Genomic DNA, 72,089 nt, shown 5'->3' on the forward strand with positions numbered 1-72,089 from the left:
TCCTCATAACCCCAGTTATTCTTTGCCTTTCATCACAGGAGGTTGGCAGAGAAGTGTCTGAAGATTACAAGTAGTTTCTTATAGAGGGTAGTACTCTTCGAGATGGGACAGGAGTTTTAAATAGTCCTGTCAGCCTCTCAGTGAGAGCATGGATGAAAGTTAGAGTCCGGAGATACAGGGAGAGTCTTTCTGCGAAACCATCCAGACTCATATTTACAGCTCCATAAGCAATCAGCGTTGACGAGTTTCGCTGCCTGCTTTCTTCACTCAAATACATGTCAGAAGGACCGTGTCACTGTTCCACGGCATAGATTCCGGTAAGATCGTTTCATTACTTTACACTCATGTTAACGATAGAAGACATTGTCACAGTCTGGCTCCTTTGTCTTTTTGGAATCAAGGGTTAATATCTCCTGAGGGGGATTATGGAACAGTGGTGAATAATCTTATGTTTATTTGATTTTATGCTGCTTTTATGTGTGAGATGTGGGCTCATAGGCTGTTATGGAATATTCAGGTATCACTTTCACTTTGAGAGCTGTGCTGCTTACAAGCTTGGCGCACTTTTTCTCATAGCAGGGTTGGTCCTGTATTGTGCACCATGTGACCGGGAGTGGTCACGGCTTTCATTCCCTTTTTCCTGACTGGGCTATTAGACAGGAGTCATAAATCATAAATCTCTGTACTGTCTGGGTCATAGGAGGTAGTGAGTGCCCCAGCCATCGGGGTATAAAGATGCAGTTTTTTTAATAAAATAAGATTGTTTTATTTTCTATAGTTCTTCGGTTATTGCTCTAGCGACGGAGGATTCTGTTACTTTAGAGGGTACTCTCTCTATTCCTAAGAGTAATTCCTGTTTACATTGTGAGGAGGCCTTAGATCCGCCCTCTCAATTATGTTCCATATGCCTTGATAATGTGATTATATCAAACATGTTTGATACCACTGAGCCGTCCACTTCTGAGGAGTTGTCGTCCAGTGAGGTGCATACCCTACATTCATCTCCCTCTACACATGCATTTTCCAGTAGCATTGCTAATCCTCCATCTGGAGGGGGCCTTTTTTTTTCACCAGACGTTACTGCACAGTTCAGACGACGGTGCCTGCAACCTTTCATGCTTTACCACACCCTGATAAGCACAAGCGAAAGGTTACATATTGCACTCCTTCCCAGAGTACATCAGATAATTTATTGGAATTAACTGATACGAGGATAAAGTTTTTTTTCTGAGTCTTCAGAGTATGAACATTCTGGGTCGGAGTCTGCTGCCTCTAATCCTCCAGCTGCGGAGGAATCAGACTTTAGTTTAGGAATTGTGCTTTCTTCTAAAGAAAGTTTTAGCAAATGTAAAGGTTCCTGAGGCCAAATTGCCTGATGAAATTTTGATTCCTAAATCGGATAGAGTTTGAGGACAGGGGTGGTTCCTTATCCTTCCCTGTTCCTGTTAGATGGTGAACAATATTAGGAATGAATGGGACAGGATTGGATTCCTTTATCCCTCTCTTCTCCCTTTAAGAAATTATTCCTGGTCCTGGACTCTCAATGGAGTTTGTGGGGTTCCATCCCTAAAAGGGATGGCGCTATCTTCACCCTTGCTAGGATAAAAGATGGAAACTCTGTTAAATAAGATGTTTCAACCGGCGACGGCTGTTGCCGCGGTTGCTGGAGCAGCTACCTACTGGTGTGTCTCCTTACGGGATTTGATCGAGGGGGAGGGTCCCCTCAACGTTATTAAGGAAAGAATTAAGGCCTTGAGGGTTGCTAATTATTTTATCTGTGATGCTAATAAGCAGATTATTCGTCTGAATGCTTCAGCTTCAGCTTTTTTTGTTCAGGCCCATTGGGCTCTGGCTGAAGTCATGGTCTGCGGATATGACTTAAGTATAGACTTATTTCCCTCCCCTTTAAGGGAAGCATTTGTTTGGTCCAGGTCTGGACTCCATTATCTCCACAGTCACAGGGGGCAAGGGTGCCTTCCTACCACAAGAGAATAAGAATTAGTGTAAAGAACAAAATTCCAATATTCGTTCTGATAAAACCCATTGTCAGCAGTCCTCCGCTAAGCCAGAGCAAACCAAGAGAACTTGGAAGCTGACTCAGTCATGGAATAAATCCAAGCAGAGCAAGAAGCCTGCCAAGACTAAGTCGACATGAACGGGCAGTCCCTGCTCCTCTTCTGGAATGTGTAGGGGGCAGTCTGTCGCTCTTTTCAGTCGCTTGGTTCAGGGACGTGCAGGATCCATAGGTCCTGGAGGTCATAGCTCAGGGTTACAAGATAGGTGTGCGTATGGGGTCTGTCCTCTTAGGAGTTATTGTCCCAGTGCCTATCGAAGAGAGGGGTTTGGGATATTATTAAACCTTTTCGGGGATCCCAAGGAAGGAGGGAACTTTCCGTCTGATTCTGGACCTAAAGTGCTTAAAGAAGTTTTTAAATGTCTCCTTGTTAAAGATGGAGACAATAAGGTCCATTCTTCCCCTCGTTTGAGAGGGGCAGTTTATGACCACAATAGATCTGAAGGATGATCCCTTCACGTTCCAATCCACAAGGACCACTTCCAGTTCCTAAGGTTGGCGTTCCCGGACCAGCACTTCCAGTTTATTGCACTTCCGTTTGGTCTAGCTATGGCTCCAAGAAATTTTGCGAAGAGTAGACCATTCAGAATCTCTCCTATGTCTTCTTCAATCCAATGGATGGAAGATAAATCTAGAGAGAGTTCTCTTAGACATGAACATTTGGAACAGAGTTCCACAGAAAGAAAATGCTTTGGTAGCACTCTATGCCCAGACTAATGTGGAGGTGGAAGTTTTGTGTAATTAAAATATAACTTTTATTTTGTTCCTTTAAAAGATGGGTGGACATAAAGAGTTAAAATCCCTATCAGAGACAAAATGTGCTGATAATTTAGTGGTGTCTCACTAATTGGTGCTGTTTGGCCTTTTATATTAGTATTGTATTTCTGAGACACTCTATTTTACTTCATTCAAGGTACCGATATATAACCTTGTGTGCTACAAGTAATATTAAATGGTAGTAGTTGCTCATGTGGGACTAGATATTTAATAACTTACATACCACTGATAGGGTATGTTTGTGTTTAATAGTGTTCTTATAGTCCCTTACTTCCCAGTATCTATATGTAACCTGTGGTAAAGTTTATATCATGATAGATATATTTCTGCTGTATCAAGATAGTTTTATACATAGTTTTCAAGTGGTTTCTCAAATTAATTTTGTGATTGTGATTTTGTGTCATATGACATTAGTGAATTTCACTAGTCTTGTTCCAATGTCATAACAGAGTCTCTATCAAGTATTTTTACATTTGGTTATATTAGTGTGACAATTATTTCTCACTGGTAGTTTTGTGAAAATAAGGTATTTATACTACTATGTTTCTCACTCATAATGAGGGTTTAAATACTTCTAAATTACATATTCCTAAATTAGATTTGTTGAAATATGAGGTTATATTCTCAGATATAAGTACTTTGAGATTGAGTAAATTGTAGTATATATTCGATTTATCTTCATATAGACAAATTGCTAAATTCTGTAATATTCACTTGCTCATTTGCCTTACTTCAACTATGTTTTTAACTTTGTTCAGAGGCTCTGTAAATATTTGGTGACACTTATAAGCGTCTCTCTTTCAAATCAAATGACAGAGGTTTACTGAATATTAGCAAAATTTGAATTTAGCTCAAATGTTTACTAATCAGTCTCTACTTAATGACACATGTATCACTGGTATTTATTGCCCATATCTCTACATATGACTAGCGCTAGCTAGGGAATTTGTAATGTATTGATAGCTCCTCGGCCTTACTCCAACCATGTGTTTACATATAGTGTTGGCTGAATTTGTGACAATTTTTTGGTGCTCATTTGTTTTAAGCACTTGTATATATATTTATTCAGTTTAAAATGTGGGTTGAGGTTACTTACTTATTTCAAACCAACAAGTATGTTTTTTATATGTACCTGCGATTTATCTATCGCCTGGTGACAATCGTGTTTAACCCTTTAAGGACACAGCTTTCTGTTTGCTCAATTGTTTTATGACGGAAAAATTCCGTCATGTCCTTAAGAGGTTAATACTGTAATTGCTTACTTGCGCTTGCCATCTGTAACATATTTCAGGCTCTCACTGCTATCAATTGTTATTAACTTGTTTATTATTATTATAACTTACAAGTCCCAATCTAAGTGATTTTGTATCTCACTTAGTGTATTATCCAGTACTTGTTAACTGTTTATACCATAGAGTTATTTTATTCTAGGTTGATACTGCTAGCTGTGTTTGGACTTTCTTATATATAGTTTATCTGTCACTTCGGAAGAATTATACTTTGCAATCCAGGTTGCTTTTCAGAATTAAACTTTCTGCGTGTATTAGTTACAATCTACCTATATATAGCGCTTATCCGTTGATCACGGTAATTATATTTTGCAACACATGTTGTTATTCAAAGTTTAACCGGTCACACACAGGTTTCTTCTCTTTAGGGCTGTTAAAAGGAATCCACATGGATGCATTTCAGTTTTTAATAGAAGCATTTTTGCAATATACATGTTTTAGCAAAAATGCTTCTAATAAACATTATAGCTCTTCCAAAAGTGTATTTAAGTATGCTCCGTGCATCAGCATTTTCAACACAGCACTTGCTTAAAGAGCCTTAGGTGCTTATATCCTCTGGTAATGACTCAATTTGTTAATAGTTGATATGATACAAGCCCCACTGGCTATATGAGCAGCTGCAGTATTTAAAATACTGGTGCACTGAGAATATCTAGCTATGCATCACATGCACATGCAGAGAAAAATGTTAACACTAACACAGTGAAAACTTTTACTAAAAGCATTTTTGCCAATACATGTACATTGCAAATATGTCTCTAATCACAAATTTAATTAATCAATGTGCTTTTATATTTTGACCGGAATGTCCCTTTAATGCTGCCCAATGTTTGTAGCGTGTAGCATATTTACTTAGATAATTTATTTTGCGGACATTAAATTTAACTTTTGCACAAATGTTCTGATAATTTAAAATACCAAACATTGGGACCCCATCGTCCCACAGAACCCCCCTGATGCGTTTTGCCAACAAACTTGGCTTTATCAAAGAGTTATCTTAGACTCTATAGACTGGAGAATATTTCTAACAGACCAGAGATGTTGCAAGCTAGTTTCAACATGTCTTGCCCTAAAGACCTCCTTGAGGCCATTTGTGGTTCGATGTATGGAGGAGATTGGTCTCATGGTGTCCAGCATGGACATCATTCCCTTTGCCAGGTTTTTACCTCAGACCATTGCAACTGTGCATGCTGAGGCAGTGAAACAGCAATCATTCGGATCTGTCTCAACAGATTTCTCTGGACAACTGATCGAGAGAATCGCTCTCTTGGTGGTTTTGTCCGGATCACTTGTCCCCAGGGACGTTCCATCTTACACCATCCTGGGGGATTGTGACTATGGTCGCGAGTCTGTCAGTATGGGGAGCTGTTTGGGGTGCCAAGATTGCACAGGGCCTATGGACTCAGGAGGAACACTCCCTCTCAATCTCATTTTAGAACTTAGCAATATACAATGCACTGAAGACTTGGCCTCTGCTGGGTTCGTCCCAGTTTATCAGATTCCAATCAGACTTTATATCCTCGGTGGCTAACATCATTCATCAGCCGGGAACGAGAAGCTCCCTCGCTATGAGGGAAGTATCTTGGATTCTGGAGTGGGCGGAGACCCACATCTGTTTGCTCTCAGCGATCCACATCCCGGGTGTGGACAACTGGGAAGCGGATTTTCTCAGCAGACAATCGTTTCATCCGGGGGAATGGTCTCTCCATTACGAACTGTTTGCAGAGATTTGCAAAGTAGATTTTATGACATCCCGTCTCACTACCAAGCTACCCAGATATGGGTCGAGGTACAGGGATCCTCAGGCGGAGCTAATAGATGCATTAGGTGCCTTGGAGGTTTAGTCTTATTTATCCTTTCCGGACAATACAGCTACTTCCTCTTGTAGTGGCTCTAAACAAGCTAGAGCAGGCGTCAGTGATACTGATCACTCTGTCTTGGCCACAAGGATATGGTTCGCTCATATAGTGGGGATGTCATCATCTCCTCCGTGGAAGTTACTTTGTCGCAGGGATCTGCTGACTGAAGTCTTTTTGCTCATCAATATCTAGATTCTCTGAGGCTTACTGAGTGGAGTTTGCACGCTTATTCGTAGCCAAGAGAGGGTTTTTGGAGAGAGTTATTTATACTCTCATTCAAACTCGTAAGCCGGTTGCTTGTTACATCTATCATAAGGTGTGGAGGACCTACTTATTCTGTTTTCCAGAATGAATTGGAGAAGGGTTTTTCTGTAAGTCCCCTGAAGGGACAGATTTCAGCCCTGTCGGTTTTACTGCACAAGAGGTTCGCTGAGCTTCCAGAAGTACAGTCATTTGTTAAGGCTCTGCTAGGATCAGACCTGTGTTGGATCTATTGCTCCTCCTTGGAGTTTAAATCTTGTTCTTAAGGTTTTGCAACGGGCTCCGAATGGGCCTATGCATGAAGTAGACATTAATTTGTTGTCTTGGAAGGTTCCTTTTCTACTGGCTATTGCCTCTGCATGCAGGGTATCTGAGATTGCTGCCTTGCAATGTGTCCTTCCTTATCTGGCGCTCCATGCTGATAAGGCTGTTCTACAAACTAAGTTAGGATTTCTTCCTAAGGTTGTGTCAAATCACAACATCAATCCAGAGATTGCGGTTCCTTCCTTATGTCCTAATCCTTCTGTCCTCGAAAGAACGTTTACTACATGATCTGGATGTGGTTTGTGCCTTGAAGTTTTATCTTCAGGCCACAAAGAAATTTAGACAAACAACTTCTCTGTTTGTTATCTATTCTGGGAAGCGTAGGGGTCAGAGGGCCTCTTCAATTTCATTATCTTTTTTTGGTTGAGGAGTGTCATCCTTGAGCGGACCTATATATATTTTTTTAGCTACTCTTCTGGCACCATTTTTCACCCTGATATTTCTCCTACTGTTCCTTGTTCCCTCGGCAGAATGACTGGGGTTATGAGGAAGTGGGGGAGGTATTTAAGCCTTTGGCTGGGGTGTCTTTGCCTCCTCCTGGTGGCCAGGTTCAGTATTTTCCACAAGTAAGGAATGCAGCTGTGGACTCTTCCCATACAGAAGGAAAGAAAATTATCTGGTAAGCATAATTTATGTTTTTGCTTAAACGCAGTAAAAAAATCCGCACCCTTTTGAGCTTAACAGTCAGTATACAATGTACTTTTTATATATAAAAATATATACAGTATATATATATATATATATATATATATATACTGTGTGTGTGTGTGTGTGTATATATATATATATATATATATATATATATGACACACACAAGTTAAAGAGCGTTGTTCTTCCACACAAGGATTTTTCCGCATACATTGGTTGGCTTCTCCGCTTCTCCCACTTACAGCCTATACAAAGATTGTGTATACTTACTGTTTCCCCTTATCTTTGATTTCTTGAAAAATTCTTACCATATTGTTTTCAAGATGTACTTGAAGTTGCCATTGCATCGTTCATTACTAAACATAAAGTGACAGTAGGCCTCCCAAGAGCAGCCGTCTGACACACATGAGATGTTATAGTGTTTATCCTATTACTTGCTTCGTTAATTTGTTTGTTTCATTTGGAATTGAGTCAATTAATGTTATGTTCCTTAGACAACAATAATACTGCTGCCCTTAGCAGAATGTGGTAACTTTTACTCAAATGAATCACTGCAGCAGTTGAACATTTCTTCCCTTTTTTCTGTAAAAATATTTGTTTCGAAATCAGTGCAGTGAAAGAAATGCACCAGTATCTGGAATGATTACGCATTTAAAATGTTGATTTATAACTGAGCATTAAAGGGACAGTCAACACCAACATTTTTGTTGTTTTAAAAGATAGATAATCCCTTAATTACCAATTGCATAACCAACACAGTTATAATTATACTTGTTTTACCTCTGTAATTACCTTGTATCTAAGCCTCAGCAGACTGCCCCCTTATTTCAGTTCTTTTGACAGACTTGCATTTTAGCCAATCAGAGCTGTCTCCATGGTAAATTCACGTGCATGAGCTCAATGTTATCTATATAAAACCTGTGAACTAATGCCCTCTAGTGGTGAAAAACTATCAAAATGCATTTAGATTAGAGGCGGCCTTCAAGGTCTAAGAAATTAGCATATGAACCTCCTAGGTTTAGCTTTCAACTAAGAATACTAAGAGAACAAAACAAAATTGGTGATACAAGTAAATTGGAAAGTTGTAATTGCATGCCCTAATTGAAACATGAAAGTTTTTTTGGACTTGACTGTCCCTTTAAATCGTACTAGCCTTCTCATGAGAAAATGCACGTGCCATTCTATCCTTTCACACATTTAATTAGATTACTTGCTAACAATACTTAATAACATGAACAATTCGTAGAAAAACAAATGTAAAACACATTAGCTCATTTTGGCACATCTATTCTGTTTTGTCTTCCAGACCAGAAAAACTAGTTCTTCACTAACCCATTTGAAATAGTTCTAAAAGGTGTCCTTTAATTTTGTTTAATCTCAAATGTAATGATTCAAAGTATTTACTGTGTGTTTTTTGGATTTTTAATATATATTCATAAATAGACCCATATAATCATTTTGATCTTGCCTTGCAATCAGAAATGCTTGAGATAATCACAAGCAATTAACACTTTCTTTCACCATATCATTTTTGAACAACTTGTATGCCAAATACAGGCATGTGTATTCTTACATATACAGGATAATGGTTTGAGTAGCAAATCTCAACATCTGTGTTGAGTCACTTGTAATAAAACCTTAACTCATTAATTGGAAGTTAATGCCCCAGTGATTTTACTTCAGGCCATGGTATTGGGAAATTAAGGGAAATAAGATATCTGTTCCCAGGGAATTATCCAATAAGTATTTTTACACATTGTCATTTCATTTGCATGTAATCACATTATTATAATGAACCCACTAACTAAGGTGAGGAATATAAATGTTGTTCTGTGTTTGCATCCGCTTAGTTTTTTATTACATTTCTTGTAAATATTTACTGGAGGCCAGATGATGGGAGAACTCAACATGCAATTTATGTGACAATGAAATGTCACCAACGGTTTGAATTTTGTAACCAAATAACTCCGAAAAGATATACTATAGAAATCTCACAGCCAGAAATCTTAACTCTTACCATAACCTTGTAGCATTGCTCCTTTTTTGTAATTCAACACGACAAATTGCAAAAAATTTTTGCCCACAATTTTCGATAGGATAATCTCTACAGAGTCTTACTTTAGAAAGCTTTGCTAAAGTGGAAATCTTCCTTTGTTGAGCAAACAGATTGTTAAGTGTTGCACAAACAGAGGTAACAACGAAAGCAAGCAAATAAAAGTGCTTCAAGTGTAAGTGTAATGTTTTAGTATTTTAGGAGAAAGCAACTGAAAATAAGAACCCAGGAGAAATTTAAACTCATAGAAAAAAAATGTGACTGAGAAACAAGGCAGTCATACACTAAAAATAAAACAACTCTAGGCTTTCAAAAAAATATCTGTGCATCATCGTCGTACTTCATTTAAAAAAAACAAAAAAAAACTGACCTATAACATTAATAAATCTTCTTCATTGCCATTTCTAAAACCACCCAATCTAATAAATAAAATTGTCAAAAATTGCCCTATCATTCTCCCAACCTGGTACACCTAGAACAGGTGTTTTACACCAGGTTCTCTGCACTCCTTTGGGGGGGCTCCGGCAGAATCTCAGTGAGCTCTGAGCTCTCCGCCTGTGGGGTCTCCTGGCTTTTCCCAGTCTCTAGGCCGTGCTGGTGATATGCCCTGTTAGCCGACAGACACATGAGGGCGTGTATCTGAAAGAAAAGGGAGACCAGTGTCTGCCTTTGGGTAAAAATATCAACAAGAATCTGCCTCTTTACTATTCGTAACCCCCCTCTCAAGAAGGACAATACTTACCTGAAGCTTGATGTCCCAGGAAGTGTTAAATCCTACCACCAGTTCAGGAGAAATTCATCAGAGCATGCTGATTTTTATGGACCTTCTCATTCACATATAGTAAAGCAGATGCAACAGTAAGTCCCTGCTTAATTTCTCCAGAACCAGTACTGGATTATTTTATGGGGACGGCAAGATTCAGGGAAGTCATTTGCTAATTTACTTATTGGTAATTAAATGTAAAATTAAGAAAAAAAAGCTATAAATAAAGACTTTGGATACAAACCCAAGAATGTCCTGAGAAAAAGAGAAAATTAATGCGTTGGGAGTATGAAAAGCAGAAAATGGTTTTTAGAGCAATGTTAAAATGAAAGAACACAAATAGGATAAAAGATGGGACATGGATGTTTGTTGGTATTAGTACACATTTTCAAAAAAGGCATTCATTGATCCAACTCATCCCCAATTTTTCATATTGTAGTTTTCTGAGTTGACAATTGGTCCTCTGCTTAGTAATCATTGGGTTTCATATGTACCAGTAATGTGTGTTTGTAATTGTTCAAGTGGGTCATTTCTTTTCCATGAAAAATATTTGGTTACTTGAGAATGAGATGATACAGACAATGAGATGATTTGTTAAGAAGTTTTACTCCACCACCCATGAGTTATTTAAATCACTGTAGGCTGAGTAGTACTTTACCACTTTTTACAATTCTGGATGTAAAATGGTCTTGTCATAATGAGTGGTATCAACCATTTTTATATCATACGTCAGTAAAAAGAAAAAATTATAATAAGATAGCGATTATAATAAACATTGTATTAATTATATTTTCTAGTGGCTTTGTTTAAATGTTACCATTTTCCCGATGTCCTAACTATGTATTTGGTGAGGCAAAGGCACAATACAAAAATGCTACTAAATGAATTAGAGTTCATGAATTTTTATACCACACTTTTTAATTACACAATATTATGCATAATTATTGCTGTAAATCTCAATTTAAAAAATAGATTTCTCACACTAAAAAATTACCCAAAGAGACAGGCCCAGAAATTTAATTCAGAAATGTTTTAATTGTTTACCATTCTCTTACATTTCACAATTAGCAAATTTCTGCAAAAAATAAGAAAATTTCTTAATGCCAACTTCTCTGTCAGAGCAAGACCCTCAAACTGTTTAAAGTGTGTTGAGACCGATCTCCAAACAATTTGATTTCTACATGGTTCTGGCAGGGAAAGTGTGCATTCAGAAGAGCACCTTCGGAATAATACCAGCACTCTGCACTGGGCAGACATTTGGTTAAGACATTTGTAGGCCAAAGCACATGCTCCCTGTTACATTAATAGTGGTCATTAAAATGACATGCAGTTGAGTTACCCAGGGGATAAAGTTTGACCCCAGCTGTAAAAACAGGTGATGGGTTCTGTGTTGTGAGCTTCACTGCAGTATATAGTGATACCAAGTATTTGTTTTGTCCATGCTCTGTATCACTATACAATATAGCATGGTTTACTGCTCACACCAAGCCACTATTATAGTGTTGCCAAAAGTATCTGATTGATGAATGCTATATAATTACTCAATATATAAAGGGTTTCTGTAGCCTGGATGTTAGCAGAAGGTTAGAGGGAAGGGGTGTGATGTCACAGAATGTGAGGCTCAACTCCTGCATGGAGATTCCTAGCCTCAAGATTGACCAACTGCCCCACTGTGAGATCATTATCTGTCTGCCCAAGCTCTACATCAATGTCTGACACACTTAGGGTAGCAAGACCATGTGTCTGTCCTGCAAAATAGATTTATCATAGGAAGAAAATACACAGAATGTACTGGAAACGTTAATCAAATTAATTTCTATACCGGTCTCTTTCTTACAGTGACTTCACTTATTTATAATAAAAGAAGATTTGCTGATGAGAGATTTAATCTTATCATTGAAAATAAGAGAAGATATGTTGATGGGAAATTTTATCTTGAAGTAATAAGAATTTTCTCTGCCTTTATACTGTTAAAAAATATTTCTGAGCTTGAGGAAGTTCACAGAATTTCCTTTATATTTGATAAATAGCAATGTATTGATATTTAGGAGAATCAGTAGAAAATATCATTATTTAGGAGTTTTTATAATTCCTCAAATTAACATTCTCCAATCCTTTGTTGTGAGAGACAGCTACAATCTTTCATTTGTAATCTTTCCAGTACTATTATCTATTTTTACATCTAAAACTTAGGTCTTGCATCCTTCAGTTTCTTGGGATGTAACCTCATTGATCTCTTCCTGGTGACAATGGTATTTATTTGTTTATTTTCCTGATATTGTTTTACTAGGTTCTCCTTGATATCAACCATCTTACAAAGTTTTCATAGGGCAGATGTTTTAGATGGTAATATAACCATTAGGGAGAACAAGCTTGAACCAGACACATTAACAAGTAAATATGAGATATAAATGAGATCTATGTAGAGGCATGGACAGACAGAGACCCTCGTGGAAAGCATTCACCCTGTTATTAAACTTCCAGAATTAAAAAATAAATAAATAAAACACAACAGAGTATAAATTATATAGACATAAACATTATTATGATGACTGGATTTTGTTTTATCATCGACCGACTCTGAGTCTAGAACTTTGACCGGTCACTCCGGCCTGTCACTCGTAGCACGGCATAGTTGAAAGCTGCGCCTACCATATAAGTGAGCTGCAAAGGAACATAGAGGAAAGAAGATATACATTGTGTAAATAATCACTTATGTCTCCGACCCCCTGCCCAGTTCAAAACATTATTAAACCTTTAGAGGAAAATAAGTGTTTGGGGTCACGATGACTAAATAGTACCTATTTTGAAAACGTAAATTTACACCAGCATCTTGAAATATCAGCACAGAATCCTTTTGTGCATTCAATTTTCTTTTCATTTATGAGAACAATCAAGAGTGTCAGAATAGGGAATAGAGAAAAGGTATTTGTCCCACAACGCTTTGAAGATAATGGTCCTGCAATTACATTTAGATGTATTGTTTCTGGTCTACTCATAGGACATCCAAATAACTAGTTTATGACATAACTGTAGAAAGCTGAGTTTCAGACAGCAGATCACATGCTGCCAGCAGCTCAGTCTGCCATTCCTTGTACTCACTGCAATGCCTAAACCTTTATTAACTGATCTTTGTGGAACGAAGATGGAACATGTTTAGAGCAATGTAAATGGTGTTCAGAACAATGTAAGATAAAATCACGGGTATGTGAGGGGATAAGGTATAGTTGAGATGATTGTAATAGTTACATGATAAGATGACAAAGTATGGATGAGATGAGAGAACAACAAACAGATAGAGAAAGTCTTCTGTGGGTTAGAAGATTAAAAAGTAGCTCTGTGATGAGATGATGGTGGATTGTGGGTGAGAGGATGACAAAGTAACCACCTTATGGGATAATAGAGGAGATCAGATGTAATCCAGGGATGGGAAATAGTTACTTGATGATGGAGGGGATCAGATGTGGGTGAGATGACAGGGAAGTAGTAACTTGATATGATGCTGGAAAGTATCAGATGTGGGCCTAATGATTTACATAATGAAGTGAAGGTGATGGAGGCAGTCAGGTATGGGAGAGAGAACAAACATAATCTAACCATGAATGGCACAATGCAAACATATTAATATATTGATTCCCCCCCCCCCCTAATTTGACTCTCATATTAGTTTTTTTATTTTCAATTTAATTCACAGCACACCCAGGTAAGTGACACAATTAAGCTCCCTGACACCCTGGTTTAGATTACTGTTACATACTGAAATGTTTTATGTAGGAGTAATCAGAAAGTAGATGTATTAAGAAATAATCGTTGCAGAGGAGATCAGATGTTGGTTTGGTATGAGAAAGGGGATCTTATGTGATGAACATATAGGTTTAATGTGAAGATATATGGGGCAAATTTATGAGAAATAGAAAAAGAAAGAGACATACGTTGAAATAAATGTTGCATAGAGTCATAAAATTGTTCAATCTACAGTTATCTAAAATGTGTACCTACATAGGCCATAAGTGTATGCTTAATATGTCTATAAAACCACAGTCAGTGCAAATGCCTCACAAGCTTTATAGCTAAATTTCTTCAGGTGATATTACAGCATGGTTATATTTGTGTTATGGCTGTCTTAGCCTGGCTTGCAGTGACATCATTTGCAAGATATGTCTTGGTGCTCCTCATACTTAGTTAATGACTAAGTATAAAAAGTATTATTTATCAATTTTATTAATGAATTTGCCCAGCAGCACACTGTTAAGCCACTCCTGTAGTTGTTTTTTTTTATTTTGAGTGTCTTGGTGGTATTGTGTCTTGATATTCACAATTTAAAGGGGCATTCATTTCAAAACATTCTACCATGCATATGAAAGAACACTATTTAAACATGGTCAGAAAGAGTTCATGTCAGATTTATTATGAAATTAACAGGAAGTGCCTGTCTGACACAACTCATCCATATTTTTATTGTTCACAACTCATCCATATTGATAGATTGCTTGCTGGGTAATAAAGAAAGAGCCTGCAGCTCTATTGGTGGACAGAGAGAAAACTTCACTAACAAAGGACATACTTTTCTAAAAAAAATGGCTTTGATGCCCCTTTAAATAAACCCTATAGACACTAGCTGCAATGGGCGCTGATTACCACAAGGTAAGAAAATTGTCAGACAGGAGTAGGTTAAGAGGTGCTTTGTGATTGTGTCATGCATGTCATTGCTCTTAGCAGTCAGTCTTTTTGTACATGACAGGTAGGGGTAATCATTGTTTGAGATTTCTGCACTATGCTGAAAGCTGAATGCATTGCAATATACTCCATATTTGTTATTTCCATGTATAATTATATAAAATCATTTGATTAGGAATGGATCTTATTTTGCTGCCTCTAGATAGTTCCCCGACTTCTAAGCTTTTCCACCCCTATTTAATACTGCTGAGTAGCACAGCCAATCATAGGCTTGTATAGGTATGCACTTCATTAGGTCTAAGGCACTGGTTTTCAAACCTGTCCTCAGGTCTCCCCAACAGGCCAGGTTTTCAGGATTAGCTTGGATGAGAGCAGGTAAAATAAACATGTTTACTAATCAGCTGATTATTTCACCTGTGCTCTAGTTCAGATATCCTCAAAATGTGGCCTGTTAGGGAGGCCTGAGGACAGGTTTTAAAACCAGTGGTCTAAGAGAATCATGCAACTCAACTCACATGCACACTGGCACAACATGACCTATCAAAGGCAATGTAAACACAGACCCTGCGTGCCTCTAATTCAATCATTTTTGCTTTAGTGTTACACTGATGCCAATTTGGGTCTGAGTAGCAGGATCCCCTTAGACCTATTTAGTATATGATTGCCTGTATAACTCAGAGGTACTAAACAGGAAAATGAACTGTAAAAGCAGGGGTTGTCTCGGGAATTATTTTTATTTGTACAAGCAAATTACAAGTATTGATGGGCTCTGAACTGCACTGCAAACATGTTCTGGTTCAGTATCTATTTAGTCATTACTTAGTTGTGAGGACTGTGCATGAGGAAATATGGTATAATTTGCATCTAGAATGGGGTAGGTATCTCTGTGCCTAAGAAATCATGAAACTACTTCACTGAAGAATTGACACAATTGCTAAACTAGACTGGAAAACACTTCAGCCGAGAATTCAGGGAGTTTAATTACCTTTCCTGTTATGTACATGGACAATTTGTCTACACTCGTTTGATGGTCCGTGCAAGTATTATATAGGTGCATCTTGTACTGTATTATTTTTGAAAATATTATTTTTAAGGCTCACTCACCAGGGCTACAAGAGTAGCGGCTGCTCCCACAAATGCAACAATGAAGAGGTTAAATGTCATTTGGAACTGAAAGACAACAACGTTGTGTTATTTAATTCCTCTTTAATATTGGCAAAGACTCTGATGACATTAATATTTTGTAAATAAAACAATGTCAGGTGACTAAGGTCCCCAAATTTTTAAATATGCCAAATAGTGTTTTTATTTGCATTACTGGAGTAAAATCAAAAGTATTAAACTACTAAATGTGTGAGGTGAGTGGATTTACGATCAGTGATTTTTCTAAGAGGGATATCATACTGAAAATGTGTTTTCTAGAAGTAAAAATGATCCACTCTGGTTGTTTGTAAAAGTAAGATTGAGATATGCTTTCTTATACCTACAGTATAGCAGAGTCAAGCTGCCAACACACAATATTAGTTCTATAAATCAACAAAACTAAAAAGATATATTTTTTTCTGTACAATCTGAAAGGCTGAATATATTAAATGCAATATCCCAGAAGAAGTCAAGGAGTTTTGGTGCGGGTTATAAGTAAAGTAAAGGATGAATGGAGCACTATAAACAATTACAGATTTATTTACCTCGCTGGTCTTGCAGATTGCCAACAGGCTGGTTCCACACACTTTCCCTGGGAAGGCATTCCATGGCAGGACTCCTGTTTTGTATACAGCACAAATTAGAATACAGGAATATGCTGCATTGGCACCAAGTATGATGTGATTTTCCCACATACCGTACATGCGGGCGTCAGCACAGAGATTGCCAATGCTTGCTGAGGTCTTTCCAGGGACTGCAATAGACTGACAGGTCACCCAGGTGTTGAAGTAAATGTAGACAGGGACAGCTGAGCAGGCGAAGATGAGGATCCACAGGATTGTGACAGCGTAAGTGACCCCAACAAACTATTCAAAGAACACAAATATGTGATACCAGGAAAGCAACGATATTCAAAGTGTAGTGATATGATGATACTAACAGTAGGGATATGCAGTCTGCCACCACTGAAAGAAGCTAATGAACAGCAAATATGTACTCCTCACTAAGGGTGACAGAAAGAAATTAGTTATAGTATATGGCACAAAAAATAGTTATATGGAGTCTGTCCTTCCATGCCATAGGGTGAAAGAGATTAATGAAATATGGGCATGGGTGTGTTGTGACTTGGGTACTACACATGGGTACTATGTGACAAGGGTTATAGTACAATATCCTCGCTAAGACTAGAAACAAATTCTAGGTAGCTGTCCCAGTATTTACTAAATATCATTCTGGATAGAGTTTGCAGCTCAACCTGCAGTCTTGTGATTGCTTTAATTAAAGAGTGATTTAGCACAGTGATTTTCAACCTGCATGCCAGAACACCCTGGAAATCCACAGCTGTTAGTTCACGGTGCTAAAAATTCAAAAGAAAAGGAAATACAAAGGTTTTAAAGTGCACAATAGCTGCTTTCAGATAAGGAAGTGTAAAAGAAAAAACTTTTGTCTTTTGTTCTGTTTTTGTACAGTAAATTTATATTTATATAAAGTAATCCTGGTACATCTCAAGCACCTTTTATTCTAGAGAAAACAGACCCAGTTTGGCTAACTTCTCCTCATAGCTTACATTTTCTGTTCCCCTTATTAGTTTTGTGTCCCTTTGCTGAACTTTTTCTAAGTCTGCAATGTCTTTTTTAGAGATCGGTCCCCAGAACTGTTCTCCATACTAAAGGTGAGGTCTTACCAGGGATTTATAAAGTGACAGAATTATGCTTTCCTCCATCGCATCAATGCCTCTTTTAATACATGCTAGTATCTTATTAGCCTTAGAAGCCACTGCCCTGCATTTTGCACCCATCTTTAGCTTGCTATATATAAGTGCTCCCAAATCCCTTTCCTCCTCTGTTTTGCTAGTCTAGTCTCATGTAAGTAATAGGTTACTTGCTTATTTTTACTTTTAAAATGTAGAACCTTAAATGTGTCAATATTAAATCTCATTTTCCATTTACCTGCCCATTCTTCTAATGTTGTTATTTTTCATCCTGCACTGACCTAATGACCTTACACAACTTTTCAAAAATAGAGATGTTACTATTTAATCCATGGTCCAATCCCTGGGGGACTCTACCTTTGTCCAATCTGAGTATGATCTGTTTACAACTACTCATTGTTCCCCGTCTTTTATCCAGTTATTTATCCATGAGCTAACTTTTTCAGCTATTCCCAGTCCCTTAATTTTGTACATTAATCTCTCATGTGGCAAAGTATTGAAACGCCTTTGCAAAATCCAAGTATATCACATCAACTGATTTCCCTTTAGCTATATTTTTCCTTCCTTCCTTGTGGAATCTAATTAGATTAGTTTGACATGACCTATTTCTCTTAAAACAAAAAACAAAAATTTTGTTTACATGAATATACTCATTAATATAATCCCTTAAAGTATCTTCTCCACTATCGATGTGAGACTAATTGGTCAATAGCTTCCTGGATCAACCCTGTTTCCCTTTTTAAAAAGTGGCACCTCATCACCTTTACCCCGTCCTGTTGTACTATGCCTGAGGATAATGAGTCTTGAAAAATTAAGAGCTTAGGCTATAACAGTGCTAAGTTCCCATAAAACCCTTGGGTGTATTCCATCTGGGTCTGGGGTTTTGTTTACCTTAATATTATCTAGTTTTTTTCCTGATATCCTCTAGAGATAACCCAGTTAATGGTATGGGCTTATATGCTCTAGTTTATTTAAAGTATCTCCCATTGGTTCCTCTATTGTGTATGCTGAAGAAAAATACTGGTTTAGTACATCAGCTTTCTCCCTGTCACTGTTAATCATGCTACCCTTCACACATTTTAATGTACCTTTATTTTCTTTCTTTGATTTTTTGCCATTTATGTACTCATAAAACCTTTTAGGGTTTGACTTAGAATCCTTTGATGTTTAATTTTCAATTTTGGCTGATTGGTCTCTTTTTTGCATGCTTTGTTACATTCCTTATATATTTGGAATGTTGAGTCTGTACTATTTTCTTTGAATAATTTAAATGCCCTGTGATTTTTCCTAATGTCTCCTTAACACATTTGTATTTAGCCACATTTGCTTGGATTTATTTATTTTAATTTTTTAACCATGTGGTTTGTTATAATTTATATATTTATTTAACAAAGTTTTAAATGTTATCCATTTATTCTCTGTATTTTTATTAAATAAGAATACTTTGTCCCAAATTATGTTATTTAATGATTTCCTTAAATCATTGAATTTTGCTTTCTTAAAATTCAAAGTCTTAGTTGAACCCTTATAACACTGCTTGTGGAAAGTGATTTCAAATGTGACCATGTTATGACCACTGTTAAACAAATGTTCTTTGACTTCTATGTTTGATATTGTTTCTGTATTATTTGATAGCACTAAATCCAATATATCTTTATACCTAGTTGGCTCCTCTATTAATTGTAACTTTGGGGCATATTTATGATTGTGCAAGCGGACATGATCCGATATAGCAGATCATGTCCGCTACACATCGATAAATGCAGACAGCATACGCTCTCTGCATTTATCATTGCACCAGCAGTTCTTGTGAACTGCTGGTGCAATGCCGCCCCTGCAGATTCACGGTCAATTCGCGGCCGCTAGCAGGGGTTGTCAATCAACCCGATCTTATTTGATAGGGTTGATTTCTGGCGATTTCTGTCCGCAGCCTCAGAGCAGGCAGACATGTTATGAAGCAGCCGTCTTTAGACCGCTGCTTCATAATTTCTGTTTCTGGCGAGCCTGAAGGCTTGCTGGAAACACGGGGCATCAACTTCCCTTACGGAGCTTGATAAATATGCCCCATGGAGTTATCTTTGAGAACATTTAAATATCTAGCTGTATTACTAGTTTCATTTGGCCCAGTTTATGTCTAGGTAGTTAAAATCTCCCATAATTACAGCACTTGTATTATTAGCAGCATTTCCCATTTGCATTAGTAGTTTAGTTTTCTCCATGTTGGGGGGGCTTGTAGTATATTCCTAGTATTATTTTTTTAGGATTTTTCCGCCTACTCTTTATTTGAACCCATAGTGTCTCTACATTATCACACAAATCATCATACATATCTTCCCTTATTGTAGGTTTAAGTTCAGGTTTAATATACATGCATATCCCTTCACCCCTTGTATTACTTCTGTCCCTCCTAAATAAAGTATAACCCTCTAAGTTAACTGTCCAGTCATGAGAATCATCCCACCAGGTTTCAGTTATATTAATAATATCATAGTCTCTTCTGCATCTAAGAGCTCTAGCTCCCCTATTTTATGCTTCTTGTATTTGCTGTCATACATTTAATTTTCATGCTGCTATTTGGTGCACTTTCCTCCCAACTTTCTAATGTGATATTTTCTAAGTGTATCCTTTTGTCACCCAATCCTTGAGATATTCTAGGTCTGTCATATTCACAGACTGATTTGTCTATTCTATTGTGTTTGGATTGACCCTTCCTCCCCCCTTTGTCTAGTTTAAAAGATTCTCTAAGCATGCTACCACCCTTTCCCCAACACACCTACACATATAATTCAGGTGCAATCCATCCTTACTTTACAAATTGTACCCAAGTGAAAAGTCAGCACTTTTCACCCATAATTTTTACACCATGTTTTTAACCAGGAATTAACTGTCTTTAGCTCTTTCTGCCTTACTGGATTAGCACATGACACTAGTAATATCTCTGAAAATATTACCTTTGAAGTTATTGCTTTAAGCTTGCTACCTAGACCTAGATCCCTATAACAATGTATCAATATGCTCCACAATATGCCTAACACAAGCCCCTTGAAGACAGCAAACTGTTCTGTTTAAGGGCGCTGGATGACAAATTGCCCTATTAACCTTCCTAATAATAGAGTCTCCTACCACCAGCATCTGCCTCAGGCCCAGACTTGTATGCCCTCCTTCATAACTGACAGACTGTTCACTATAGTATGCCCATCTTCCATGACTGAAGGAATGTTCACTATGTAAGGCAGAACATCTCTCTCTGACATTGCCACCCCTGAACTGATATCCCCGACATCTTCACTCAATCTGGCAAATCCGTTGGGGTACACCAACTCAGAACTGGCCAGTCTTTTCCGCTTACTTTTACTTACCTTTCTAACTGTGAACCAGCTACTGCCCGAAGTCTCCCCATCTGACTCCTCTCCATTCCTACTACTAGAATCATGAACAACCTGCTCAGTCATATCCATTTCCCTTTCAAGAGTCTGAATATTAGGCAGTGTTGCGATTCGTTCCTCCGTGAACTCTAATACGAGCTTCTAATATATTCCTTAGGGTAGTATAACCGATTATTAACTAGAGATGTGCATTTGTTTCCAGACGAATGCACATTAATTACAAAAATCTTATTTTCGTTTTGTTTTAATGAAATTAAAATCCAAATGAGTGCACCAATGAAAATAAAGAAAAAACAATATTGACAAAAATAGTAAGTATTCATTAGTTTAATTTTTTTTTAAGCGGTTAATACCATGCTCTGGAGAGCACATTAAGGTAAGTATTGTAGCTACAGGTTAATGAATTTCCCTGAATATTTGGAACAAAAATTTTATCCAAAACAAAATTTTCTTCCCTGCACATCTCTAGTATTAACTTGTGAGCTCCATTAGACTTTCTATAGTACCACACCATAACTGTAGTCAGAGGCATAACTAGAAACCACAGGGCCCAGGTGCAAGAATCTAAGAAGGCCCCCCCCCCCCCAAAAAAAATGAATTTGATACATATTTTTTTTTTTTTTAAACATCTAACACAGAAAAAAATGTGAATCAGATTACATGTCTGCAAAAGGATGTACCCTGTACCCACAGTCTATGAGATGGTCTGACCCCCCTATTACTGTATATAGTGACACTGTTTAACCCACCAGTACTGTATATAGTGAGTCAGTGACACAGTCTGTAATCTGCCGATGAGATGGCTGGCCTGCCCCTACCCACCCCAGTACTTTATAAAGTGACCACAGTAGTCAGTGACATAGTCCAGCCTCCCCCATACTGTATATAGTGGTACTGTATAGTGACACTGTTTATCCCCTCCCCCCCCATGCTGTAGTAACAAGGTCTGTAATTTGCTGGTTCCACAAACATACACACACACATGCATGCATAAATACACACACAGTCACATACATACACACACACATAATCACCAATGGGTAAAACATAAAGACTAACCCCTGTAGTCAGAGACCCTAGTGAAGCATCATGCCACACTCACATGATATCAGTGCAGGCAGTAGCAGGTCAACATTTCTTTCATGTAATTAGCAAGAGTCCATGAGCTAGTGACGTATGGGATATACATTCCTACCAGGAGGGGCAAAGTTTCCCAAACCTTAAAATGCCTATAAATACACCCCTCACCACACCCACAATTCAGTTTTACAAACTTTGCCTCCTATGGAGGTGGTGAAGTAAGTTTGTGCTAGATTCTACGTTGATATGCGCTCCGCAGCAGGTTGGAGCCCGGTTTTCCTCTCAGCGTGCAGTGAATGTCAGAGGGATGTGAGGAGAGTATTGCCTATTTGAATGCAATGATCTCCTTCTACGGGGTCTATTTCATAGGTTCTCTGTTATCGGTCGTAGAGATTCATCCCTTACCTCCCTTTTCAGATCGACGATATACTCTTATATATATACCATTACCTCTGCTGATTTTCGTTTCAGTACTGGTTTGGCTTTCTACAACATGTAGATGAGTGTCCTGGGGTAAGTAAGTAAGCTTATTTTCTGTGACACTCTAAGCTATGGTTAGGCACTTTTTTATAAAGTTCTAAATATATGTATTCAAACATTTATTTGCCTTGACTCAGGATGTTCAACATTCCTTATTTTCAGACAGTCAGTTTCATACTTGGGATAAATGCATTTGTTTCAATCATTTTTTCTTACCTTAAAAAATTTGACTTTTTCCCTGTGGGCTGTTAGGCTCGCGGGGGCAGAAAATGCTTCATTTTATTGCGTCATTCTTGGCGCGGACTTTTTTGGCGCAAAATTTTTTTTTCTGTTTCCGGCGTCATACGTGTCGCCGGAAGTTGCGTCATTTTTTGACTTTTTTTGCGTCAAAAATGTTGGCGTTCCGGATGTGGCGTCATTTTTGGCGCCAAAAGCATTTAGGCGCCAAATAATGTGGGCGTCTTTTTTGGCGCTAAAAAATATGGGCGTCATTTTTGTCTCCACATTATTTAAGTCTCATTATTTATTGCTTCTGGTTGCTAGAAGCTTGTTCACTGGCATTTTTTTTCCCATTCCTGAAACTGTCATTTAAGGAATTTGATCAATTTTGCTTTATATGTTGTTTTTTCTTTTACATATTGCAAGATGTTCCACGTTGCAACTGAGTCAGAAGATACTTCAGGAAAATCGCTGCCCAGTGCTGGAGCTACCAAGCTAAGTGTATCTGCTATAAACTTTTGGTATCTGTTTCTCCAGCTGTTGTTTGTATTGCATGTCATGTCAAACTTATTAATGCAGATAAAATTTCCTTTAGTACTGTTACATTACCTGTTGCTGTTCCGTCAACATCTAATTTTCAGAGTGTTCCTGATAACATAAGAGATTTTATTTTTTAAATCCATTAAGAAGGCTATGTCTGTTATTTCTCCTAGTATACATAAAAGTCTTTTAAAACTTCTCTTTTTTCAGATGAATTTTTAAATGAACATCATCATTCTGATACTGATAATGGTTCTTCTGGTTCAGAGGTTTCTGTCTCAGAGGTTGATGCTGATAAATCTTTGTATTTGTTCAAGATGGAATTTATTCGTTCTTTACTTAAAGAAGTATTAATTGCATTAGAAATAGAGGATTCTGGTCCTCTTGATACTAAATCTAAACGTTTAAATAAGGTTTTTAAATCTCCTGTAGTTATTCCAGAAGTGTTTTCTCTCCCTGATGCTATTTCTGAAGTAATTTCCAGGGAATGGAATAATTTGGGTAATTCATTTACTCCTTCTAAACGTTTAAGCAATTATATCCTGTGCCATCTGACAGATTAGAGTTTTGGGACAAAATCTCTAAGGTTAAATGGGGCTGTCTCTACTCCTGCTAAACGTACTACTATTCCTATGGCAGATAGTACTTCATTTAAGGATCCTTTAGATAGGAAGATTGAATCCTTTCTAAGAAAAGCTTACTTATGTTCAGGTAATCTTCTTAGACCTGCTATATTTTTAGCCGATGTTGCTGCAGCTTCAACTTTTTGGTTAGAAGCTTTAGCGCAACAAGTAACAGATCATAATTTTATAGCATTATTATTATTCTATAACATGCTAATAATTTTATTTGTGATACCATCTTTTGATATCATTAGAGTTGATGTCAGGTATATGTCTCTAGCTATTTTAGCTAGAAAAGCTTTATGGCTTAAAACTTGGAATACTGATATGTCTTCTAAGTCAACTTTGCTTTCCCTTTCTTTCCAGGGTAATAAATTATTTGATTTTCAGTTGGATTCTATTATCTCAACTGTTACTGGAGGGAAGGGAACTTTTTTACCAAAGGATAAAAAAATCTAAGGTAAATTTAGGTCTAATCATTTTCGTTCCTTTCCTCACAACAAGGAACAAAAGCCTGATCCTTCATCCTCAGGAGCGGTATCAGTTTGGAAACCATTTCCAGTTTGGAATATAGAAAGAAGCCTTATAGAAACCTGTAGCCAGCTCCTAAATACCCATGAAGGTGCGGCCCTCATTCCAGCTCAGCTGGTATGGGGCAGTTTACGTTTTCTTTTAAGGTACAGAATTGGCTTCAAGTTAAGGCCTCCTGCAAAGAGATTTTTTTCTTTCCCGTGTCCCAGTAAACACAGCAAAGGCTCAGCATTTCTGAAATGTGTTTCAGATCTAGAGTTGGCTGGAGTAATTATGCCAGTTCCAGTTCTGGAACAGGGGCTGGGGTTTTATTCTATCTCTTCATTGTACCAAAGAAGGTCAATTCCTTCAGACCAGTTCCGGATCTATCTATATTGAATCGTTATGTAAGGATACCAACATTCAAGATGGTAACTGTAGGACTATCCTGCCTTTTGTTTAGCAAGGGCATTATATGTCTACAATAGATTTACAGGATGCATATCTGCATATTCCGATTCATCCAGATCACTTTTAGTTTCTGAGATTCTCTTTTTAGACAAGCATTACCAGTTTTGTGGCTCTACCGTTTGGCCTAGCGTCGGCTCCAAGAATTTTTTTCAAAGGTTCTCGGTGCCCTTCTGTCTGTAATCAGAGAACAGGGTTTTGGTATTTCCTTTTTTGGATGATATCTTGGTACTTGCTCAGTCTTCACATTTTCGCAGAATCTCATACGAATCGACTTGTGTTGTTTCTTCAAGATCATGGTTGGAGGATCAATTTACCAATCAGTTCATTGTTTCCTCAGACAAGGGTAACCTTTTTAGGTTTCCAGATAGATTCAGTGTCTATGACTCTGTCCTTGTCAGATAATAGAAGTTTAACATTGATATCAGCTTGTCAAAACCTTCAGTCACAATCATTCCCTTTGGTAGCCTTATGCATAGGAAATTTTAGGTCTTAGGACTGCCGCATCGGATGCGATCTCCTTTGCTCGTTTTCACATGCGACCTCTTCAGCTCTGTATGCTGAACCAGTGGTGCAGGGATTACACAAAGATATCTCAATTAATATCTTTAAACCGATTATACGACACTCTCTGACATGGTGGACAGTTCACCATCGTTTAGTTCAGGGGGCTTCTTTGTTCTTCCGACCTGGACTATAATCTCAACAGATGCAAGTCTTACAGGTTGGGGAGCTGTGTGGGGGTCTCTGACGGCACAAGGGGTTTGGGAATCTCAGGAGGTGAGATTACCGATCAATATTTTTGAACTCCGTGCAATTTTCAGAGCTCTTCAGTCTTGGCCTCTTCTGAAGAGAGAGTTGTTCATTTGTTTTCAGATAGACAATGTCACAGCTGTGGCATACATCAATCATCAAGGAGGGACTCACAGTCCTCTGGCTATGAAAGAAGTATCTCGAATTTTGGTTTGGGCGGAATCCAGCTCCTGTCTAATCTCTGCGGTTCATATCCCAGGTATAGACAATTGGGAAGCGGATTATCTCAGTCGCCAAACGTTGCATCCGGGCGAATGGTCTCTTCACCCAGAGGTATTTCTTCAGATTGTTCAAATGTGGGAACTCCCAGAAATAGATCTGATGGCTTCTCATCTAAACAAGAAACTTCCCTGGTATCTGTCCAGATCCTGGGATCCTCGGGTGGGGGCAGTGGATGCATTATCACTTCCTTGGAAGTATCATCCTGCCTATATCTTTCCGCCTCTAGTTCTTCTTCCAAGAGTATTCTCCAAGATTCTAAGGAATGCTTGTTTGTCCTGCTGGTAGCTCCAGCATGGCCTCACAGGTTTTGGTATGCGGATCTTGTCCGGATGGCCTCTTGCCAGCTGTGGACTCTTCCGTTAAGACCAGACTTTCTGTCGCAAGGTCCTTTTTTTCCATCAGGATCTCAAATCCTTAAATTTTAAGGTATAGAGTTTGAACGCTTGATTCTTGGTCAAAGAAGGTTTCTCTGACTCTGTGTTTAATACTATGTGACAGGCTCGTAAATCTGTATCTAGTGAGATATATTATAGAGTCTGGAAGACTTATATTTCTTAGTGTCTTTCTCATCATTTTTTCTTGGCATTCTTTTTGAATACCGAGAATTTTTCAGTTTCTTCAGGATGGTTTAGATAAAGGTTTGTCCGCAAGTTCCTTGAAAGGACAAATCTCTGCTCTTTCTGTTCTTTTTTCACAGAAGGATTGCTAATCTTCCTGATATTTCATTGTTTTGTACAAGCTTTGGTTCGTATAAAACCTGTCATTAAGTCAATTTCTCCTCCTTGGAGTTTGAATTTGGTTCTGGGGGCTTTTCAAGCTCCTCCTTTTGAACCCATGCATTCTTTGGTCGTTATATTACTTTCTTGGAAAGTTTTGTTTCTTTTGGCCATCTCTTCTGCCAGAAGAGTCTCTGAATTATCTGCTCTTTCTTGTGAGTCTCCTTTTCTGATTTTTCATCAGGATGAGGCGGTGCTGCGAACTTCTTTTGAATTTTTTACCTAAGGTTGTGAATTCTAACAACCTTAGTAGAGAAATTGTGGTTCCTTCATTATGTCCTAATCCTATGAATTCTAGGAGAAATCATTGCATTCTTTGGATGCTGTTAGAGCTTTGTATTATTTGTCATCTTTTCCGGTTCTAGAAAAGGCCAGAAAGCTTCTGCCATTTCTTTGGCATCTTGGTTGAAATCTTTATTTCATCATGCTTATGTCGAGTCGGGTAAAACTCCGCCTCTAAGGATTACAGTTCATTCTACTAGGTCAGTTTATACTTCCTGGGCGTTTAGGAATGAAGCTTCGATTGATCAGATTTGCAAAGCAGCAACTTGGTCCTCTTTGCATACTTTTTCTAAATTCTACCATTTTGATGTGTTTTCTTCTTCTGAAGCAGTTTTTGGTAGAAAAGTACTTTTGGCAGTGGTTTCAGTTTGAATCTTCTGCTTATGTTTTTCATTAAACTTTATTTTGGGTGTGGATTATTTTCAGCAGGAATTGGCTGTCTTTATTTTATCCCTCCCTCTCTAGTGACTCTTGTGTGGAAAGATCCACATCTTGGGTAGTCATTATCCCATACGTCACTAGCTCATGGACTCTTGCTAATTACATGAAAGAAAACATAATTTATGTAAGAACTTACCTGATAAATTCATTTCTTTCATATTAGCAAGAGTCCATGAGGCCCGCCCTTTTTTGTGGTGGTTATGATTTTTTTGTATAAAGCACAATTATTCCAATTCCTTATTTTATATGCTTTCGCACTTTTTTCTTATCACCCCACTTCTTGGCTATTCGTTAAACTGAATTGTGGGTGTGGTGAGGGGTGTATTTATAGGCATTTTAAGGTTTGGGAAACTTTGCCCCTCCTGGTAGGAATGTATATCCCATACGTCACTAGCTCATGGACTCTTGCTAATATGAAAGAAATGAATTTATCAGGTAAGTTCTTACATAAATTATGTTTTTTCATTTTTTTATAAGCTGGGCCCCCACCCTTGGGGGGCCCAGTCGCAATTGCGACCCCTGCACCCCCTGTAGTTTCGTCCCTGACTGTAGTAAGAAGTTGGTTCACTGTGCTACACGTAATTAGGGCGGAGAGTTAAATAATCACAAATTGATAACAAAGTCTTTCTTTGAGCATTAATCTGTTAAATGGAGTGACACAAAAGTGTGACAGCAAATTCTTCTTTAAAGGTTCATGTATACACATATATACACACACACACACACACTATATATATATATATATATATATATATATATATATATATATATATATACTGTGTATATATATATATATATATATATATATACTGTATGTATATATATATATATATATATATATATATATATATATATATATATATAAATACCACTTGTGGCACTCCAAAGACATCTATACTGTAATTAATATAAAATAAATCCTGCAAACTAATTCTAATATACAGGCGTACCTCGGAGATATTGCAGGTTTGGTTCCAGACCACCGCAAAAAAGCGAATATAGCGAGTCACCCACATTTTTGGGGGTTTCCCAGTGCATATAAAAGTTATATTTACACTATATTGTAGTCTATAAAGTGTGCAATGTCATTATGTCTAAAAAAAACAAACAAAAACAATGTACATACCTTAATTAAAAAATACTTTTTTGCTAAAAAAAATATTAGTTATTGCTAAAAAATGGTAACCATTATCACCTTCTGTGAGCCATAATCATTTTGCTGTTGATGTGTATATATGTGTATTCATGTGCATTTATGTGTTTATTTGTGTATATATGTTTAAAAAATGGCACTGATAGAGCTGCTGGACACAGGGTTGCCATAAACTTTCAATTTGTAAAAAAGCAATATCTGCGAAGCACAATAAAACGAGGTATGCCTGTGTGTGTGTGTATATATATATATATATGTATGTATGTATGTATATAGATAATGTGTGTGTATATGTGTGTGTATGTAGGAATATATATTTAAAAATACTAACAACATTTTCACCTGTGTGTAGAACAAATGTGTATAGTAAATACACAGTAAAACACATAAACACACATACTGGTGTTCAAAAGTTTGGGGTCACTTAGACATTTCTTTATTTCACATGAAAACATATGTAAAATTAGTTTGAACAGGCTCGGCGCTTGCACAAGGCAAGTAGGCAACCGCCTTAGGGTGAACCAGCAGTGGGGCGCAAATTGGACATCAGTGATTTCAGTGCCTGTATAACTCCTCCTCCCTAACGCGCGCATGGCGCTCTGTTACACCCACCACTCATCCTTTTTTCATCCCGACCGGTGTATGTGTGTACAGACAGTACAGTCCGGTACTCCGGGTATTTTGGGGCTTTAAGATAGTGTTGGGTGTAAGCAAAATAATGAAAACAAGCGTTACACGTATTGTACATACTGATGTAAGGACTTGTATTTTGGATTAAGGATAATTTGAAATAAGTCTGTATTACATGATTATAAGCTCTATGCTGTAATCAATGCCTCATTGTCTATCTGGTCTGAGTCTGACCTCTCTCCTCCAATCGCCGCCCTCGTCCAATCCTGTGACTAACCATTGGCACTTGGGGAGTAACAGGTGGCCGCAATTCCATATATTCTGATAAACAAGGGGTGCAGGCGGAGAGAGAGAGGGATATGATTAACCCTTGCTGATATCCAATTCTCATCCCGCTCTGAAGGACATGGCTGGCACTGCAGACTTTTAGAGCTTCAATCACATCCACACATTGGGCTGGAGAGATTATCACAATGCCTTAGAAATTGCTCATAACAGCACATGTTTAAGTGCAGTACACGCAGACTGTACATTTCTATTAGAGACTATTTGATTCCAAGTTGTTGGAATCAAATAGTCTCTAATAGAAATGTAAAGTCTGCGTGTACTGCACTTAAACATGTGCTGTTATTTCTATACAGTATAATACTTTGTTTAGTTTTATACCATATCACAGCTGTTTTGTCAAGTACATTATGTATAGGGACATATAGCGTATAGTCACAATAATAACCCCCAAGGAAAAATAATAAATGCTTTTTCAAAGAAAAAAAATTAAGTGCATGTCAAATTATTATTTTTAAACCAGCGAATGCCTTTAAACTAAGCCTGCCTACCTGCATGCAACCAATGCTTACGCACAATTGCGCAATAAGTGGGAAGGAAGTTAGGGAAAAGATGCACTTGTCCCACCTTGAATGTTGCCCCTGACTGGTTCTGTGACTTTTTGCATGATGAGGTTATGCTGCTGGGAGCCTGCGACTTCCCTCATGGAGACAGAGCACAGGAGTGGTCTGGGTCTGAAAGTGACTGACTCAGTCACTGAAGTGCTGTTCTTTGTCAAATGCTGCCTGGGACCATTGGACCCACTTAGTCCCATGGTTCAGCTGGCCCTGCATTCTAGTTGTCAATTTGTTGAGGTTATCTGAAGAGATTTCACCCCATGCTTGCTGAAGCATCTCCCACAACAGCTCAATAGGGTTGAGATCTAGTGACTGTGCTGGCCACTCCATTAAAGCCAGAATACCAGCTGACTGATTCTTCCCAAAATAGTTATTGCATAGTTTAGAGCTGCACTTTGGGTCATTGTCCTGTTGTAGGAGGAAATTGGCTCCAATCAAGTGCCTTCCACATGGTATGGTATGGTGTAGCAAAATTGAGTTATAGCCTTTCTTCTAAGGTTCCTTTTACCCTTAAATCTCCCACTTTACCACCACCAAAGCACCCCCAAACCATCACAGTGTCTCCACTATGCTTGTCAGATGGCGTCAAGCACTCCTCCATCATTTTTCATTTGGTCTGCGTCTTACAAATGTTCCTCTTTGTGATCCGAACACCTCAAACTGAGATTCGTCTGTCCATAACACTTTTTTTCCCAATTTTCCTCTGTCCATTGTCTGTGTTCTTTTGCCCATCTTAATCTATTCATTTTATTGGCCAGTCTGAGATATGGCTTTTTCTTTCCAAATCTCTTTCTTTCTTTCCAAAGCCTCTTCACTTTTGATGTTGATGTTCACTGTTGAGTGTTTTGCGGGTACTTTTTAGGGAAGCTGCCAGTTGAGGACCTGTGAAGCATCTGTCTCTCAAACTAGACACTCTTATGTATTTGTCCTCTTACTCAGTAGTGGACCTGGGCCTCCCACTCCTCTTTCTATTCTGGTTAGAGCCAGTTTGTAGTGTTCTGTGAAGGAAGTAGTACACAGCATTGTACAAAATCTTAAAGGGACACAGAACCCAATTTTTTTCTTTCATGATTCAGATAGAGCATAACATTTTAAGCAACTTTCTAATTTACTCCTATTATCAATGCTTCTTCATTCTCTTGCCTTCTTTATTTAAAAAGCAGGAATGTGATGCATAGGAGCCGGCCCATTTTTGGTTGAGAACCTGGGTTATGCTTGCTTATTGGTGGGTAGATGTAAGCCTCCAATAAGCAAGCGCTATCCATGGTGCTGAACCTAAAATGGTCTGGCTGCTAAGATTTACATTCCTGCTTTTAAAATAAAGATAGCAAGAGAGCGAAGAAAAATTTATAATAGGAGTAAATTAGAAAGTTGCCTAAAATGTCATGCGCTATCTGAATCATGAAAGAAAAAAATTGGGTTCAGTGTCCCTTTAAGTATCTTGGTGATTTCTCACATTAGAATAGCCTTAATTTCTCAGAACAAAAATAGACTGATGAGTTAGTTTCAGAAGAAAGTTCTTTGTTTTTGTTGTTTTTGTTTTTGCAAAAGGGTTTTCTAATGATCATTTAGCATTTTTAAATTATAAACTTGGATTAGCAAATACAACGTGCCATTGGAACACAGGACAGATGGTTGCTGATAATGGGTCTCTGTACGCCTATTTAGATATTTCATTAAAAATTAGCCACTGTATTTCTGATAAAGTGTTTTTTTAAGGGACAAAACAAGCACATATCTAAGTGACCGCAAACTTGACTTTTGAACACTAGTTCATGTTGATGTTCACTACGCAAGGCCACAGGGATTTTGTCTGGGTGAAGTTGTTCAGCTCCAGAAGGTGTTAAGGAGCTGCCCTCTTTCCCTGCTGGTGTGTTTGGCACGGAAGAACTTGCTGGTATAAGAGGCTGCATTATGGCATCCTCATTGTATCCTTCTGATATGACAGCAGTATTGTCTCTGCATTGCTTATGTGGTCCAGTAGGACTAGGTGCATTGAGAGCCTCGGAATGCTCAAATGCTAGATGCTTATAGGTTTGTGTGGTGAGATGTTCTGCCACTCGCAGGTCCACTCGATTGCGGTGGTAGAGACTGCCTTCCACATCCACAAGATATGAGCGAGGAGCAACCCTCTGAACACAGGTACATAGTCTCCAGCGACCAGACCTGTCACCAGGGAGCGGCTTCATACGTATTGGCTCTCTAATGCTTAGTTCAGGCAAGTCTTTGGCAGACACATCGTATGTCGTTGCAGCTTCTCCAGTACCTCTGTTACCACACAAGGTTCAAGTAGTTTATTTGTCACTGGCAATGAAGTCTTCAGCCTCCTTGACATCAAGCGCTGTGCAGGACTGCTGTCCATGCCTTCAGTTGGGTTGTTCCCCCAATGTAGAATGGCTTTCCATGGGTCATTACCTTCATACTTGGCCTTTTTGCAAAGATTCTTCACTATCTTTACAGCTGATTCTGCTTTACCATTAGCTTGAGGGTGCCGCGGGGAAGAGGTAAGATGCTTAAACCCTCAATCTGTAGAGAACCGTCTGAATTGCTCACATGCAAACTGAGGTCCATTACCCGAGATTACCCTGTCTGGCTGTCCATGATGTGCAAACTGTGCTTTACAACACTTAATTGTAGTTTCAGCAGACAGGTCGGGAAGGAGCTCAATCTCCCAAAAGTCAGAATAGTGATCAACGATTAGTAGAAAATCTTGCCCAGCATAATTCAGTAAATCCATGCTTACAATTTGCCAAGGCCGTGTGGGCAGCACATGTGACATCATGGGTTCTTTCTGTTGTGCCTGCGCATATTCATTGCATGCTGAACAACGGCTAAAAAAGTCTCTAATCTCATTTTGCATGTTAGGCCAATATAGGGTATCTCGTGCCTGTCTATAGCATGCTTCACCACCAATGTGACTGGCATGAATACGCGTCAGCATCTCTGATCTTAAAGGGACACTGAACCCAAATTTTTTTCTTTCGTGATTCAGATAGAGCATGCAATTTTAAGCAACTTTCTAATTTACTCCTATTATTATTTTTTTCATTCTCTTGGTATCTTTATTTGAAATGCAAGAATGTAAGTTTAGATGCCGGCCCATTTTTGGTGAACAACAATAAATTCATCCACCAATGAACAAGTGCTTTCCAGGGTTCTGAACCAAACAAATAGATTAGATGCCTTCTTTTTTAAATAAAGATAGCAAGAGAACGAAGAAAAATTGATAATAGGAGTAAATTAGAAAGTTGCTTAAAATTGCATGCTCTATCTGAATCACAAAAGAAAAAAATTTGGGTTCAGTCTCCCTTTAATGATTTAGGAATGATGACCTTTGACCCCTTGTACAGTACACCATCCTGAATGCCGATTTCGTCTCGGAAAGTCCAATATTCTCTTACAATTAATGGCACCTCTGCCTTTGAATCTGGCCAATTATTCAGAATAACATACTTAAGTGCTTGCAAACTCTCGTCAATTTCTGTTTGATGTCTTATCTGAAGCAATCGTTGGTTTGTGACGTTTAAATAGTCTGAATGATTAATCTGCGACAGGACATCCAGGTCCTGTTGAACATTGCAAACTGTGTGTTGTGCACTCTCAGGTGTACCACTTGCTGCTGTAGCTCTGCTAAGAGTGTCACTAATGTACATTTCAGGTCCAGGTTTATAGACAACATTTAGGCAATAATTTTGTAATGTGAGCAACATGCTCTGTAGACGTTTTGGTGCACACAAAAGTGGTTCCTTGAAAATAGATATCAAAGGCTTATGGTCAGTTTCTGCCGTGATCTCGTCACGACCATAGAGGGTAGTGATGAAAGTGCTGGCAGGCAAACACAATACTCAGACATTCCTTTTCGATTTGTGCATAGTTTTGCTCAGTAAGAGTCAGTGCCCTTGAAGCAAAAGCGATAGACTGGTCAGCTTGCAATAGGCAACACCCTAGTCCACTTTTGCTTGCATCACTTTGAATAGTTACAGGTTTTGTACTATAGTGTCATAGTACTTCAGGACAGGTGTATCAGTGACCAAACGTTTGATGTCCTGCACTGCATTATCATGCTTAGGAAGCCAATGCCAAACTGCATCCTTGTCCAGAAGCCTTCTCAACAGCTCGCAAACCTCTTAGAGGTGTGGTAGGAATTTTGATAAGCAGAATTAAATTCAAAATTCTCATCCTGACCTACAAAGCCCTGACCAACGCAGTCCCCCCCTACTTGTCCTCACTCCTCAAGAAATATACTCTAGCCTGCCCCCTAAGATCCAACAATGACCTGCTCCTTGCATCTTCTACCATTACTTCCTCCCATGCTAGGCTACAGGACCTCTCTCGTGCGGCACCAACCATCTGGAATGCACTTCCTAGAGCTGTCAGAATGGGTTATGCTTGCTTATTGGTTTGCTAAATGTAGCCACCAATAAGCAAGCACTATCCATGGTGCTGAAACTAAAATGGGCCGGCAAATAAGCTTAACATTTTTGCTTTTTAAATAAAGATAGCAAGAAAATGAAGAAAAATTGATAATAGAGCATGCAATTTTAAGCAGCTTTCAAATTTACTCCTATCTGAATCATGAAAGAAAAAATATGGGTTTAGTATCCCTTTAACGCTTGAGCGGGAGCATTAATTAGTGATCCACTTGTAATCTGGCCCTGTATTTGTTCTATGTAAAATAAAAAACTGATAGCTTTAGAAAATGGGAAGGACAGGGGAGATCTCTGGGCTGAAAATGGTGGTTCCCAGGGTGTATCTGAATCTTTCTCACCAGCTGTATGCAGGGGAAGCACATTGATAAATATCTGTTGGTCTTTGAGTAAACAGTAAGAAATAAGATAAATAATTAGAAAGATATAAGGAGGTCTACTCTACAAGTTCAGCCCATTTTATTTTTTTTAATTTTAATTGTGATCTCAATTAGCAGAAATAACTATTTCATATATAAACATTAACCTAAATAATCAATTTCACATACGTTGTAAACTCTTCAGCCGGTATAACAAGTTATTGGAAACACATTAAGGGAAAATCTATTTTACAGTACACTGTCCTTTTAAATCAAATAATCTCTAGACTCCCTGAGATACTGAGAAGACTTTATTTTAATTAAAATCCTTAAATTCTGAGTGAGACATAATTGCCCTAAGGGTCCACAAGGCCCTCTGATTGATTTCTATATTTGCTTTAGAACATACGGACACACCCTACATTTGGAGAGCAAAACGTAAATACTGTAGGGTCCTTGAAACCTTCTGGTGATATTTTTTTAAGGGACAGCAAACACCTTGTACAAGATATTTCTGTTGTGTTGCTCTAGCATAACATGTCAGCCAAGTCTAAACTTTTTAAAATCAAATGAACCCCTAGGCGCCGTTAGGATGTTCCATGCTGTCCTAACAGCACTGGGCTCTAAAGCCGTTGGCATGGAACGTACTACCTTTTTTGGCGTCCTGCACCCTCCTCATTTTAGTCACTGGGAAATCCAACTGGGGTGGTGTGCCTAGCATCATAGGCAGTCCCCCATGAACCGATCCAGGCCTTGAAATCGTGATCACATCAAGCAAGTGTTTGCAGTGGAACTTTATTCCAAGGTTAAACACTTGCCCCTGACATCAATGGGTTAATTTCCTTTTTGCTGCAATTGTTTAATAATAGCCAAACTCCACCTACCATTTGACTTATTTGGAGAAGCTGGACTTTAGTTTGCAGAAAACATGACTCACCACAGTCATAATGTTACTATAAATGAATTGTTTTGCAGTTGTTATTTGATAAAAAGTCAAATAGGGACATGTTAGTAGCAGTGTTAGCCTTGATAAATCGGCAGCGTACATGTTAAGTTCTGAGAATTAGAAAATCATAATTCAGAACTGAATTACAAGAAAGTGGCAAAATAAATAATTAAAGTTGTTTCATTACACATAACTATTTTATATAAAACCTTTTAGGGCTTGAACCGCATCTCCCTTATTGAGGTTAGGATTAGTTGACCCTAACTAATGTGAACTCCGGTGTTGTTTTTTTTGTCTTATATATTATAGGTAAAAAATAATTAACCTGCTTGTTTGCTATTTTAGAGTTCAGTCTCAACCTGACAAAATTAGACAAACATGATGGAGCTTTAGGGTAGTGATACTGACCCTCTCAGGAGTGACACAAAAACAATGGAAGATGATGTTGATCTTACCTTGTCAGGATGACCAAGCCACCTTCCAAGGCAGCGGCACAGCAATTCAATGGTGTGGACTGGTTGCCTCACTCTGGAGCTTCTCCCTTTTGGTGTTCCACCTGTTACTGTGGAGATGAGTCCACCTTTTACTGCCGGGGGCTTGAACTCACCCAAGATGTGTTTAATGGCAGTTGTGGTATAGAATCCTTCAGCCAGAAGAAGTATTCCAAAGAGGAAGAAGAAGATGGCTGTGCCATAAATCACATACTGGAAGGCATTAATACTACAGAGAGAGAAAATATGGTCAATTATTTGATAACAACTCCAGCATTTTATACATTACAAATTTAGTGGTACCACATTCTGAAGTGACATATTACAAGGATACTATTAGCTCATACCTATGACGTTGTATGTGTCTCATATGCAAAGAATCCTATAATATGATACTAGCCTGTGAAATAAAATCCCTTTGATGGGATAAATGAAGGTGTACTATACTATGCCCATAATTTATGTACGCAGAGGCAAACAACTCTTAGACAGAATCCTACGTTATCATATGGTCAGGAGCAACACCATGTGATAGAATTGCACTTTATATAAAAATAGGGCCCACAACACAAACTCTCTGATGTAAAAATTAACCTTTATCAATAAGATATGTTAAAGGGACATTGAACTCATTGTTTTCTTTCATGATTTAGAAAGAGCATACAATTTTATCATAGTTTCCAGTTTACTTCTATTATCAAATGTAGCGTTTTCTCTGGGTATCCTTTGTTGAAAATCAGGTAGGTAGGTTCAGAAGCATAGAGATGTCTGATGCACTAAATGGCAGCAGTTTGCAAGAATACTTTTAATAATGTTATACATTTGCAAGAGTACTAGGTGGCAGCAGTGTTTGCTGTCATGTAGTTCTCCAGATGTGTTTACTCTGTCTACCTATGTATGCTCTTCATCAAAGAATACATTGAGAACAAAGCAAATTTTTTTTTCAAAGAAGTAAATTGAAAACTTATACAGGTAGCCCTCAGTTTACGCCGGGGTTAGGTTCCAGAAGGAATGGTTGTAAATCGAAACCGTTGTAAATTGAAAGCCAGTTTATAATGTAAGTCAATGGGAAGTGAGGGAGATAGGTTCCAGACCCCTCTCAAAATTGCCATAAGTAACACCTAATACATTATTTTTAAAGCTTTGAAATGAAGACTTTAAATGCTAAACAGCATTATAAACCTAATAAAATAATCACACAACACAGAATATATAATTAAACTAAGTTAAATGAACAAAAACATTTGCTAAACAGCATTATAAACCTAATAAAATAATCACACAATACAGACTTCACTTGCATTTTTCTGCAAACATTTCTTTCTATGCATTCCAATCTTGACTGATTTATAGACAGGAAGATATTGTGCCTTTTGAATCTGCTCGATAGCTCAGGTCTGGTTAAACTGATTAATTTCAGTTTGCTTGACTTTGCTGCAACACAAGCGGACAGCTCCACCTACTGGCTATTTTAATAAATGCATTGCTTATCAATGCTTTTTAATAGCATCACATGACTGGAAAAAAAGGTTGTTATTCTGAAACTATGTCAATTGAACCATTGTAAAACGAGGGCCACCTGTATTTTTAAAATTATATGCTCTGTCTGAATTATGAAAGAGAAAAATGGGTTTCATGACACTTTAAGTAAAAACTTCCACTGATTATAAAATTAATACTTGTGTGACATAAGGATAACCTTTTGTTTGAATTTAAAAAAAAACAAAAAACCTAATTTGGCATCTAAAACTATACTTACCTCATAAGTGAAGCCATCCTCTTTGGCGCTGCAGTTTTAACTAGCGAGTTGCAAGCTCACTGTCTAATCACAGAAAGCCTGATCATGCCATTCAAGTACATGTAGCACACTCCCGCGCTAGATAAAGCTGTAGTTTAACTGCGCAATTGTGCTCACTGTGATTAGACAGCGAGTCAGTGACATGCTAGTTAGTAAACTTCTGTACCAAAGAGGATGGCTTTGCTTATGAGGTAAGTATAGTTTTAGCTGCCAAATTAGGTTTTAAGGGAAAAAAAATCAAACAAAACATAGTGCATAATTATATAACATGTTGCATAATGTCCCTTTAACATTTCGGGGATGACAACATCCCTTGTAGAGTGCTCTCTACAATTTGCATTTTATCCAGGTGGTTGTCACTTGTGGGCAGATTCACTATCGCCTAGATTACAAGTGTTGCACTAACTGCAACGCAAGAGTGGTATAGTTTTTGTTAGACTCCCGCAAGCATTTTCAGCCTCGCTAGCCTCACCAGACCTTATGTTATTAAATATTATTTAATAACATAAGGACTGGTGAGACTAACAAGGCTGAAAACGCTTGCGGGAGCCAAACAAAAACCATACCGCACTTGTGTTGCAATTAGCACAACACTTGTAATCTAGGTGTATATTAAGTAAATTTATATATCTCCTGAGCATACTCTTTAACAAAGGATACCTAAAGAACAAGACTGATTCAGTTGCAATCAGTGGATACCTCTCGCTCGGACACATATCAGATAAGAGCTGAAAATCTACTTTAAAGGTAAAGTACAGCATGGAAAACCTTTTATTGATTTAAACCAACCATGCATTGTCAGAATGTTCCCTATAAGCATTGTACTTATCCCCTTTATTGCTTAAAATTATCTTCCAGCATTGCAAGATCCCTCATAAGATTCTAAAAAGGCAGATTGTGCTGTACTTCTCCAAGGGGAGTTCCCTGCATTTCTGCATGGGAGGGAGAGACAAGCCTAGTGCAATATAGCGATGTATGATATCACAGTTCTGCTGCATTTACACTTTGTACTTTGTGTTTTATATTACTTTTCACTTCAGATTAGGTCCTTGAAGTTTTATTTAAGACATGAATTTATGGCCTTTACGTGACCCCAATACAAGCCAAGATCAATTTCCCCCACAATATATTTTTAATTGTGATAAATTAAAACTTTTAAAAATATGTTTTAAATACAGTTTTGCCAGACATGTTTTTGAGCATATTTTGTACATGTCTGACATCAGAAGTTTGAGGTTAAATGGTAAATAATGCTCACATGTCATTATTTAGGCTTAGAGGCACATCAACACAATAACCTGACTGGATCAAAACTTCAAAAGCATTGTGTTCTTAATGGGGCATTATAGTTGAAAAATTACATGATAGTGCATTTTCTTGTGCCGTTGCTTGCATATAAATATGTGTTTAACCCCTGCAAAACACATTTAGCTCCAGAGCAGCAATGCTTTAATGGGACCCAGCTGAACACATCTGGTGAGCCAATGACAAGAATCAAATGTATGTAGCCGCCAATCACCAACTAGATCCCAGTAGTGCATTGCTGCTCCTAAACATATCTAAATATGCTTTTCTACAAAGGGTAACTAGAGAACAAGGTAAATTGATACTAGAAATAAATTCAAGTCTCATAAAATGACATGCTCTATATGAACCATGAAAGTTTAATTAAAGTCTTTTTAAATGCCGCATTGACAAAATACTTGTGTATCCCTTTTAAGATACATTTTTAGCTCTTGCTCCATATCATTTCCTCAGGAAAGACACAGCAGCCTCAATAGCTTATAAACTGTAGTCATTCACAGTTATCCATTAAAGGGACACACAATCCAACATTTTCTTTCATGATTCAGATAGAGAATACAATTTTAAACAACATTCCAATTTACTTCTATGATTTAATTTGCTTCTTTCTCTTGTTATCCTTTCGCTGAAAGGTTTATCTAGGTAAACTCAGGAGCAGGAAATAAACTAGGTTCTAGCTGCTGATTGGTGGCTGCATATAAATACCGATTGCCATTGGCTCACCCATGTGTTCAGTTAGAAACAGTAGTGCATTGCTGCTCCTTCAGCAAAGAACAAAATAAATATAATAGAAGTAAATTGGAAAGCTGTTTAAAATCACATGTTTTATCTGAATCATAAAAGAAAATATTTGGGTTCCATGTCCCTTTAACAAATAAGAGCATGTTTTCAGACACAAAATCCCATTATATAAATGGATAGTGATATCTTCATAACTAGGACAACAGATATGATGCTGACATATTATTATAGCTCCTTGAGATGGTATATGCACATTCATGCTTATCACAGGTGAAAGCAGGCATCAGTAGGTAGGGTCCTGTGTTACAATTGGCCAGTTCATCAGGAAATGACACTCACACATGTATGAGGTATTCGTATTCTTGGTAGTTCTTGGAGAAATATGTCTCAATAAGTTTCTCAGTCCCACTCAGAGCTTCATGACCACAGCCACAAAACAGGGCCACTCCGACAAAACATAACACTGTGGCAATGACTGAGGCAAAAGGCACCCCAACCATACATCGCACACAGCCATCGTGCCAGCCTGGAAATGAAAAAAGGAAGGGAAGAGGGATTACAAATTGGGACAACAGATAAGTAGGTAACAGATATGAACATATATGCACACACACGTACAAAATATATATTCAATCCCTTATCTGCTGAGCTTTTTACACACCTGTGCTGAGCTGTTTTAGAGTTTTTACACGCAGGCCATATTTATTCCCCTCTGTAGGCCATTTTTTTGTGAGAAACACACACATATTATATATTGTTTTATTTTAGCAGACCCAACAGATTCAAATTAATGTTATTTTATAAATATATCATGACATGTGAGAACTAGACAGCAAAATGTGTGAAATAATTGATATTTTTTATTAAAAATTTTATAAATATATTTTTGCAAGCAATAGTGTGTGTGTGTGTTTTTTCTCTAAACTCTATAGTGAAAAGGACAAAGGGGTTAACCTCATAAATAAGGGCATTCGGTATAGTTATTTAAATTTTATTTGTATATAGGGGCTCCCATGAACCTCTATGCAAATAAATGGATATTTCTTCACGCCAGGAGATCACTATTACCACAGTGATCACCTGGCTATCAAAACTTATAAAGGGGCTTTATTTTAAAGCGGGATTCTGGGCTTTAAAACAAGGGGCTCTAGGCCTTTTGGATGCCCTGTTATACGTTTGCTGAGACGCCCTTATAAAAAAAACAGCATTACAATTTTAGTTAACAAGGTTCTAAACAAGAGTGTGTTTTTTTTCTTAACTCTATAGTGAAAAGAAGAAGGGGTTATTTTCATATAAATTAGGGCTTTTTGGTATATTTATATAACTTTGATTTGCACGTAAGGGCTCTCATGAGGCTCTTCTCAAATAAATGCACATTTATTCACACTAGGGGGCCGATTTATCAAGCTCCGTATGAAGCTTGATGCCCCTGTTTCCGTGCGAGCCTCAAGGCTCACCGGAAACAGCAGTTATGAAGCAGCGGTCTAAAGACCGCTGCTCCATAACTTGTCTGCCTGCTCTGAGGCTGCGGACATCAATCCACCCGATTGAATACGATTGGGTTGATTGACACCCCCTGCTAGAGGCCGATTAACCGCAAATCTGCAGGGGGTGGCATTGCACCATCAGTTCACAAGATCTGCTTGTGTAATGATAAATGCCGACAGCGTATGCTGTCGGCATTCATCGATGTGCAGCGGACATGATACGCTACATCGTATCATGTCCGCTCGCACTATGATAAACAGTGATCACCTGGCTAATAAAACCTATAGAGGGCTTTATTTTAAAGAGGGGCTTCTGGAATTTAAAATAAGGGGGTATGGGGGTCTCTAGGCCTTTTTGATGGCCTGTTAGAATGTAATATACACTATTATTCTTATACATGTTTATTTAATTTTTACTTTACTCCTCTAAGACATTTGAAAGAGAAGGCAATTACCTTTCAAACAGTGGACCTTGGGGTTCTCTAGGACTTAAGGGAGCTGAGATTGAGGTGTTTAAACACCCCCATCCAGCTCCAATAAGTCCTGTGCAGCTACTGTGCCCTTCCTGGTTTCTGGGGCTTTGTGACGTCACCACACCTGCGTGTGGTGACATTACTAGCATCGGCGGATTTACCCATCAATGCAGGGCCACTTGGCCACCTCGTAGTTCCTGGTAAGTGCAGTGGGGCTTCGATTACCCTTGAAAGCAGACCCCTGGATGATAACAAGTGGTCATCATGTGTGCTTAAAGCATTGCACAATTAAAGGGTTAAGTGTTTTTAACTTCCCAAATCTCCTCCTGTGATATAGTTTTCAACATATCTATATACAAATAGCCAACAAAACCGTATTGGCATCCTTATATACCTACCACAATATTCCCAGCATATTTACAAGCCCTTTAAAATCACACCCTAACATCATAACTGGTAGCTTACTAAATATTTCAGAAGCTCCACATTAATTCAAAAGCAAAATCAAGAACAAAAAAAAAACACCTCAAAGTACTTTCCATATCATTACAATATCACCAACCTCAAACAACAACTTTTAAAAATTTACAGACTTCACACAAGCCAGTTAAATTAATACCATTTATGACACAAGGCCACACATTTTACCAACAGAAATGATTGTAGACCTTTTTTGAAATTTCACAGAGGGACACTAAACACACCCTGGCAGCTGACAATTAATTTGTAATTAATAATGCACTTTGTTGTCAAATTAGTATAACCACATGACCAAGTACAGCCTCTACTGTTTAAATTGTAAGTAGAGCCTTGGCCATGTGGCACTCCTGATTTTTGTGAATTTCAGATTGAATTTGATGGGACAAGAACCATACCCATTCACAGCGAGCTGCCTGGGCCTGTGCGGGATTGTTCGAGAGGACTCAACTTTTCCCTCATTATATATTTGTATATACTGTTTTGTTTTATTGTATATATGTGAATATCTAATGTATTAACATCACTATCGTATTAGGGCGCTACTTATTTTTTGGCTTCTTATAATTTTAATAGTATATTTTTAAGTCTTTTTCTTTCAACTGATTTTCTCTCTCCCAAAACAAAAGGACCGTTGCTAATCAACCGAACCACTGCCTATACTGTATATGAAGTATGAAAGTATGAAAGTATTTCTCACATGTGCAGTAGAGGAAAGAGAGAGGGACGCTCTTCCCTATTCTCTTCATTTAAGGTGATTTAGCACTAATTCAGCTCAATTCATTATAACGTCTAATCCTTTTTAACAAACAGATCCTAATTCTTTTCTCATTCCCACCCTATAGCTACATCCATTTTATATACACATTTATATTTTTATATTTATATGACACTTTTCTGACAGTATCACTGTCTGACAGCAGCTTCCTATATATAAGTTATAATGCAAGCACATAATACTGACGTCTGCCATCCAAAAGTACCCACGCCTAAACTACATAGTATCCTCAATTATGTTTCATTGTTGTAAGCAGGAGCACACATAATCCATAGGGCTGGAAAACTGGGGCAAATGCTGGTATGTGAGAAAATATTGTCATAGTCAATAGGACAAGCACATTTTTCAAATGAAATTTACAGCAAACGCAAACAACTAAAGGATGAATATATATTACAATATTGTTATTTTTTGATAATTAAACATTTTATATTAGATTATTTTTTGAGTTTAATACCCATTTAAAGGGACATGTTACTCATATGTTAAATCATTTGACTCTGATGCAGCCTATCTGTAAAAATGTTGTCTAGAAAAATGACATGAATATATTTAATTTTATCTTAAATATTCCTCAGAAGCCACATCCTATTGTAGAGGGACTTTAAGCACCCAATGCTTTTGGCATGTGCAGGACCAGTCACTTTATTTACCTCCACTGTTTAAAGGGACACTAAGGTTAAATTAAATTTTCATGATTCAGATACAGCATGTAATTTTAAACAACTTTCCAATTTACCTCCATTAAAAAAAATGTGCACAGTCTTTTATATTTACAATTTTTGAGTCACCAGATCCTACTGAGCATGTGCAAGAATTCAGACTATACGTATATGCATTTGTGATTGGCTGATTGCTATCACATGGTACAAGGGGAGTGGAAATAGACAAATTTGCTATAAAAAAATCTACTACTCATTTGAAGTTCAGACTAAGTGCTATTGCATTGTCTTGTTATCTTGCATTTGTTGATTATGCAAATCTAATGTGTTGACTGGTCCTTTAAGGAAGTTTACTATGAACTGTGAGATTATAACATTTCACAAAATCACAGGAAAGCCAAGAGTAAACTCAGCTCTGATAATGATGATTGGCTGTTTTGTTCACCATGCAGGTGTGAGTAACTGCTCACAGAGCACTAAGAAATGTGATATGAATAAATTCTAAGGTAAAATACCTTCATTTTTTACATCAAGATGTTCATGTGATATTTTCCAGCCAACTTTTTACAGATATGCTGCGTCACTTTGAAGTGATTTATTATATGGGTGTTATAGCCCTTTAAGACTTTCTTCACTTTGTGGGACCGAATTATCAAGCTCTGAATGGAGCTTGATGCCCCTGTTTCCGCGGGAGCCTTCATGCTCACCGGCAACAGCAGTTATGAAGCAGCGGTCTTTAGAACCACGGTTCCATAACTGGTCTGTCTGCTCTGAGGCTGCGGACATCAATCCGCCCGATCCTATACGATCGGGCTAATTGACACCCCCTGCGAGCGGCCGATTGGCTGTGAATCTGCAGGGGGCAGCATTGCACAAGCAGTTCACTAGAACTGCTTGTGCAATGATACGCTGTCGGCATTCATCGATGTCTGTTGGACATGATCCGCTGAGCGGATGATGTCAGACAGGCCGATGATAAATCTGCCCCTGTGTCTTCTCATTCATAGTAGTTTGTCCAGCATCCTTTGGTGCTGACTAGAGATGCTTGGCTCTAGCGAGACCATTTGGTTGCAAATAAAGCTTTTCATGGGATTTATAACAAAATGTGTTTGACAAGCCAGTTATAGCAGCACTTGTGTACCAGAAGAACTAGTTATGATGTGTGTCAGTCAGTGTATAGTAGTAACACAGTCAGCACTGTGATGGACAGTTAACATTTCAGATATTTAGACATGTACACAAACCATTTTAACAATTTTACTGGAATGCTTGTTACCTACACAATGACACTTTCCTTTTCATCTATATTCCCTCTCATGTTATTGCTTTATTATGCTAACAATGAGCTGACAAGGACAGTAGGGCAGTGTGTGCCTTTCTGGGACGTGGCATTACTTCATGTGACTCTCTTGTCTGTACATGTATTATTATATACATGTTTATGCCCTATAGATCCAGTCTCTTGGTAGGTTAGGTGCCTGTCACAAGTGCAAATAAGTCAGAAATAACAATAGTGTTTGACTGAATGTGTCAGTATTTGTGTGTGTGCTGTCATGTGACACTAGCTTCTTACAGTGTGTATAAGTCAGTGTGTTTACATGTGCTATCATTTCATGTGTAAGGGCACTATTGCAGCTCCTTTGCAAATTCCATGGATCATATCATACAACATTTGTTTATCCCAGCACAGTGTACACATTCATAGTATGTAAATCACAACCCTCCTACACACTGCTACACTAACACAACAACAAGCTTTGTCAAAGTCACAAATAATAAAAACGGGGGACAAGAGGCTTTATATAGTCAGATGCTGCCCCCTTGTTCACCCTATGACCATCACTGATACACATCAGTAATCATACTATACAGTGATAAGCAGCAGATTCCTGTATCATCATTCTATCTGTATACTGCTAATGAACAGACTGTGCATTATAATGGTAATGAATATCTATACACTGACAATAAGCAAGATGCACTGTATAATGGTGCAAATAATATGCTGCTAAAGAGCAGAAAGAATATCCTAATAATATTAAAAGCATTACAGTGTATGCCGCACAAGCTAAGAAGTATCTATATAATTATAACAGTTTGTTCTTGAGCACACTGATAAAGAGCAAGCTGCATTGTACAATGCTATCTGCATTTGTAGTAAACACAGCTCTAAAAGTTGATACAGATTTTCTGCTTTACAAATTTTGTAACAGTGTTAGTGGTATATTTTGTAATATTGGTCATACATAGTTATTTGTTCACAGTATGTTCATTTATATATAACATTTTAATACTTTAATGCATCTCCTGACATGGTAAATGCTACTATCAAGAATTATCCATTTAGAAACAGGTTCAAGGGATGGTTCTGGTAGAATAAAGGTTCTAGTGATAAGTATTGTAGATAGATGTTATAGATGAATGCTTAATATGGACCTGTATACTTCATATTTAAATCCAAGTGCTGGTCATAATATTATAGTATTGAGTTGAATTATATCAAATGTGTATGGCTGTCTAGAAAAAAAGTGCTGCTCAGGACTCCCATGCATTGTACACTGACTCATCCCCTTTAATTCACATTGGTTTAAACAAAACCCTTTAAATATTATAATTATCTGGCATGTTTTATCCTTCATATAGGATCAAAAGAAACATATGCTCTCTGGTAACTAAAAACAAAACAAAGCAATAATACCAATTATAATGGGGGTGCCCATACTTCAGTGAGATGGGGCTACTTTTTGTGAAGTTAGTCAGTGTGACCATCTTATATATGTGTCAAGCATAAGAAAATCTCAGCTTACACACAAAATCTATCTTTGTTTAATGCAGGGATATTTGTTCTGGTTTAATTGTAGCCACTGCAGTAGTACAGAATTTTTGTTCTGAAAAGGAAATATGAATAATACAAAGCCTTGTGATATACTGGTCTGCACACCTGATTATATCATGCCAGCTGGTAATACCAAAAAGGCCTTTTTTTATTGTGCTCATGCGTTTCAGCCAGCTTGCCATCCAACAGAAAAGTTTGTACAAAATCCTTATGGCAATTTTATTTATTACAATGACAATATTTACCAATACAGATTGTTTAATTTAAAAAGCTATGTTATTCTTTATCAACCTTAACACAGCATATTGATATATTTATCTTAGATATGTGTGTTGTAGGAGGGTGTGTTATTTAGATAAAAGATGTACATTTAAATTGTTAACAAGTTAGTTACAGTATTTATATAAACATTTAAAGAAAGGAAATATAGAACTGAACAGAAATATATAGAACTTTATACATAAAATGCATACATGATTATCATTAGAAATATAGAATAGATAAAAGACTGATATTAGAAGATAGAAGATTAGAAAAACTTCCTGACTTACCCATGATATCTGGAAGGGATCTTAGATGAAGGGAGCCTGCTAGCTTGGCTGTCACTGTGTCACTGACTGATTCCAAAGTCTGTGTGCCCACAGAGTCATTTGTCTACACTGTCCAGTCCCTTAACCCCTCCCCTCCGTGTGCTCAATAAAGCAAAGATACAGTAAGTACCCACTCTGGAAGGTCAAGGGTTAAGATTGGCAGCCTCCCACTGCCACCCTCCCAAGTGCCAGCTTCTTTGGGGAACAAAGGACCATTGTATTTGGTTGGTAGGGCAGATAAGGGGTGCTGTGTATGAAATACACAGGGCAGAGTTTGAGCATGACTTTGGAATGTGGGGTCACATAAAGCACCCACAGAACAACAAATCCTTGGCACACACTGTAAACATAAACACAAAACTATACATAAAGACATTATATTAAAAACAACCATCATAATTGGGCACATAAAACTAGATATATACTGTACACAAATATACTAAGAATATATAAGAAAAATCCAGTAGAAAACTTCAAGGTGCAAGCTCATGTAGTACACCTGTATTATATACTAAGAGAAAATGTTGTCAATCATATCATTCTGTCCAAAGTCTAGCCCTGAAATGCAAAGAAAATATCTGAACTTAATTAGCAGCTAAATGCATAGTCACAGATTTCATGTACACACCCTATTTTGGGCCTCGTTATGAGTGGAGCAGTATTTATCACTCCCACTCGCACGCTAACTCCGCTAGAAGTAAGCTTTTACCACGCTTTAGGTAGTGCTCGTCTAACAAGTTGAAAGTAAAACATTTACATTTGCACACTAACCCGATGCGCACAAAAACTGGAAGTTAGAATATCGCGACTGCGTTACCGTATTTCCCCATAGAAGTCAAAAGAGCAAGAAAAGTGGAAAAAAATCTAACACCCTACTCGTGTGTAAACCCAATTACATATTCTTAAGTGCGCTAACCTGACATAAAATACTAATATTTCACATTCCAATGTTCTTCACATAGCAGAATATGTTCTATTTATTCATAAATACATGTTTCTACATATAGATGATGGTATTTGGAACAAAATATATATCTATACCTATAGATGATTATATATATATATATATATACACACACATGAATATCCATTTATTAATGCTATGTGCAGAACATTGGAATTGGAAATATTTACAGTAAATACACAGTATAACTCATTATTAAAAATGTATATTTCATAAATATGCTTTAACATGTGTTCATCTACTTGACTGCAAAGGGCTCCAATGGACTTATATATATGTCTATATATTTATACATATGTATTTATGTGTTTATATGTGTATATATGTCTGTAAATACATAATTACACATATAAATACATCTATACACACGTATATATATATATATATATATAAATCAAACCACTGCACTCCCTTGATGTGCAAAATCACAGGTGCTCAGTCTATAGAAATAGATATGCTGTGAAGTAGATCCGCACATTGGACCTTTGTCAAGGGTATAAATCTGTCAAAATAGCATACAGATGATCAAAATCAAATCTACTTACATAATTACAATGTCACACTTAGAAATACAGAACACATCGTAAAACCGGAATTGACATCATACCTGATCCGGGTCCGGCTATCACATACTTCCCCAACATTAACCTCAGACTTTAAAGCTCCAAGGCCAAAAAATAAGCCAATCAAAATAGCAGGGCGAAGCCATCCACCCTGGTAACTAAACAGCAAGCAGAAAACAAAAAAGAAAAAAGTAAAAAAGGCATCACTACTAACACATAACACTATTGATTGATGGCCTGAAAAAAAAAAATTTGGACACCTCCTACATAACTTAAGTCCTAGATTTAAGTTAAAAAGTACAATTGATTTCAGCAGTACTAACTCCAGCATTATTACATTTGGCAGATTGGTTAAACAGATTGCTAAAGATTTTGATAATAAATGTTATTTGAATATGAACATAGATGAAACTAGGCCCTTCGTGACCTACAGAATAATACTGAGATTGTGATTAGAGGGGGAGACAAGGGAGGGGGGATTGTGGTTCTTGACTATGACAAGTATAGGAATGAAGTGTTATCACAATTACAGGATGTAAATGTTTATGAGAAATTGTTGGTTGACCCCACACTAAGCATACAAAAAGAGGCGTGTAAACTAATTGATGAGGGATATTTGCAGGATGCAGGATATTTTGATAATGACACAGCATCATTTCTTATACAAAAACACCCTATCAGACCTATCCTTTATTGTATTCCTAAAATACATAAAGATCCTGCTAATCCCCCAGGTCGGCCCATTATCTCGGTTAGGGGTTCGATATTGCAGCCAATAGCTCAATATATAGATCATTATATACAGCCCTGTGTTTGGGAATTGGATACTGTTGTGAAAGATACTGGACATTTTTTTAGGATTGTTACATGAGGTATATGTAAATACTTGTCAGGATATTATACTAGTAACATTAGATGTGTCTAGCTTATATACCAATATCCCCATTGAAGAAGGAATTAAGATAGTGGGTGAATTGATTTCCCTAAGTGAGAGATATGAGGGACCTGATGTTATTTATATGCAGAAGCTGCTAAGATTTTTCCTTAACAACAATTATTTTAAATTTGAGAAAGATTATTACATGCAAGTAATGGGAACCACATTGGGTTCAAATGTAGCACCTTCATTTGATAATATGTTTATGTATGATTATGAGAAGAGACACATCCTGAGTGATCCATTGTATTCACAGTTCATTGGGATGTACTGTAGGTACATTGATGATTTGTTCTTAATTTGGACTGGAACTATGCAGAGTCTGACTGACTTTATTAATAAACTAAATAGGATTGATTCAAAGATTCGCTTCACTATGAATGCAAGCTACTCTCATATAAATTATTTAGATGTTATGATTATTAAACAAAATGACAGATTAGTCACTGACTTATATTCAAAGGAGACAGACAGGAATACTCTATTATTGGCGTCTAGTTTCCATCCTAGGGGACTGGTCAATAGCTTGCCAATTAGCCAACTGCATAGGGTTAAAAGGATTGTTTCAGACCCTGTAGTTAGAGCAATGAGAGAAAGAGAAATGATGAATAAATTTTTTGGCTAGAGGGTACCAACAGGCTTGTCTCAATAGAGCTAGGATAATTACAACACAAGAACCCTGTGTTGTCAATCCCAATGATATAACTCCCTCGTGTGTTTTTTCACCTAAATACAATCTACTGTTTTTAAATATGAAAAAGGCAATTTATAAGAATTTGCACCTACTACAGAGTGTCCCATCACTTAATAAAAAGTTAGGTCAACGCCCACTTGTGGGTTTTAAAAGAGGCAGAAACCTCAAGGATTTGTTGGTTAAGAGTGATCCGATAGGTAGCTATATGCATAAGTCCTGGGAAACTAAAGTTGGTTGTTATCGGTCTGACGGATGTGTCACTTGTAATAGTCTGATTTTAGGGGAAACTTTTGGACACCCACGAACTGGGAAGATGATGCGCTTAAAGCATAGGTTAACCTGTTCATCTGAGATGGTGGTTTATATAATCAAATGCCCATGTGGATAGAATTGCAAATCATAAATCTACTATTAGACAGGCATTAAAAAATAAGATAAGTGACCACCTGGTTGCCTTACACTTTCTGGAAGCAAACAATGGTGTGGCGGACCTGAGGTGTATGCCCATAGATCAGATCAAATTTCACCCAAGAGGGGGCAATGCTAAAAAACAGTTACTCTGTAGAGAGGTGTAGTGGATCTATCGCTTACAAACGATGGCCCCTTGGGGGTTAAATAAGCAAGTAAAATTGTCATGTTTTCTCTCTGAAAGATAGAGATTTATTTCTGCAATATACCTCTGCTGTATTATAGTTGGTATATTATTTTTATGCTCATGAGCGTAATATTAGATTAAATGGATTTCTGCCATATCTATCTTGAGGTTTAGAATTTATTATAAATTTGTTCTCCGTAAGTGACTGTCACTCTCTGATCCGGCTCTGCATACATATAGTTATTTTTTGATCAATATTGTTATGTGTTAGTTAACTGCAAGTAGTGATGCCTTTTTTACTCTTTTATTTCTGTTTTCTGCTTGCTGTTTGGTTACCAGGGTGATGGCTTCGCCCTGCTCTTTTGATTGGCTTATTTTTTGGTCTGGGAGCTTTAAAGTCTGAGGTTCATGTTGGGGAAGTATGTGATAGCTGTACCCGGATCAGGTATGATGTCACTTCCGGTTTCACGATGTGCTCTGTATTTCTAAGTGTGACATTGTAAATATGTAAGTAGATTTGATTTTGATCATCTGTATGCTATTTTGACAGATGTATACCCTTGACAAAGGTCCAATGTGAGGACCGAAACGTTGGGAATACCGGATTGTACCGGATAATAAAGAAATTATTTGTTTGAAAAAAACAAGAGTGCCTGGTTTACTTCACAGCATATATATACTATGCCTGAGGAAACGGCCTTATAGTGCAGAGAAACGCGTTGCATGTATAGGGGGACATTTGGATATCCTTATTCCACTTTTCTATTTGTTTTTAAACTTTTTTAATAAATATTTTACAAAAATCCAAATTGAGTGGAAAGACCTTACCTGCCTGTGATTATTGAGTTCCTATTGGAGTACCATTATTGACACTTCTCTGCAACTGGATCCTGCTCATTGGGAGAACCACAGTGGGGTGAGCTGACACACCTGCTATAAATCTGTCAGTCTGCAGCACATTGGTGTGCTTGGTGAATATGTGAGTACCCATTTAACATTAGCAAAATATATGGTTATACTCTGATTGATCTGCACATGTAGTGCCTTCTATCTATGCTTTATATCCATTGCAGCACACTGAAAATCCCAGCTGTGGGTGAGCTGTTACAGCCGATAATTCTACAGCCTGCACCTACTAGCACATGGGTCTGCTCTATTAATATGTGAGTACCCATTTAGCTGATATTATATCGAGTTTTTATTTGTGTTTGATGATCCTGCACATGAGGCGCCCCTCTGTTCTTCTTTATATTCTACAACTTTAACCCAGATAAATCGGTGAGGAGGAGGCAGCCAACATACGAAAATGTATTTTAAGGAGGATTCTCCTATATCCAAGAAGAATATTTTGTTTGTAAAATCTGTATGTATACTTAATATGGTTATTTGTATATTATACATTGTATCAGACATACTGTATACTGCCAACTATTAAGCAGTTTTACTCTTTTACAAGCACCCCGTTAGATTGTATTATATATAGTATATATATATATATATTAGTACATATAAGTATATGTATGTATCTCAATGTTAAAGCCCTTTGTAGTCCTTTTTTCTAACACCTGAGACTTTATATCTTTGAGCCTTTATAGCTTTTTTGTGCAATCATTTTTAAAATAAATTTTTATTAGAAAGTTTTATTATGAGTGTTACCTTACTTTTAAATGTATTTTTTTATGTGTTTTGTGACACTTTTTTGTTTTGTGAAACAGTAACTAGAGCTCTGAGGTTGCGCTATACCAACGCGCGTTAAATTCAATTGTGCTTAATCGATCACTTTTACTTTCAATTCGTATTATATGAGCTGCATGCGATGCTCACAAACAGCCATGATAAACCCGATATTGCTGACGCATAACTGTTACCGTGCCACTCGTAATCTGTCCCTTTATGTACTAAAATCTCTGTCATCTTGTCACTTTGATTTTTTTTTGCAATTATAAATAATACAGTCATTGCCACAGACTGATATTTACCATGGAACGCCCTGACACTTTCCTGGGCTGCATACGCTGCCCCTGGCAACTGAGACTCAGCCTCTTGGTCACAGGTAAAAAGCAAATGGAAATGTCAGGAGGTATCAAATTAATTGCATGACCTAAATAATATATTCCCTTGTAGGCCTGGCAAACCTATGGCACGCGTAGCACTCCGAATAAATTTGTTGGCACTATATGGCTTGGCTCTTATTAATTGCATTGTTTCTAAGCTGGCAAATAGAGTATTTCCTATTTTGAACAATCAAAAAAAAAAAAAAACGTTAGAAAGACTTTATTGAAAATACTGGCCCTAAAGTAGAAACTCAATGCAACAAAAGTGAAAACACCTGTGATCACTGACACACAAGTTAGATCATTGAAACAAAATTGAGTACACCTATGGTTTCCAGTTAGCCTAATTGTATGAACATTGTTATACAATGACCTGTGAACACCAGAACTTTCTGTATTTTGCACCTATGGGCTTTTGTCTATCTGCATATTTGCAGGGCCGGACTGGGGATAAAACCAGCCCTAGGGGCATATCTATCAAGCTGCGATAGAGCTTGAGGCCCCGTGTTTCTGGCGAGCCTGCAGGCTCGCCAGAAACACCAGTTATGAAGACCGCTGCTTAATAACCCTGTCCGCCTGCTCTGAGCAGGCGGACAGACATCGCCGCAATTCAACCCGATCAAGTACGATCGGGTTGATTGACACCCCCCTAATCGTGGCCGATTGGCCGCGATTCTGCAGGGGGCGGCGTTGCACCAGCAGCTCTTGTGAGCTGCTGGTGCAATGCTGAATACGGAGAGCGTATTGCTCTCCGCATTCAGCGAGGTCTTGCGGACCTGATCCGCACTGTCGGATCAGGTCCGCAGTATCTTTGATAAATAGGCCCCCTATTCTCTGTTGAGTTAGTTGAATGCACATGCCCCATTTTTCTAAAAGGGGATTACTGGGATACTCCTTCACCCAATATTTAATTCAAAATGATATTAGTTTTTATTTAAAAAAAGTGCCACACTATTGTTTTATAGGCACTATACAACCCAATTGCATCCATTAATCACCCCTTTAAATTGTAGCTTTTAAGCCCCAGCTGCTGCAGCCCACTGGGATATATGAAAACAACTAGCTGAGAAGCTTTTCAGAAGAGGAATATTCCAGCATGATAACGATCCAAAGCACACTGCCAAAATCACGAAAGAAGCAAAACGGGAAAACTATGACCTGGACAAGTATTATTATTAACAGGTATTTGTAGAGCGCCAATAGATTCCGCAGTGCTATAAACATAGTCGGTATACAGGATAACATTTATAGGGATCAAATGGGTAGAGGGCCCTGCCGAGAGTTGCACTTTGTAGATCGCCTTCATAGGAGCGGACTACAAAACAGCTGGGCTCATAGGCTTACATGCTAAGGGGTTCAAGGGGAATCGATGGAGTTAGGAAAGGTTAGAGTCTTTAGGGAGCGCTTGAAGCTGTTAAAACTAGGGGAGAGTCTTGTGGAGCGAGGCAGGGAGTTCCACAGGATGGGGGCCAGTCTGGAGAAGTCCTGTAAACGGGAATGTGAGGAAGTAACAAGAGAGGAGAAGAGGAGTAGATCGTGAGCAGAAGGGGACGGGAGGGAGAGTATCTGGAGACAAGGTCTGAAATGTAGTGGGAGCAGTCCAGTTGAGGGGTTTATATGTCAGCGTGAGGAGTTTGTGTTTAATCCTGGAGGCAAGAGGAAGCCAGTAAAGGGATTGGCAGAGAGGTGCAGCAGATGAAGAGCGACTTGTAAGGAAGATGAGCCTGGCAGAGGCATTCATTATCGATTGTAAAGGAGCTAGGCGGCAGCTAGATAGACCAGAGAGGACGGAGTTGCAGTTAAGATGGGAAAGGATGAGAGAGTGGATTAAAATCTTAGTTGTGTCTTGTGTAAGGAAATGTCTAATTTAAGAGATGTTTAAAGGTGGAAGCAGCAGGCTTTAGCCAAGGACTGAATGTGAGGAGTGAAGGAAAGGTCTGAGTCAAGTGTGACCCAAAGACATCGGGCATGCGGGGTAGGGGTAATGATGGAATTATCAATAGTTATAGAAAATTGGGGGGTGAAGATTTTGGAAGAAGGGGGGGAAATAAGGAGTTCAGTTTTAGAGAGAATTAGCTTAAGGTAGTGAGAGTACATCCAAGCTGAGATATGAAAGACAGTTAGTGACACGGGTTAGTAAGGAAGGAGGTAGGTCTGGTGCAGAGCGGTAGATTTGGGTGTCATCGGCATACAAATGATATTGAAACCCATGGGACTTTATTAAGGAACCTAATGATAATGTATATATTGAAAAGAGAAGGGGACCGAGGACAGAGCCTTGAGTTGGCAACGGAGCAGAGGATGCTCCGGAGAAGGCAACACTAAAGGTACGGTTAGATAGATAGGAAGTTAACCACAAAAGAGCTGTGTCACAGATGCCGAAGGATTGGAGGGTTTGGAGCAAAAGAGGGTGGTCAACAGTGTCAAAGGCTGCAGACAGATCAAGGAGGATAAGCAGAGAGAAGTGGCCTTTGGATTTTGCTGTAAGTAGGTCATTGGTAACCTTGACAATTGCTGTCTCTGTGGAGTGATGGGGATGAAATCCAGATTGCAGTGGGTCAAGAAGAGAGTATAGTGTAAGGAAATGGGATAGATGTGCATATACTAACTTTTCAAGGAGCTTTGAGGCAAGAGGTAGTAGGGAAATAGGACGGTAGTTGGATGGGGAGGTTGGATCGAGGGAAGGTTTTTTGAGGATAGGTGTGACCAGTGCATGTTTTAGAGATGAGGGAAATATACCAGTGTTGAGGGAGAGGTTGAAAATGTGTGTGAGTATGTGGGTGAGGGAAGAAGAGAGGGAGGGGAGTAGCTGTGAGGGGATAGGTTTGAGGGGACAGGTAGTGAGGTGGGAGGACAGTATAAGGGCAGAAATTTCTTCCTCCGTAACAGGGGCAAAAGAGCTAGATTTAAGGGTATTTGGGTTTTGAATGATTGTGAGCTTTTGGGGGGGGTGGGAGATTGGTAATAAGTTGTCGCCAGATGTGAATCCAATAGGCTACTTTTGGGTTATTTTAAAAATAAAGGTAAAGCAACCAACCCCTCCAGCAAAGAGAAGCTGTAGAATGGCAGAGCATCTCCCAACAAATTTGTGCAACATTGGCATTCTCCATGCCGAGGAGGATTGAGTCTGTCATCAAAAATGAAGGTGGATATACAAAGTATTGAAAAAAATAAAAGATTTGAATCTAAGTAATGAAAGGTGTAACGACTTATGTTGTATTGAGTGTATATAAGTATACAACAGAAGTGAATACACCCCTGTGCAATATTACTTAAATGTCAAATGATTCAAAATTGAATCACCATACAGTAGGGTATTTGCTCTTATGTAAAATTAAAAACTAAGTTTAGATTGACTATATTAAAAATATCTGCCCCATAGTAGGAACTATATATATATTATATAGTATATTATAATCAGCAGTTGGTATGTGTATGTGTGTGTATATATATATACAGTAGAGGGGAAGAGGGAGAAAGGGAGCAAAAGAGAGGGGGGAGAGAGAGCGCAAAAGAGAGGGGGGAGAGAGAGAGCGCAAAAGAGAAGGGGAGAGAGAGGGTGCAAAAGAGAGGGGGAGAGAGTGCAAAAGAGAGGGGGAGAGAGAGCATGCAAAAGAAAAGAGAGAGAGAACACAAAAGAGAGGGGGGAGAGACAGAGCGTAAAAGAGAGGGGGAGAGAGTGCAAAAGAGAGGGGGAGAGGGGGAGAGAGGGAGCAAAAGAGAGGGGGGAGAGAGAGCACAAAAGAGAGAGGGGGAGAGAGAGCGCAAAAGAGAGGAGGGAGAGAATGAGCGCAAAAAGAGAGGGGGGAGAGAGAGCGCAAAAGAGAGGGGGAGAGAGAGCGCTAAAGAGAGGGGGAGAGAGCGCAAAAGAGAAGGGGAGAGAGAGGGTGCAAAAGAGAGGGGGAGAGAGCGCAAAAGAGAGGGGGAGAGAGAGCATGCAAAAGAGGGGGGAGAGACTGCAAAAGAGGGGGGGAGAGAGAGAGCGCGTAAAAGAGAGAGAGAACACAAAAGAGAGGGGGGAGAGAGAGAGCGCAAAGGAGAGGGGGAGAGAGGGAGCGCAAAAGAGAGAGGTGGAGAGAATGAGTGCAAAAGAGAGGGGGAGAGAGAGCACAAAAGAGAGAACGCAAAAGAGAGGGGGAGAAAGTGTAAAAGAGAGGGGGAGAGAGATCAAAAGAGAGGGGGGAGAGAAAGCAAAAGAGGGGGAGAGAGGGAGCAAAAGAGAGGGGGGAGAGAGAGAGAGAGCAAAAGAGAGGTGGAGCGAGAGAGAGCGCAAAAGAGAGAGGGAGAGAGCACAAAAGAGAGGGGCAGAGAGAGAGCAAGGGGTGTGACCGCTGTACTGCAAAAAATGGCCCGTGTGAACGGGCTTTAGGACTAGTAGTTTAATAAATAAGTAAACTCAAATTACACCTTTTAAGTAAAATGTTACTCAAAGAAACAAAGTTCCAATTATAGAGCACTTTCTGGACTATTGCTTGCATTTAACAAACAATCTCAAGAGAGATAGAAGAGATGAAACATAGCCAGTGTTACATGTCTCAGATGTTTTAAAATGTTGTGTGCTGCACAGGGTTTAATACTCTTTACAGTCAATACTGCATTATGGGAACAAGATAAGGTCAAAAATGATCTGCAGGTGCTTGAAACAGAGATTATTTTTAAGGGTGCTGCGTGGTAAAATAATGAGAACATCAAGCCAAACTAAACAAAAAAAGTAATAGTCCACCTTTACGGTTTAGTATGGTTTAATTATGCATAGTAAATAAACTTTGCAATGCAATTTAGCTTTAAAAAATTAAGATTTTTTTTCATTTTCAAAACAGAAAAAGCATATTGCAGATTTTGCAAGGCTAACACTGCTACATAGCCTTTCATAATTGGTTTTAACAGATGAAAACTGAAAAAACATAGATAAATGGTATGCACCTTGATACAAAGTTGTATGTATTCTTAAATTGATATGTTTTTTTTATTTTATTTGTTGTTAATTTGTGACATATCACTTCTACTGTATCCTGAATGTTATCTGTGCAATGATCTCAATAAAAATGTTTTAAAAAAAATGTTTCAAAACAACTCACTTTATACATTAGGACTGCCACTAGCCTTGTCATCTGTCTACTAAAGCCAAGATTGATTCCTCCAAATTAGGCACGTTTTGGGTAGAGTTTAGGTACTGAAAAACAAGATGTTTGTTTTTAAAAATGCTTAGACAACAGAAATGTCTTGTAATTACATGGGCCTAGATTTGGAGTTTGGCGGTAGCCGTGAAAACCAGCGTTAGAGGCTCCTAACGCTGGTTTTAGGCTACCGCCGGTATTTGGAGTCATTCAAAAAAGGGTCTAACGCTCACTTTTCAGCCGCGACTTTTCCATACTGCAGATCCCCTTATGTCAATTGCGTATCCTATCTTTTCAATGGGATCTTTCTAACTCCGGTATTTAGAGTCGTGTCTGAAGTGAGCGTTAGAATTCTAACGACAAAACTCCAGCTGCAGAAAAAAGTCAGTAGTTAAGAGCTTTCTGGGCTAACACCGGTTTATAAAGCTCTTAACTACTGTGCTCTAAAATACACTAACACCCATAAACTACCTATGTACCCCTAAACCGAGGCCCCCCCACATCGCCGACACTCGATTATATTTTTTAACCCCTAATCTGCCGACCGCCACCTACGTTATACTTATGTACCCCTAATCTGCTGCCCCTAACACCGCTGACCCCTATATTATATTTATTAACCCCTAACCTGCCCACCACAACGTCGCAGCCAGCTACCTACAATAATTAACCCCTAATCTGCCGACCGCAAAGAGCCGCCACCTACATTATAGCTATGTACCCCTAATCTGCTGCCCCTAACACCGCCGACCCCTATATTATATTTATTAACCCCTAATCTGCCCCCCTCAACGTCGCCTCCACCTGCCTACACTTATTAACCCCTAATCTGCCGAGCGGACCGCACCGCTACTATAATAAAGTTATTAACCCCTAATACGCCTCACTAACCCTATAATAAATAGTATTAACCCCTAATCTGCCCTCCCTAACATCGCCGACACCTAACTTCAATTATTAACCCTTAATCTGCCGACTGGCGCTCACCGCTATTCTAATAAATGGATTAACCCCTAAAGCTAAGTCTAACCCAAACACTAACACCCCCCTAAGTTAAATATAATTTTAATCTAACAAAATTAATTAACTCTTCTTAAATAAATTATTCCTATTTAAAGCTAAATACTTACCTGTAAAATAAATCCTAATATAGCTACAATATAAATTATATTTATATTATAGCTATTTTAGGATTAATATTTATTTTACAGGTAACTTTGTATTTATTTTAACCAGGTACAATAGCTATTAAATAGTTAAGAACTATTTAATAGCTAAAATAGTTAAAATAATTACAAATTTACCTGTAAAATAAATCCTAACCTAAGTTACAATTAAACCTAACACTACACTATCAATAAATAAATTAAATAAAATACCTATAATTATCTACAATTAAACCTAACACTACACTATCAATAAATAAATTAAATACAATTCCTACAAATAATTACAATGAAATAAACTAACTAAAGTACAAAAAATAAAAAAGAACTAAGTTACAAAAAATAAAAAAATATTTACAAACATTAGAAATATATTACAACAATTTTAAACTAATTACACCTACTCTAAGCCCCCTAATAAAATAACAAAGCCCCCCAAAATAAAAAAATGCCCTACCCTATTCTAAATTACTAAAGTTCAAAGCTCTTTTACCTTACCAGCCCTGAACAGGGCCCTTTGCGGGGCATGCCCCAAGAAGTTCAGCTCTTTTGCCTGTAAAAAAAGCATACAATACCCCCCCCCAACATTACAACCCACCACCCACATAACCCTAATCTAACCCAAACCCCCCTTAAATAAACCTAACACTAAGCCCCTGAAGATCTCCCTACCTTGAGTCGTCTTCACCCAGCAGAGCCAAATTCTTCATCCAAGCGGAGCAAGAAGAGGTCCTCCATCCGGTAGAAGTCTTCATCCAAGCGGGGCAGAAGAGGTCTTCCATCCGATTGAAGTCTTCATCCAAGCGGAATCTTCTATCGTCATCCATCCGGAGCGGAGCGGCAGCATCCTGAAGACCTCCGACGCGGAACATCCATCCTGGCCGACGACTGAACGACGAATGACGGTTCCTTTAAATGACGTCATCCAAGATGGCGTCCCTCGAATTCCGATTGGCTGATAGGATTCTATCAGCCAATCGGAATTAAGGTAGGAATATTCTGATTGGCTGATGGAATCAGCCAATCAGAATCAAGTTCAATCCAATTGGCTGATCCATCAGCCGTAAGCAACTCTGGTATCGAGAGTTGAAGTTGCATTAAATATGCTCTACGCTCTTTTTTTGGAGCCTAACGCAGCCATTCTGTGGACTCTCAATACCAGAGTTATTTTAAAGGTGCGGCCAGAAAAAAGCCAGCGTTAGGTACGCGGTTCGTTACCGACAAAACTCTAAATCTAGCCGATGGTGTTTACTGTCTCTTTATAAGTGGTTGGAGCTTCTGCTAAAATGTTATTTATAAAATTGAAGTGAGTGACCTGCTAGAGGGGGTGGACACAAAAGAAAATATATTTGGTAAATGCTAATAAATATATATATATATAAGGAAACTGCTGAATGCACCTTGAGATACAGGCAAACTGAATGACTTCACACAGGACCTAGACCGCCACCAATAAAAAGCAACCACCAGAATTTCAGATTCAAATAGATATGCTGGTGCATCACATCACTCAGAAAAGCAACTTGTCAAGAAACTGTAGTGATGCCCTAAATATTAAAATGAAAAGATTATTATATTTTTGTTTGCAAGATCTAAAACAATATTTTTTAATTCCATTTCTAATTCTACTAAACATAACATGTAAGGACTTAAGTGACGTTTCTGAGTTGAAAGTGATGGTCTTTGCCTCCATGGGGTCGATTTTTGAAGCAGCGGATTCTGCTTCCGACCCACTCTGCTTCAGTACCGCCTGAAGCGGAAGTTAAGAAGCAGCGGTCCTAAGACCGCTGCTCCTTAACTCGTCCGCCACCGCTGAGGTGGCGGACAGCAATCAGCCCGATCGAACACTCCGCAAATCTGTAGGGGGTGGTATTGCACCAGCAGTTCACTAGAACTACTGGTGCAATGATAAATGGCGACAGTGTATGCTGTTTGCATTTATCGATGTGCTGTAGACATGATACGCTACATCATAGCATGTCCGTCCTCATAATAGTAAATTGACCCCCATGTCTCAAAATTGTTCTCTTTATTTTTTAAATATTTTGTTAAATGAGTTTGGCATTACAAAAACATCTGCACCACTGCTAACCCATCTAAATGCATCTTTTAGGTTGTTAGGTGTAACCTGGGAAGAAGGCTTCCCCAAAAGCAGGACTGAAATCCAATGGCAGGAGACAAAAGAAAAGATAATAAATAAATTAGGAATAAAGTTCCAAGATGTCAAAGCAGATAAGGAGAATATAAGAGACTTGATCAGAGTATCCATAGTCAGGGCAGGCAGCAAAGAAGCAAGGTCAAATGAGTAGCCAAGGGTCAGTAACTGGAAAAGGACTCAGGAACAAGTACAAGGAAAAAAGCTTGGTCTCTGGAAAACAGGCAGAATAAACTGTCCAGGCTTTATAGGCCCATAAGAACCAGGAATGCCCCTGCTGCCATGGAAACATGGAAGCTAAAACCCTAGGAGCCAATAGGAGATTCAGCTGACAGGGAAGTGACCTCTGAACTCTTCCTGCGCTGCCTTGACATCAGGAGAGTGTGTGCGCTCCCCTGGTGCATGACCCAGCACTCGGGCCAATGCCTGCACAAACACCAAGCTGCACACGCGCATACATGAGGGGGCATCCTTGTCCGCCATGACAGCCATGGGGGGAAGTCGCGAGGACACTCGCCGCTGGATTCATTGACTCCCGGGTAATGAATACTTTATAAAGTGCATACCGAATGGAGCTTGATGCCCTATAACATTTCCGCCTGCTCTGAGGCTGCAGTCTTCAATCTGCCGGATCCTATACGATTGAGCTGATTGACACCCCCTGCTAGTGGCCGTGTCTGCAGGGTGCGACATTGAACAAGCAGTTCACAAGAAATAAATAGGTTTACAGGCTGTTGCACATTTCCTTCAGAAAGATATATATTTACAGAGTATACAATGCGATTTTATTTTGGAAAGTATTGCTTTCATTCTCCAGCACAACTATTTTTTATATCAAGACAATTTTTACTTGCAGATTAAAGGTACGGCCATGGGGACCAGGTTTGCCCCAAGTTTCGCTAACCTATTTATGGGTCTTTTTGAAGAAAGATATATTTACTCTGCAAACTTGGGAGCAAACCTGGTCTTCTATGGCTGCTACATAGACGACCTGTTCTTTTTATGGGAAGGTGACAAAATTTCAGCGAATAATTTTATTAATCATTTAAATAGTAATAACATGGGCATTCAATTCACAGCCAATATCCAAACACGAAATATTGAATACTTAGATCTTGTACTAAGCCTTGAGAACAACAATATTATATCAAAGACTTTTTTTAAGGATGTTGATAGTAATAGTTTTCTTAATTACAACAGCAATCATCATAGAAATTGGATACGTAATATTCCCTACAGTCAATTTCGCAAAATTAGGCATAATTGTTCCAATCATGACACTTTTCTAGAGTAAAGTAAAATTCTATACAATAGATTCTTAGAGAAAGAATATCCTCCATCATTACTTGATAAAGCTCTATATAGAGCATCAGAACTGAATAGAGAGGACATTTTCATTAATAATAAGAGTAACAGTCAATCATGCCATCTGGGACTAAAAGATACTTGTTTCATAACTCAATAGAATTCTGATTTTTACACGATACAGCATATATTGTATAAGCATTGGCACATAATCCAGAGGGATCCGATTTTGAAAGGTTTAGTGAAGGAAAAACCTAAACTTGTATATAGGAGAGCACCGACCCTTAGGAGCAAGCTAGCTCCGAGCAAAAAAGTGAAACACATACAAACTAAAAAGACTAGTCAGACTACAACAAAGAATAAGGGCATTTTTGGTTTATGTGGAATGTATAAATGTGGTAAACCAGGATGTGGTACATGTTGAATGATAAAATCTGGTACAAAAACCTTTACGTCAACAGTCACAGGAGAGACTTTTCAGATTCCTATATTTTTTAATTGTGAATCATCCTACACAGTATATCTTATGGAATGTTTGTGTGGCCTACAATATGTAGGCCGCACCTCCAGAAAACTGAGAATTAGATGGGGAGAACATCACCGGAATTGTAAAAATTCTAAGAAAAAGAATATTAAACACAGTATACCCAATCACTGTTTATTGAAACATAATGGAAATCCATATATTTTCAAGTATATTCCTATTGACTATATTCTCAAAAATACTGATTATAATAGGTTAATTAGGCTCAGACAACGTGAGACATATTGGATCTACCGGTTGAAGACTCTACATCCTTTTGGGCTAAATGCCAATCTGGGATTACATATAGTTTATGATTATGGGCCATCTATATTACATATAGTTTATGATTATGGGCATCAGATATTATTCTCACCATGGCCATTTATACCATGCACATGTACACATCATGGCCAACTATATCATATATACATACACATGGCCAACTATACCATATATACATACACATAAAAAAAATTGAATGCAGATATACACTTATGTAAGGTTTTACCAAACAATAATTACATTTAGGTGGATATACCCACATACATATATACATATTATATGGATGTACGCTATGGACACATACAGATTCACATAGATCATTCTGTATATATATGTACGTATAGGATATACTTTTGTGTTTGTTCCAGACATGCTTGGTTAATTATGGATATACACATACATATATAACCAAATTTAATACACATTCCAATGGCACAAGGGACAAACATGTGCAAAGGTGTATATAATATTTTTTTTTTTCCCCTCACTCACCCCCCTCCTCCCCTCCCCTTTTAGATACGATGTATACGCACATAATATGGTAGAATTCACATTAAAAATTCATATGGGAAATTGTACACATATACCCAGCAATTTCATCATTATTTCAAACACATACATACTACATACACAGACACATATTTCTCATACATACATATATTCACGGTGAATAGTTATTGTACATATAGATCTACACATACACACACACATACATACAATAATTCACTACACAGGGATAACAACAGATAAGATATTAGACATCATATTGCCAATAAAATCTTAATACATAATACCACTGACATTTTACTGTGAATCTTCTCTGTGGTTATAAATTAACTCCTTACAAATACTGGAGTAATATAGAATGAATAAAGGACTACATTATGAAAGTATATATATATATATATATATATATATATATATATATATATATATACAAAAAAAATTTTAAGGACAGATATTAGAAACACACCAAACACACACGGACAGAGCATAAATTTATAATTTTTATAGATGAGTTACAAAATCTCACTTTTATATTAGAAATAAAAGTGAAATACATATACATATATCAAGTATAACACCAACAAGTCTATTTTTTATTTTTTATTCTTATGTGAAAATATATAAAAAAAAGAGTTCTTCGATGCGGTTTTGCGCTTTGCGGATCATAATTTATTTTATTTTTGCACAATACAAGAATTCCTTGCAGCACACAATAGTGGCGTTCACTAGGTTCTGATATTCTTTTAGATAGTGGCTTTTCTTCTTTTTTGATATAAACATTACAAATAGAATTAGACATCCACACATCATTCCAGATTCGAATGAATAACATTTCCATATGACATGCAGACATTGGAAAGATGCTGATATTTTTGAATATATTGAAAATTGAAATATGTTAATATATATATGTTTAATAAGATCTTTCTACGTCTTTGTTGCGCCTCAGAGATTTGAATTTGTTGTATCCTTAATGAAAAACTTTGGCAGTATGCAATGAATGTAAATATATAGTTTTATATTAGCCGATTTTTTCCATTATGATATGTATCTTATATGTTTTTTGACATTGACATTTTCTGTTAATATTTTACTTACACGATATGGTTTTAATTGTAACAGCTGGGGAATTATGTTGATATTTCAGCTGTAGTTTTTTAGATGTATCTATTGGTCAGTTTGTAGTGACAACTTCCGGTTTTTAATTAGCCAAATGTGTATATAATGTTGCAACTTACATTGAAATCTATCTGCTTTGTATCTGATGAAACGACCCTTTGTTGGTTGAGAAACGCGTCATTAAAGCTATTTTTAATTATTCATGGAAGTTGTTCACTACTTTTTAATCCAGTTCTGTTAAGTTACAACAGCTAACAGACTTATCTTCACTGATCAAAACTGCACGGCTACAGCTGAAGGTGTTCTTTGTAGAGCCGTTTATGAAAGACAACAGAATGATCCTGAGAGGACTCACTATCACACAGTGTACTAGCCGCTGTTAAAGTGCTAGCAGGCGAGATTGCACTGGTCATAGCACAGTGCAACAACCTTTGGTAAGCGTATTACTTGTTAACCCTATTGCCTTGGAAAGACAATATTACGCTATGTGGAGCCTTCTCTTTATTTTCTACAGCTGAAGGCAATCACAGAGACAATTCGCTAAAAAGAAAGGGATATCCTGAGAAAGTCTACCATTGTACAGTGCTGGCCGCTGAATTAAGTGCCAGCAGGCGATCTTGCACTGGTCAGAGTACAATGCAACTATATCTGTTAAGCACATTTTTCACATTGAAGAAAACGTTATCACGCTATTTGGCGCCCTCTTTTCATTTTTATTTTGTCACAAGAAATAAATGTCGGCATTTATCAATGTGCGGCGGACATTATACGCTACATTGTATCATGTCCTTCCACGCTTTAATACATCGGCCCCATAGTCACGAATGCTCATTCTATATTATAAATTCAATAATAAAAGCACTGTCATGAATGAGTTTGGACTTGGAGCGGGAATGGAGGCTTGCTCTGTGCAATGTGTTAACTAATTATGACTGTTGCAAACTGTATTTTTTGTTTAAATGTAATCAGAAACACAGATATTATATGTTATTGTCAGCATGACAGGTTATTTAAGATTAAGATTATGTGCTTTAAATTTATATTTTTAATATATGAACAAAAACATTTCTTTATAATTAAAAACACATTTTTTTCTTTGTAATTAACATATTTTTTTTTATAAGATTTTTGGAACAATTACAAGGGTAAAGTTTGCTTTTAAAAAAAAAAAAAAGGCAATTGTTTTGTTTTGTTCTCATAGCATTCTTTGCTGAAGAGATACCTAGGTAAGTAGCGTGCACATTTTTGGAACACGACATGGCGGGAAACAGTGCTGCCATATAGTGTTTTTGCAAATGTATAATATTGCTAAAAGTATTCTTGAAAATGTCTGCTATATAGTGCTCCAGACACATGCATGCTCCTGAGACTACCTACCGGGCTTCTAAACAAAGGATATCAAGACAATTAAGTAAATTTGACAATAGAGGTAAATTAGAATTTATTTATTTTTTAATTTCACACTCCATCGGAATCATGAAAATAATTGAGGGCTTTTGACCGTTAGGCCAAAAGATTGTAATTTACCATACTCAATACTTTTAAATAATGTTGTTGAAATTGTCTATCACCAGGGCTGCCTCGTGTTTTAAGGACCTCACCATGTCATCATCACTTGTCTTCTAGTCTTCTAGTATATCACCCACAATGCTATTCTGCACAAAACTGTCTAAGAGCAGCAGGCATTAGTGATCTCAATAACCTTCTAAGGAAAGTATTGTAAAACCCCATCAGAATTGTCACGTTCTAGATTTTTCTACAATATGGAAAAATTGATGTATCAGGGTACATGTCCTCTGCTGAGCTAAGATACTAGTGTGCAGGTGAAGGCTAAACCACATTTCTCATTATGGAATGATATTCTTGAACTTCTACATGACCAAGTTCAGCATGTCAGGCAGATAACATACTATGGTCTGCACACTTTTCATTTGTTTTTTGTTTTTTTCCAGTTCTTGTCCTGAAGTGAACTCACAAAAAAAGAAGCTGCCATTTGCAAATATTTCCAGATTTACTTTCTGTTGACATTATGGGGTCAATTTATCATTGTCTGTCCAACATGATACGATGTAACGTATCATGTCCGACAGACATCGCTGAATGCCGACAGCATACTGTAATGCTTGTGGGATATTCCACTATCAGACCAAACTTGACCAGTAGTCTTCTTATCCCAGCGTCAAGCTGAAATGATAGGGAATATCCCAGAGCAGAGAAAGTTCTCAAAATGAGGTAAGCGGTACTCACAGTAGGCAGGGAAGTCTTTGGCGGCAACAGGTAGGGAATCCAGCAGTATGGCAGTTCAAGGATAAACCAATAGAAGGACCGGAAAAAGGCAGGAATCAGCAACAAAGGGAATCCAGTAATATATCAGTTCAGGGACAAACCAATAGAATGGTCAGGCAGCCAGAGTTTGATAACAGTATAGCAATCCAAAGGTTCAAGGGTTAAGCAGGCAGAGTGGTCAGACAGGCAGAGTTAAGCAACGTTATGGCAATCCAGTACTTTAGGGGTTAAGCAAGCAGAGTAGTCAGACAGGCAGAGTTCAATAACGTTATGGCAATCCAGTACTTTAGGGGTTAAGCAAGCAGAGCAGTCAGACAGGCAGAGTTCAATAATGATTAATCAATCCAGCATATACAGATAATAGCACACAGGAGCACACACAGTAACACCTATACTTGGTCGCAGAATTCGCGCCACAGGAGATCCTAATCGGCTTCAGATGGGAAGAGACGTGCGGCGATGACGTCACTGCCGCACGCACACAGGAGCCGACTCTTCCCTGGCAACGGCCAGAGCAGCAAGCGCCGCGTCTGTGGCAACAGCCAGGAGCAACGTGACACATATACGCTGTCGGTTTTTAGCATTGCAATGCCACCCCCTGCAGATTCGCGACCAATCGCTAGCAGGGGGTGTCAATCAACCTGGTCATATAGGATCGGGTGGATTGCAGACTGTAGCCTCAGAGGCAGCGGACCAGTTATGGAGCAGCGGTCTTTAGACCACTGCTTCATAATTGCTGTTTCCCGTGAGCCTGAAAGCTCATGCGGAAACAGGGGCATCAGGGGCCCCAAAGAGGTATATTTATTAATGTGCGAGCGGACATGATACGATGTAGCGCATCATGTCAACCGCACATCAATAAATGCCGACAGCATACGCTGTTGGCATTTATCATTGCACCAGCAGTTCTTGTAAACTGTTGGTGCAATGCCGCCCCCTGCAGATTCGTGGCCAATCGGGTTCAATCGGGTTGATTTCTGTCCGCAGCCTCAGAGCAAACGGACAAGTAATGGAGCAACGGTCTTTTTTTGTCGGTATATAAAATGACACAAGAAGTTTTGGGTGATTAGTGATCTACAAAGCCTGATAAGTTAAGATGGTAAAAGTGGTCCTTCTTGTTTGCCCCTTTTTTCAAATAATACGTTTCCAAATTTGATGGTTCTTGTCAGATTACATGGCTGCATGTCAGGCACAGTCACCTTTCCTTTAGAAAATGGGAAATTTTATTATTATATTTTGCCTATAGCATTTAAGCCCACTTGCAAATGTTAAGATACACTATATAGATGAGCCCTGCACTAATACATGCAACATGTGATGCCTTTATAATGAATTATACTGTACAGAATACCTTGTTTGTGTTTACAACCTATATTAAATCACTCTAATGAAAACAGGGGGGGTTATTTAAATCTCACCCAATTAACCATTTCAGGGATATACAAGAGGGTGGCTGCCTATTTCCTTAGTGATTTGCTGTTCCTGACAGATCTTGCTTCAGTAACCCAGTCTGGCAGATGTACTGTTACATGTCATTACTGTAACTAACACCCCTGAGAGTCCCCATGCTGTTACAGCTCTAGACAACCTTCTAGGTCTAAGCACCTTACAACTACCATTATCTCTAACAAAAAGTATTTTTTTTGCTCTTATTTAGCAACTGGGTGCTTTATTACTGTATTCACACTTGTTGGTGTGAATTTGGTGCTTTGTTCCTTGTCTTACCCTTGGCTGAGTGACAACATGTTCCAGGCACTGATCGCTCCAGACACTGCTCAGCACTGACACTAAGGAATGAGGCCAGATGCAATCACTGTCACTTGTGTGTCCCTAACTTCCCATCCCAGGCTGCAACTGAGAATCAAAGACTTAAAGGGACATTAAAGTCATACTTTTTATCTCATAAGCCTCAGACGATCATTTGTTAGATGGTTTACCATTGGTTAGGTAGGTAGGACATTTGGGAAATCACTATTATCCTAGGAATAAAAAAAGTGTCTATTCAGTTTTAACTATTTAAATACCTCTCATGGGTCATTTAACCTATATAGCATTTGATTGTTTCTATTATTTTACGTTTCCCATCATTCTGTTTTCTTAAGCGCATATTATTAAAGGACATTAAGCACTTTGAGATGGTAATATAAAATGATAAACTGTATACTGTATATATATATATATATATATATATATATATATATATATAATCAGCAATAAACTTTCATTATTTATTTTGTCCCCTTCTTGTAATTCAATTCTGAAATTGTGAGCTTTTCAGTTCTCGTTAGAAATGAAAGTCGCGAGGGTTTGCGCTCATCAGGCTTACCGCTCGTATTATGAGTTGAAAGTAGACACAATCGCTTGAGCACACTTGCAATTTACACTAGAATGATTACTGCGACTTTAATGCTCTAGTTAACTGTTTCACAAAACTAAACAGTTGCACAAAACACAACAAAAATACATTACAAAGTACACTTACACTCATAATAACACTATCTTATAAACATTATTAAAAAAATATTGCAAATATTGCACTTTCTTAATATAGCTGTCTGCTGTATAAGGTACTTTATCTGCTTGAGTTAACATTAGACAAGCCTGGCCGGTCAATATTATGTGTTAGGCATCTATTGTAAATGTGTTTTCATTATGTGCAGGTTTCTGCTCATTGATGGGACAGAGGTCCGCTGTTTGTTGGATCTTTTTCTGAAATAAATATATTTATATGACTTTTCTCAACAAAAGAGTGCTGATATCCCTTACTTTTTATATGATATTTGTCGAAATTCATAAATCTATCTCTCTTAAATAGGCTTTATAAATATATATATATATATATATATATATACATACTATAAAATAAAATAAAATAAAATAAAAATAAATAAAAAGTTTTTAAACAGAGCTGGTTCCTCGGTGTGCTTAATTGTAGCGTGCAGAGCTGTAGCCAGGAGTGACGTAATCCGCAGCATTACATGATCCCTTATACGTTTCATGAAATACTCTGCTCACTTCCTCAGAGGGCTAATCCACTGCCATCATCAGCGGTAGTTTATGTCTTGGCCGCTGGGAGGGGCTTAACCGATTTAACTAATGTTAAGGTAAATTTTAAAAGTGGCATTTTCTGGTTAATCTTTTTTTTAAAAAAAAATACGCTTGGAAATAAATGCTTGGAAAAATTGTAGCAGTCCACAGCACTTCAGCACATCAATATTTCCATGACTTTGAGGGTATTGGTGGCTACCCTGGTCTTCAACGAGCACTGACCATTATTTTTTTTCCTGTATCACTATCTGTGTGTAAATAAATGCTTGATCAAATGACCAATTTCAAATCTGTAATGATTCAAATCTAACTAATTGTGAAAAAATATATAAAAGACTTTTCAAGATTTTTTTTTTATATATATATAATCGACATATATGTTTGCCAATAAGGGGGTTATACATAGAGTCATATGTTGAGAAACAAGATTTGTATATTTCTAGTTTAAATCATTTAGGCAAAAAATTGTATACACAAGGGAAATTTATTTCTCTTGTAGTTTTTTAGTTTTTTTTTAGAAAATAATGTATTATCTTGATTATATGTTCATAAAAATCAGCCAATGGGAGTGAAACGCATGTAGGTGGTGGCTAGGTACTCTGATGCCTGATGTTTGCTTGCAGGACTTTTCTTGTTAATATGAAGCAGAACTTCTCTGGGAAATAACACTTGCGGCATAGAATGGAAAGGTATTATGTAGCTTTGACACAGAGCCGCTATATGTGGAGCTTGTTTTGAATTTGCTGGCTGTCCGGAGTGCTCTGACTACAACTCAGCTTTTACCTTCTTGCATGCTGATTATTAAAAAAATATTGCAAATATTGCACTCAAAAGTTATAAGTGCTCAAAGATAGAAGGTCTCAGGTGTTAGAAAATAAGGCAGGCAAAGGGCTTTAACATAGAGATACATATATATATATATATATATATATATAAGCAGCAGGAGAGCACTCTCACTTACAAATTCAATGTGCCAGGGTGCATGCAAAAAGTGAATAATATCAATGAACAAATGGCTGCACTCACTGGTCCTTTTCAATCAAAAATATTTATTTCTGTGACGTTTCGGGGACCGTATCCCCTTCCTCATATATATATGTCTAAATATGTATATATGTATATATAATATATATTCTTTACAAGTGTTGTGGTAGCAAAGTGCTTCAAAATTAAGAATTCCAAACATACATGTATAAAGAAAAGAAATATCTATATGGTGTAGAAATCCTTTGTAAAGCAAATGAAAAAATCAATAAATAAATACTGCTCACCTTATTATACCTCAATGATATTAGGT

General features: G+C 37.9%; 1 protein-coding gene across 2 annotated transcripts; it reads right to left on the bottom strand.

Annotated features, from left to right (window-relative positions):
- Positions 1-8,411: 8,411 nt before the first annotated feature.
- On the bottom strand, positions 8,412-47,502 carry PLP1 (proteolipid protein 1). 2 transcript variants are annotated; one of them, XM_053698943.1, is made up of 7 exons: positions 47,436-47,502; positions 40,511-40,697; positions 36,292-36,556; positions 16,566-16,734; positions 16,414-16,487; positions 15,830-15,895; positions 8,412-9,924 (listed from the first exon to the last, which is right to left on the bottom strand). In XM_053698943.1, exons 1-7 carry the CDS (start codon positions 47,437-47,439, stop codon positions 9,772-9,774), a joined length of 918 nt encoding a protein of 305 aa, XP_053554918.1. In that variant the 5' UTR covers positions 47,440-47,502; the 3' UTR covers positions 8,412-9,771. The 2 variants fall into 2 exon arrangements, with proteins under 2 accessions (XP_053554918.1, XP_053554919.1); XM_053698944.1 differs by lacking the exon at positions 8,412-9,924 and adding an exon at positions 11,064-12,712.
- Between the last annotated feature and the right edge of the window lie 24,587 nt (positions 47,503-72,089).

The sequence above is a fragment of the Bombina bombina genome, chromosome 1, assembly GCF_027579735.1.
Source record: "Bombina bombina isolate aBomBom1 chromosome 1, aBomBom1.pri, whole genome shotgun sequence".
NCBI lineage: Eukaryota > Metazoa > Chordata > Amphibia > Anura > Bombinatoridae > Bombina > Bombina bombina.

What these genes read in the sequence shown, in the direction of transcription:
- PLP1 (XM_053698943.1), bottom strand. An exon ending in TACGAATACCTCATACATGT is followed by an intron (nt 36,557 to 40,510) that starts GTGAGTGTCATT and finishes CTCTCTCTGTAG; the next exon opens with TATTAATGCCTTCCAGTATG. An exon ending in GGCTTGGTCATCCTGACAAG is followed by an intron (nt 16,735 to 36,291) that starts GTAAGATCAACA and finishes TTCTTTGAATAG; the next exon opens with TTTGTTGGGGTCACTTACGC.